At 40.4% G+C, this 60,948-nt stretch overlaps 1 protein-coding gene across 1 annotated transcript; it reads left to right on the top strand.

Moving 5' to 3' along the window:
* The first annotated feature begins 19,766 nt into the window (after positions 1-19,766).
* RTL9 (retrotransposon Gag like 9) lies at positions 19,767-39,031 on the top strand. The gene is made up of 3 exons (XM_037063357.1): positions 19,767-19,879; positions 33,549-37,462; positions 37,981-39,031. The coding sequence occupies exons 2-3, from the start codon at positions 33,617-33,619 to the stop codon at positions 38,095-38,097; spliced, it is 3,963 nt and encodes a 1,320-aa protein (XP_036919252.1). The 5' UTR covers positions 19,767-19,879; positions 33,549-33,616; the 3' UTR covers positions 38,098-39,031.
* The last annotated feature ends 21,917 nt before the right edge of the window (positions 39,032-60,948 follow it).

The raw sequence follows: 60,948 nt of genomic DNA, 5'->3' as shown, positions 1-60,948 counted from the left end.
CCCTATTCAGACAGATCACATAGAGTCTGTCATATGATTGTTGCTCTAATATTATTGTAAATAATAGCTGTTCTATACAACTGTAAATACTTCACAACACATCTCCTGGATCTTAGCCCACTTTACAGGTTCTGAATTCTATTACTGCAGTGATTAAATCTATTTGCTCATACACTACACCTATTTACTATTCTTCACTCTCACCTTACCCCAAAATCTGACCGCCCGCAATCTCACTGCTTTCTAGATCCAACTCATACGTCTTCCCTCCCCAACAAGAGACTTATTTTTTGTCCATCCATTCTCAAAAGTGGCAATTCGGGTTGAAGATTATGGTTAACACTATATATAGCCTAAAGATCTTCTATCTCTTCTCTACTGGCTGTGACTGTAAATATCATAAAATACTCTTCTGCTGTCATAAACCACTTTGCTTCCCCCTCTAACTGATCACACACACACCCCAAAAGGAGTAGGTGAAAGTGGAGAACATCAAGATACCTAAAGGAGACTGCACCACTGAATTTCACAGGTATTCTGCCAAAGAAGTTCACACCATAAACCCAGGGATGCAGAACAGATCAATTTAAGAAGCTGAGGCTAACAAGAAGAGTCTCAGAAAACTTGGGAAGACAAAGGCCAGATATTTCACGCAGCAACATTTTTACTGATATGTCCCCTATAGCAAGGGACATGAAGGAAAGAATAAACAAATGGGATCTCATCAAAATTAAAAGCTTTTGCATGGATAAAGAAAACAGAATTAAAATAAAAAGAGAACCAACTATATGAGAAAACATATTTGCCAGTGATACCTCAGACAAGGGTTTAATCTTCAAAATATACAAAGAACTTACATGATTCCACTCTAAGAATATAAGCAACCCAATTAAAAAGTGGGCAAAGGACTTGAACAGACATTTCTCCAAGGAGGACACACAGAGAATCCAGAGACACATGAAAAAAATTCTCACTATTGCTAGCTATCAGAAAGATGCAAATTAAAACCATAATGAGATATCACTTTACACTGGTCAGAATGGCTATCACAAACAAAGCAACAAACAACAAATGTTGGAGAGGTTGTGGAGAAAAGGGGACCCCAATCCATTGTTGGTGGGATTGCAGCCTGGTACAACCAGTGTGGAAAACAGTATGGAATTTTCTCAGAAAACTAAAAATGGACCTGTCTTTTGAGCCAGCAATTCTCCTGCTAGAACTGTATCCTTAGAACCCTAAACACCAATCCAAAAGAACCTATGCACCCCAATGATCATAGCAGCACAATTTACAATAGCCAAGTGCTGGAAGCAACCTAGGTGCCTGTCAGTAAATGAATGGATCCAAAACCTATGGTACATTTACACAATGGAATTCTATATAGCAGAAAGAAAGAAGGAGCCCTTTGCAACAGCATGGATGGAACTGGAGAGCATTATTATGCTGAGTGAAATAAGTGAGGCAGTGAAAGACAAATACCATATGATCTCACCTTTAACAGGAAGCTAAACAACAAAACAAGCAAGCAAGCAAAATGTAACCAAGGACACTGAAATAGAGACCAGGCAGACAGTGACCAGAGGGAAGAGGGGAGGGAATTCCAGGGGAAAGGAGGAAGGATTTACAGGAACTAGTATAAAGGACACATGGACAACAAATAAGGCAGGTGGAAATGGAAAGGAGGTGGGGAGCACTGGTGGGGGTGGGCTGGGATGGGAGTAAAAGACAGAAAACTGCCCTGGCTGGCATAACTCAGTGGATTGAGCGAGGGCCTGCCAACCACATAATCGCAGTTCGATTCCCAGTCAGGGCACATGCCTGGGTTGCAGGCCAGTTCCCAACAGGGAACTCACAAGAGGCAACCATACATTGATACTTCTCTCCTTCCCTTCCCCTCTAAAGATAAATAAATAAAATCTTTAAAAAAAGACAGAAAACTGTACTTGAACAACAATTAAATTTTAAAAATTAAAAAAAATTCAAACTCTTCTCCCAGACACAACTGGCTCTCCAAATTCCTCCCACTCATAATCTCAGATTCTCCAACATGGATCCTGAGCTTTAGCTCTACAAGTTTTACACAGAACTCTTGTAGGACATAACCTACCTTGCTTTTTCTAGACCATTTCCTTGATTTGCCAATCCTACAGCAATCCCCAATAAGCAGCTGCGATTAAGAGCTTTACTTGTAAATGTTATCCATACCTCTGTAGTATATTTGGTCTGCTCCCTACAATGTTCCTTCTGTTTGCATGTGCCAGGGGGTGCCACTGATTCAAGACGTGCTGGAATTTGGGTCAAGTATTAGCAAAGTTCCCAAGTATCTGAATGCCGAAGCAGCACATTCAGAAGAAGAGCAAACATGCACAGACAATCATTGGAATGTTATTGGCTTTAACATATGAACAGGAGGCTGCCAAAGTCATCTGAGCCAGTTAGTAATCAGCTCTGGCACTGATGTTGCCGGATCTTTAGTTGAGAACATATAGAGCAACTATGATTTTAACATCATGATCTTATTTCTTACTGTTGCTTTTTTTCACCCTAAAATAGAAACTGGTGACTATTCTGTCACATGGAAAATGGAGAACGTTATGAAAGACAATCAGAAGTGGTTAGTGGAGAACCTAAAGCAAAGAAAACTATAGAGAAAGCAGAAGAGTACTGGAAAGTGGGTTGAGAGTCCTGGGTTCTAGTCACAACTCTTTCATGAACTGGCTCTATAACCTTGTACAAAGCAGGTTACATAGAGCCTCCAATTCTTCATTTCAAATATCTCTTTCAGTGCAGAGCTTGTCAATCAGGGAAAATGGAAATTGGACTAAATATTAACCAATATTAGAAAATTATTGTTCATTTTATTAGGCATAATGTGATTGTTTTTCCATTATTATTAAGATATAATTGACATATAATAATGTATTAGTTTAAGGTGTATAATATAATTATTTGATATATGTCTATGTACTGTAATGATTATTACAATAAATGTAATTAACACCTATCACCTCACATAGTTACAGCTTTTTCCTTGTTCTGAGAATTTTGAGATCTACTCTCATAGCAACTTGCAAATTTACAATGCAATACCATTAACTGTAGTCACCAAGCTGTACATTATGGGCACAGAACTTATTTGTATTGTAACTGGAAGTGTGATTATGTTGAAAAAAAAACCCTTAATGTGCTAGTGATTCATACTAATCTATTTATGAGTGAAATAACAATGTCTGAGATTTGCTTTAATCTTGAACATTCCTTTCCTCCCACTTTTTTTTAATTTAGGGAGAGGAGTGGCTAAATGAAACAGAATGGTAAAATGATGATTGTTAAAACTGGGCAATGAGTGCACAGGAGTTTGTAATACTAACTTTTGTATACATTTCAAATGTTCAATAATAAAACATTAAATTAAAAAAAAGAAGAGCATCTTTATTTTAAAGGAAGATGAGGTAGAACATCAAAAATGCATGAGGGGTCAAAGGGAATAAAGTTAGCCTAAGTGTTATATGCCTTCCATCTATGTTTATTTTTAGCCATCAAATTAGTCTTATGACAAATATATAAAGACAATTATGATGTGAGTAAAATATGGTTTTAGTGTGATATTTTATTTGCAGACCATTAGTCAAAAGTACTGACTCTTTTTACATGACATCTGGACATAAATTTTTTTACCAGACAACAGCATTACTTTATATGTTGGCCAGGCCAGCACTTGGAAACACCTGCTTTCCACTTATTGAATGACATAATTAATTTTGGCAGTGTGATCCCATTGGTATGAAGAAGGTTAAACCCCAAAGTTGATTAAAAGTCACAATCACATTGACCAAAAGTTGGGGTTGTTATTGACTCAGGGATAGAAATTGGGCAACGAAATGACAAACTCTGTCCAGGACATTATTGATTACAAAATAAACTCATGACTCAGTCTCCCACTCACATTTATTCAAAATGTTTCAAGTTGGAAAGATCAACCCTCACCAAGTAAACTTGCAAAATTTATGGTGAACAAATGTTACATCTTTCCAGGGATACACCTGGGAATTGCCTTTACTGGAGAAAGGTGCACTGATTTTTGGCTCTGAGCTCACTCTAGCTAAAGGTTACTATCACTACCTCTGGGCTGGGCTTGCTTGAGATTGGGCCTTGCCAAGTTAGGGGTGTAGAGTGATGGCGTGAAGGAAGAAGGTGAAACTGGGCCAGAAAACTGACTCAATCATATGTTTTTTCCCCCTTGCCATCATGTCCTACAGCTATTCAAGTAGGCCTATTAATGTTTGATATTTATAAGGGTGTGGGATATTTTAACCTAATCTGGCATCGCAGTCCTCTTGATCACTATTGCCTCTCTTAACCCATGGCATAATTACTGTCCCAAGTTTTGTCCTGTGAGCTCTTGGCTTCCTCAGGCTTGGCTCCCTGCAGAATTCCCTGTTTTTAGCATAATAGGTAAAAGATATGGCTCTTATAAGTGGAAGAAAATGAGGGGGGAAATAATAATTACAAACTGTTACAAAGTATTGATTCTGCCAAGAATTGATTCATGTAATCTTCATAACAATTCTATGAAGTGGGAACTATTGTTATCCTCATTCTGCAGATGAGCAAACTGAGGCTAGGAGAGGATAAATGACATGGCTAATATTACATGGCTCACAAGGTATAGAGCCAGAATTTGATCCAGGTATATTTCATACCTGCACCAATGCTTTTCAACATGTTGCTATGTACTGCTCTCTGATGTTGGGAACTGTCCTGCCTGGTTTCAGGAGCTGTAAACACCCCCCCATGGCTAAGGCTAAGTGAACAACCTTCAGGCCATAAGCCGCTAAGAAGACAAAGCTTATCTCCCTGGCAGGAGCACTGCTTCTTCTCCTTTTTTTCATAACTGGCCCCCAATGCTTGATCAGTTAGCCAATGACAGGTAAGATTACCCAAGGGGGGAATGACCTAAGACAGGCATGATCACGTGGAGGCCCGGGGGAAGGACTTGGGGGGCTATGGAGAAAGGGGGTGATGAACTCTTGCCCCTCGGCTTTGATGAAGCCTGAGTCCTCATTTCTCCTAATTCCTTGGCTATCTTGCCTCCTCTGCCTGACTTAAGCCTGAAACAATAGCAGAGGATGGTGCAGCCCTGTGCTGGAAAGGGCAGGCTCCCCAAATGATCAGGCCTGGGAAAGGATATGTAAAATCCTGCGAAGTCTGCTTTGTTAACAATGCTCTTAGTTAAATGATAAAGGCCCAAGCAGAAAATGAATTTGTTTCCCAAAGTTTTGTAGCCTTTTAGCTGATAGACCATGACTCAGAAGAAGCCCTAATAGTTCTTTGTATGCTATCTACTGTTTGATCTTTACTTCCTGACAATGATTAATAAGCTGTACCTATATTCCTGTGCAAATTAAACCCAATAAAAGCCTGTCCAGGCAAGGGTCAGTGTGCCCTCCCCCTGAGGAAGTAGCCATGCTGTCCCTTTCCTCCACAGGACTCAGTAGTCCATGTGAATTTGTCTTGTCTCATCCATGATGCCACGGGCACCGTGAGCTGGTGTCCACGTCACTCTGAAAGTATGCCCACTGAACTCCCATTTATGAAACTACGCTGTAGTTGCTTCATGTGAAGACATTTCACTGACCTCAATGTTCAAATCAGGAACTGTGGCTTACACTTTTTGTATGCTCTAACCACCTTTAACCCACTTCCTCATGTAATACATGCATTTGTTCATTAGGAGGTATTAGAAGAACAGACTGTCCTCTAAGACACAGTTGGGTAATACTTCTTTTCAGGATCTAAATATTTCCGGTGTTTGGGAGTAGTTTAAAGGCTAAAGATGTACTTCACTGTGTGGGATCTCAAGTCATGAGTCAGTGAGTTAGAGGCTACTCCTTATTTGGTGGAAATGTTTACAAAACAGAAAGGGCAATGTTGATAAAAACTGAAATAGAACTAGAGGTGGAATTCCTCTCATAAAGACTCATTATTTGCCTGGAAGGGAGATTTTTGGAAGGAGGCATTTTGGAAGGAGGGAGATTTTTGGAAGGAGGCTCCAGTAGACATCTTTACTATACTTAGGGTACTGCTCTAGAAGTTACAACTATGTAATTCCCCAGGGGAAGGGAAACAAAAGAAAGGAGCAGATTCAGGTGAAACTCATCAGAAAAGTCTTCCTGGAAGAGGTGACTTGAAATGGGTATGGAAGAAAAAACAACAAACAAAAAATAAAGAAATAGGAAATCAAAATGACTGGAATTGCATATGCAAAGGTTTAGAATCATCTGTTCGAGATTAATTTGTTATATTTGACTAGATTATGGAATAAAAAGAGATTAAATAACAAACATTTATCGAGCATCCACATTATATCAGGCATTGTACTCAGCCCTGAGACTATAAGGGAGAACCCAGTCTGGCCCCAGACAGCCTTTGGGGACCTTCCCATCTAGCAGGAGGGGACGAGACACACAGAAAATCCTATGGTCCAATGGGGGCTGTAGTTGAAAAGTGTAATAGCATCATGGGGCATTGATGGTGAATGACCTGGTGTTTGGGGAAGTCAGGCAGGTGTCACAGATGATGGACATTGGAGCTGGATCCTGAGGGGTGGGGGGGTTTTCCAGGAGGGGCAGTGGAGGGAATGGGAAGAACAAGCCAGGAACAGGGAGCAGTATTTGCGTGAATGTGCATGTTCTGGAGAGTGGGAGCTATTGGCAGCAAGCGAAGAAGAGTGGAAAAAGTGTGATTGGGATTGGCCTACTCATGGCTTTGGTGGCCACAGTGGTTTGTACTTTGTTCTGTGAACAACAGGGAGCCATCAAAGCTTTTCACTGAGGCCCAGGAATGACAGACCAGGAAGACGATTCTTAGGGAACTGGGTGGGAAGGGTTGGAGGAGGGAGAGGCTACAGCAGGTACACTAATTTGGAGGCTGTCTCAAAGGTCCTGGCAAGAAGTGGCAAGTGCTCTCGATCTGGACTGTGGCAGTGAGAGTGGAGAGAAGGGGCCAGTCTGAATTTGAGTCTACTGGTAGAATGGCTCTGATGTTCTGGCATGGGTCTGTGGTGAGACTTAATAGAGACAGGGTCCACAAGACTATTAGTGGGCAAGGGGGGAGTGGAGACAGGTTACAAGTTCAGCTTGGAGGGGTTGGGCTGGGGGTGCCAATGGGACTTCCCAGTGGACATGGTCAGCAGGAAGTGACGTGAGAGATGGGGCTGATATGGAGCCACTAGGGTCCAAGTGGCATTAGTTGACTGTGGGACTGGATGCAGTATTTCTTCTCTGATGTACTCCCCCAGGGCAAGGCCTGGGGACAGAGCCAGGTAAGCCTTAGCATGAAAGGGGCGAGGTGGTGGGGGACACTGGCCCAGAGTGAGAAGATGCCCTTCTTCCAACCCCACCCAGAAACCTTGTCTGTCCCCCTCAGGTTCAGCACCCCCTTTCCAGGGCTGTGCTCTGGGCAGTAGAGGGTGATGGTCAGTGGGCAGATGCCTTGTAACAAAATCTAAAAACTTAACCACTGAGGACTTGAGATGGAAAGGACAAATACCAAGGCTCTACCACAGGCACTGGAGCAGTCTGAGCAGACACTGGAGCAGTGCATGCACTGGAGCAGGCACTGCACTGATTGCTCCAGTGCCAATAACCGAGTCTTCAGTGCAGCAGAGCTGGGAGCACATCCACACAGCATTTTTTAAAAAGATTTTATTTATTTATCCTTAGAGGGGAAAGGAAGGAGAGAAGGAGAGAAATATCAATGTATGGTTGCCTCTCATGCGTCCCCTGCTGGGAAGGGGCCTGCAACCCAGGCATGTGCCCTGACTGGGTTTGGTTCACAGGCCCGCACTCAATCCACTGAGCTACACCGGCCAGGGCTCCACACAGCATTTTTAAAGATCCAGTCTATGTGAACCACAGCCAGTCTCCTAGGAGGCCTAAAACTGTAATTAGACCTAGCAAGTCCTATAACCAAATCCCATAATCCCATAAATCTATAGCAACAAGTTCAGCACAGAGGTTTTAGTTACACTCTGAATGTAAGAGATCCCAAACTGTCATCTTCTTTGTCAGCCTCTGAATGACCCTTGAACAATTCCTCCCCCAGAACTATTTACCCAAGATGGCCTTGGTCTCACCTGAGATCCCGAAGACAGCCACGGGTTTCTCTGTCAAATTGCTGGCACCACAGCAATAATGGTTCTGAACACTCTCTACACATGAACTCAGTTATTCCTTGTGACTATTACAGACCCTGTTTATAGGTATAATAATATTTATAGTAACAATAATTACAGATGCTGTTTACTGAGTTTTTATTTTTTAAAAGATTTTGTTTTACTTTATTTTTAGAGAGAGGAAAAGGGAGGGGAGAGAGGGAGAGAAAGGTCAATGTATGGTTGCCTCTTGTGTGCTCCCAACCAGGGACCCAGCCCATAATCCAGACATGTGCCTTGACTGGGGATCGAACCAGCTACCCTTTGCTTCACAGTCTAGCACTCAATCCACTGATCCACACCAGCCAGGGCTGTTTACTGAGTTTTGAATGTAAGCCAGGCATTGTTCTAAACAGTTCTGTGAGATAACTCAAAATTCCCCATGAACAACACTATGAGGTATATGTTATTATTATTCCCATTTTACAGATAAAGAAACAATTCACAGAGAAATTGAGTTGCTTGAGGTCACAAAGCCTATAACAGGCCTGGACTGGGAGTCAAAGCCTGCTGGCATGATTTCAGTATGCAGTTAACCACTGAGGCCTTCTCTAGCCCCTACTAGCTCTAAAAGCCTCTGTTCTGGGTAAGAGGTCACCATCCATTTGTACCTCTGATGGGTAGCATCACTGATTTAGCTCTGCAGTTCAGATATTTAAAACTGCTCATGGGCTTTGTGAAGCAGCCTAGGAGCTATTGCCTGCACAAGAGAATTTCAGGACTCAGAAGGCATTTGCATGTGCTCCTGGACAGATTCAGGATAAAGGCTGGGGCCAGTTATAAAAATCAGAGCCATGTGACTTTCCTTCCCAACACATGCCCCCAATTCACAAGATGGCATGCACTCTTAAGGTGTGGCCCAAGGAGAGCTTTTTAAACATAGAGATTTCAGAGATGAGCCCCAAACCCAGTGACTCTATATTTCTCTGATAGTAGCTAGAACATGCATTTACCCAACTCCTGGACTGAAAGAGTTTAAGAGCCACTCTCATTTAGTTTTTGAAGGTATGTAGGCCAATCTTCTGGTTCTAGAGGTACTGTAATCACCCTTAGGGGGTGGTTCCTCCCTCTCCCCCCTGCTGAGCAGAGGCTCTGGGAGGGCTAGATTGCAGAGAGCACGTTGAGGGCATGACAGCACAGAAAGGAGAGCTCTTTTCTGCCACCACACCCCTTGCAAGAGAGTGAATTCTGTATGCTCAGGAAAGGGAGGGGAGGAGGAAGAGAGAGGAAGCTGTGAACAGCCTCTTGAAGAAGAAGCACCCTGGGGCCCAGACAAGGGACTGTCCTGAGGGAGGAAGAGAGAGGGAGTGTTAGAGGAGAATAACAGCAGTCAGGGGGTCAGGGAACAACAGTGGGAGTGGTTGTGGCTAGATATCAATACCACAGCTATAGCGAGCTTTATGGGAACCAGAGACACAACAGTTTAGGTGGGAATTCTTTCCTTTCGTTAGTGCTCCAGGAACTGAACCCCTCTAGACCCCACCTTTCCAAAACACATTTCCATCTCACCAACAGGGAATGGGTAACCAGGCTCAATCTGAGGTTGGAGAATGCCAAGGAAAAGATTTCCTGTATCCTTAGTAGAGAATCCACTTATTTAGTTAATTGAGGAATGGAGTGTTTGTGGAACTAGTGAGAAGGAAGGCTTGGGAATACTCTCATCTAGTGAGCCTGGGAGGAAAATGAGAAAACGGTTACTTTCAGGAAATGGTGAGCCCTTGAAACCCTGGTGGTGTTAGATCAGCGCTTAGCAGAACTGTCTGCTGCTCTAAGCTACACATACAGCAGAGAGCTAGGAATGTTAATCATTGCTGATTTTTGCTAAGCATTTACTTTGTACTAGGCACTGTGCTAGGCTTCATAGGCATCATTCTTTTTTACAAAAAATTAATTGTTTTTGGAATTACAATTGACATTCAATATTATTTTGTGTTAGTTCAGGTGCACAGCATAGTGGTTAGATAATCATATAGTTTACAAAGTGGTACCCCTGATATTTCAAGTACCTACCTAGCACCATACATAGTTACTATTCCCTATGCTGTACTTTACATCCCCATGACTATTTTGTAACTACCAATCTCACAGGCATCATTCTTATTTAAACTTCACAACACTATCTGATAGATCCTACCATTATTGTGCCCATTTTACAGATGAGGCTCAAATAGGTTACTTGACTCTCCTAAGGCCACACAGCTGGTGAGTGTGGCACAGCCAGGATTTAAACCCAGTGGTCTTACTCCAAAAGGCTGTCTACCAGGCCCTAGGAAGGAGCCCACATAAAGCTATGGGGATGCCTCCCCCTTGGCCTGTGGTACTGCAGGAACAACCCCTCTTTCCATGTTACTGCTTTTGGTGAATAAGATGAGTCACTGTATCTCTCAAGAATACCCTCAGGTATGAGTTCAATGTTGATCTCAGAGGAAGGAAAATTTAGGAGTAGAGTCTCAAAATCTAAGTCTCTTGTGCACTCCTCTCCTTTGTCCTGCCATACTAGGCTGGAGAAATGCCAGGGTTGAGGGGTGACAGACTATTCGATCTTTTTGATTCCTTGTACTGAGGCCTCTTAACATTTTTTAGAACAAATCTCAGTCTTCCTTAGTAAGTTGCCCAGTACTCCATTTTAGTAAGACTAAAACCCCTCCCTGCCTTTCTGCTGATGGAGCTTCTTAGTAGTTTTGGCCTTGAGCCAGGTCCTTTTAGACTCCTGCTGTGAGGTTCATCTTCATATGTACAATTATTTCATGTTCCTCCTCTCTCTTTTTCTCTCTGTCAGAATCTGCTGTCATGATGGGCCACATCTAGATGAGGTTTAACAAACTGACCCTCCTAGAGGTTAGCATTTTAACTGATGCCAAAGCACTTAGTAAAGGAATTATGTTCTTAAAATTTTTCAAGCTTTTGGTAGTGGATAGGGAGAGATGTGAAAGGGCAAGGGAACCTTATTAATTCTCCCAGAATGCTATAGATATGCAAGAAAATTAAGGCTACTGCCAAGGCAGAACCTGGATTATTTTGGTTATGGTCAGAATCCATCACATAGGGTGATCTCCCTCCCCTCAGCCAACACTCAAGCCTTTGACAAAAAGTCTTCTAGATAATGAACTTCTATGATCCAAACATCATTTTCTCAGAGCTCTTCAGAAGACCACACAAATAGTGGTCTCCAGCAATAGTCATAGCAAACCCAAAATCTTCCTGTGACTAGTTTCTTCCTAGAGCCTGAGAATAAATCTAGTCTCCACTAGACAAAAGGTGAATTTCTTTTTTTGATTTCTCTAGCAGCGATATTAACACTATTCTGAAATCCTCCTCAGACCTGGAATTCTTTATAAAATACAAATAAGAAGCTGCTTATTTCTATAATCTAAGAAACTGAAGGTAGCTAGCCTTGGTCTAATGAATATCTTATGCTTTCTTTTTGCTAAAGACAATGTTCCTTCTATGGTACTGTATAGGAAATAAAGGGCAAGACCTGCTGATCTGGCCTGTTCTTATTTATGGTTGAGGAAGTCATTACAAAAACCTGGGACAGTTTTCTGTCTGGGTCATTGCAGGTTTTCCAAATAATTTTTGTTATCACTGCCATTTCTCATCCTCGCCTTCAAACAATTTTTGGACCCTAGGAATGATTTTTGTCTTGGTGTTGGGGGAGGAGGGTAGGTTGGGGGCCTGGCTGTCATCCTGGACTATTTTGAGGGAACTTCAGCAGTCCTAAAAAGAAGAGCTGAATGTCTCCGTCAGCGACTGACAAACAGGTTGGAGACAATGCAGCGTGTCTCAGAAAAGTGTAAATGAATACATCAGAAATGCTCTGTTTTTGGAGAACCTACAGCTATTTTGGCCTCTCTTCCCACTAAAATAGGAAGGCATTGAAATGGGCCTTCCCATCACATAGCATGGAGCCATTGTGGCAGCATTTCTAACTACGAATCAACCCAAACCACACTGCTCTTCCCTTTTACCATGAAAGACTTTCTAGATTCTCATTTATACTCTCCTGCTTATGACATCTTTCACTGTTTCATCAAACTGCTGCATAAAAGATAGAGAAGCCAGCAGGAGCTGTGCCCACAATAATAGCTGTGGTTGCTTAATTTAAGAAATTCAAATGTCAAGGGTGCACTTCTACCATTAAGTCTAACATGAGAAATCAGGTGTGCACAGCACTGATGAACAGAAGCCCCCAAAGGACAAGTGGAGTTTTTGGTATGCTGGGGGCTCCTACGAAAACAAAGAGGCATTTTCACTTTCCAAAGTAAGAAGCAGTTCTGGCAGAGGTGTGGGAGTGTCAGGGATACTTCCAATGCCATGAGCCTGCCCACACCTAAGTCACGTGATGATGACCTTCCCCGGGGCCTTGCCCTCCTCTCCCCCTCCCCAAAAGACAGCATGAGCAGCAGTGAGCCGCAGTACTTACAGGTGCAGAGGATTTTAGGGCAGGAAGATGGAGACCGCAGACTTCTGAATGCCTGCTGAGTCAGTTGCATCAGATTAGGAAGTGATGACTGTAAGAATAAGATGTTTGGGAAATCTTGTTGGCTCCCCCCTCCCATTGTCCTTTCAGTTCACATCCAAACTCAGACCACCCCTTAGGACATGTGTCCTTCCAGACTGCCTGGTGTTTCTATGCCCCTTACCGTGAGGATGCTGCAGCCACACTGCCTCTTGGAGCCTGTGGCCTGGGAAGGTAGTCAGGCTCCAGGGATTAGGTTGACAAGAATGACTGTCCTCCAAACGATCAGCCCAGAGAAAGAGAGAATGAGCAAAGCTGAGAACGGGTCCAGGATGGAGAGCTCCAGGTCCTTAGCATGTTCCTGGAATATTCCAAAAGTGGCATCCACAGCAGAGAAAGTGTACCAAAATAGCTCAAACTGCCAATGCCTCACTGAAACCTGAGAAAGAATTGCTAAATTCAAAGATCTGGGTCGCTGTGGGTGTGAGATCAAAGTACAGATTTATTGGTAGTAGGAACTCAAGCCGTTAGCTTAGAAGACACATGAGGTCACCTGGGTCATGGCTTGTTTTCTCTTTTTCAACTTGCTTAAGTTGATGTCAGTGTCAGAAAGCTTCCCTGTGCTGAGACAGGGGGCTGGCAAGAGGCCTTAGGGATGCTGTTTATATTCCCAGGTCTCTAATGCACTAACAATATAAAATACCAGTGGTCTATTTTCTGCATTTCAAACAAAGGAACTGATACTGTGCAAAGGTTTTTTTTTAAGATTTTATTTATATATCTTTAGAGGGGAAGTGAAGGAGAGAAGGAGAGAAATATCAATGTATGGTTGCCCATCATGAGTCTTCTGATGGGAACTGGCCTGCAACCCAGGCATGTGCCCTGACTGGGAATCAAACTGCAATCCTTCAGTTTGCAGGCCCATGCTCAATCCACTGAGCTACACCAGTCAGGGCCTGTGCAAAGGTTTTTTAAAAATATTGTTTCATAACTGATGAAATTCCCTTTCCAGGAGGTTTTTCATTTGTTTTGACCTTTGGCATAAGTAATTGTCAGTTTCTTAAAAAATCAATGGAGAGGGGAGGGAATTTCAGGAGAAAAGGGTGAAGGGTTTGCAGAAACAAGTATAAAGGACACATGGACACTAACAAGGGGGGGTGGAAACAGGAGAGGGAGGTAGTGAGGGCTGGAGTATCGGGCTGGGGTGGGGGGAAAGGCAGAAAACTGTACTTGAACAACAATAAAAAAATAACAAAGAAATGGGAACAGTGATTTTCTTGGGATTTGAGTAATCTCCCCTCCCTGGCTTCTGACTGGATGGTATCTATACATTGGTGTCTATGGTACTGGGAAGGATGACATCCACCCAGATATGCTATCTCATTTTTATATTTTGCTATGATCTTGGGACACTCTCCTTTCCTCAGGTATGTTGAAAATTTCAGGATTGTCTGCAGAGTGTGGAGATCAGTATGTGGAAAGTTCAGCACATGCCTTTCTTGGACTGACTTGAAGAAGAAAGATCACAAAATTTGGTTTCTAATTCCAGCTCTGCCTGTCTTTTGCTGTGTGATTTTGGGCAAGTCACATCTCTTTTCTGGACCCCAGTTTCCTCTGTGAAATGAAGACAGTAATCCTTATTCTAATTCTAACCCAAGGATATTTAGTGAAGATTACTTCAAATAATTGCCAGAATGTTATTAAGGGAAAGGCTTGTAACTCTCAGAAAATGGTGATATTCTTTAGAGGACCCTGACCGGCAGCCACAAGAATGCTGCATCAACATGCTTATAGTGAGGCCAATGCATACCACCATACTAGGCACTGTGGGCTTCATGCCTAAGGGTCAGTACTGCTCTGGCTTGAGACTTCTGGCTAGCTGCTTAGTGCTTTGGAGCTTGGTTTTTCTGTCTATCAAATGGGTATACAAGCTGATAATATAATATGGGTCCACAGTCTTTTATCTGAAATCACTGGAGCTAGGTATATTTTGGAGTTTAAAACTTTTGGATTTTAGAAAAGCAATATGATACAGATATCATATGTTATATAACACTCTTTATGGGCTCTGAAGCAGTATCTTGTAATCAAACACATTAATACTTCTAAATGGGATAAATGCATATAGCCTTACTTCAATTTAGGCCCAATTTTGCCACCAAATGAGGTTGCTACAAAATTTCAATTTTTAGAATCTCTTGGAGGTCAAAAAGGCAGATGAGGGATTGTGGACAGTGAAAGAAATTAATACAGTTCAGGGACTAGGGGAGCTGACCTCCAACACAGTTGAAAATCTGTGTATAACTTTTGGCTTCCCCAAAGCTTAACTACTAATAGCCTAGTGTTGACTGGAAGCCTTACCAATGACATAGAGTTAATTAAAACATATTTTATATGTTATATGCATTATATACTGTACTCCTATAACACAGTAAGCTAGAGAAAAGAAAAAATGCTAAGAAAGGCATAAGGAAGAGAAAATACATTTACAGTATTTATGAAAAAATCCTTGTATAAGTAGACTCACACAGTTCAAACCTGTGTTAGTTCAATGGTCAGGTGTACTTACTTAGTGCTTGCTATGTACCAAGTATGGTTCCAAGCAGTTTGTGTGTGTTAATGTGTTTAGTTGGACCAATAATCCCCTGAGGCAAGCATTACTATTGTCATTCTCACTTTGCAGATGAGGAAGCTGAAGCTCAGAGAGGTTAACTCACTTGGTCAGGGTCCCCAAACCAGTGAGGGGTAGAGCTGAGGTTCTGTGATCTTAACCACATTCTTTACCTACTCCATGGGGTTAAAGTAAAGCTTCAGATGCTTATGAGGGCCAAGCAAGCCACTGTGAAAACAGTAACTGCTCAGCCAGTGCCCCGTCTACAGGGAGCAGCTTCAGTTCTAGCTGATTGTTGCCATGTCAGAATGAGGATCCAACCCTTTCTGTTTTTCCCAGAGGAGCCTGAAAGCCAGCTTTTTATGTGAAACCTGACTTTTTAATGTTGGTAACTAATTTAAAATGTTACAAACATCATGTGGGTAAAATAAAATTCATTTGCAATCTGAACCTAGCCCCTGGTTGCCAGTTTGCAAGCCTTGCAGTGAGGAAATTGATGAGAAAGTGCTTTGGAAACTTCAAAATGTGTTCTAGAAACAGTCTCATTTTAAGGTTAAGAATTCTTTCTTGACTATAGTCCAGTTTGTTTGAAAGCTGGTATTACTGCTGTTAAAAAGTCAGAATTTAAATAGAGACATCAGCGAACTTGAATGCTTCGTTAGTTTGGCAGGCTAAGTAAGTGAGAAGCCTAGGTGTACTGAACAGACTAAGCCTCAGAATTTCTGCCACACCCAATAGCCTCATCTAAGGAGTTTCTATCCACAGACCCTAGCTGAGGGAAGTAGCAGTTTCTTATGAATAGGTGGCTATGTTTGGTACCATGTGATTCCATTTCCTTCTGGCAATAGCAGATTGAGCCAGGAGAGGGCATCTGATCTAAGAGCCATAACTCTATAGGCTGGGAAAACAGCCTGTGAGGGAACCTGGAATGAGACCTTTGCCCAAGGAGCACACTTGTGACTATATTGGAACCAATGAGAATCCATTGGTTGGAGAGTTTGAACACCAGACCTATAGAGAGCGAGCAGTTGGCAACAGGGGCAGTAGCTGAACACAGAGAACACAAGCAGCAGGGCCCATTAATAAGCAGGACCAGGAGAGATTACTGAGCTTTACTTTACTGATTGCTGATTACTGATGCCAGACACTTTACACATGTTTTTTTTTTCCTGTAAAATATTCACAGAGCCTGTGACAGAGGTACTGCTTTTATTCCTGTTTTCTAGACAAGGAAACTGAAGTTGAAGTAACTTAAGAGCTGGGTTTAGAGCTCAGGCTTATTTTTAAAAAGATTTTCTTTTTAGAGAGAGGGAGAGAAACATCATGTGTGATAGATAAATCGATCAGTTGCCTCTCACACACCCTCAGCTGGGGACCTAGCCTGCAACCCAGGCATGTGCTTCAACTGGGAATTGAACTAATAACCTTTCGGCTCACAGGCCAGCACTCAATCTACTGACTCACACTAGTCAGGAGCCCAAGCCTATCTAATATTAAAATCAGAAAATACAGAATCCTAAGCCAGTTGTTCTTAAATTCTAGAGTGTTTCAGAATGTCTTGTGTAAAAATGAGGATTCCTTGGCCTCACTCCAGACCTACTGAGTCTGATTCTTTAAAAGTGAATATCCTTCCCCTAGTCTTCCTGTAAATTTTAACAGTTTGGAATTTTCTCAGAAAACTAAAATTAGACCTGCCTTTTGACCCAGCAATTCCACTGCTAGGATTGTATCCTAAGAACCCTAAAACACCAATCCCAAAGAACATATGCACCCCAATGTTCAGAGCAGCACAATTTACAATAGCCAAGACTTGGAAGCAACCTAGCTGCCCATCAGTACATGAATGGATCAAAAAACTATGGTACATATACACAATGGAATTCTATGCAGCAGAAAGAAAGAAGGAGCTCCTACCTTTTGCAACATCATGGATGGAACTGGAAAGCATTATGCTGAGTGAAATAAGCCAGGTGTTGAAGGACAAGTACCATATGATCTCACCATTAACAGGAAGCTAAACAACAAAACAAACAAGCAAGCAAAATATAACCAAAGACACTGAAATAGAGAACAGGCTGACAGTGACCAGAGGGGAGAGGGGAGGGAATTTCAGGGGAAATAGGGGAGGGATTTAGAGGAACATATATAAAGGATGCGTGGACAACAACCGAGAGGGATGGAAATGGGAGGGAGGGGGGAGCACGAGGGGTGGGATGGGATGGGAGTAATAGAAAAGTACTTGAAAAAATAATTAAATATATTTTTAAAATTAAAAAAAGAAAAAAATTAACAGTCCTCTTAGGAAATATCTGAAGTAGAGATTCTCCAACCACACTTAAAGAAATGCAGTTTGAGATACTATGGTAGGTAGGTACTGCATTGCTTTGACCTTCAAAAACAAACTGAGTATTAACAGATAAAGTCAAACTCCAATTTAAACTCTTTTGGAAATGGAGCTACTTCTGCAAATAAGAGGACATCATTTTGTCCACTTTTCTATTTTTTAGAGGATGTTTATTAAAGCTGGAGGTAGTGAAATAAGGAAGGGCCTAGGACAGAAAAAAGCAACAGTGGAGAGAGGGGAATGTAGATGGGGAAACAGTGTAGATGGGGAAATGAGCCTAGGTTGGGATGCTTTGGCTCACTCTTTAAGTCAGAGAAAAGGGGATATTTTTCTGGCCAGGGAGTTAGCCAGGGACAAGCTGCTTATGTCTGTTTCTTCCTAGTTACAAGTCTCCTGGGGTCCCTTAAAGTTTAAGAAATGCATGCCTGTGGGGGAAGAAGAGGGGAAGGGAGAGGTGTGGGTGTGCTTCTGGGAGGGAGAGTGGGCTGTCCACTTTTCTGATCCAGGAAGTGTACACTGACACCAGTTATCTGAGGGAAGATGATAGGATGAAGATGGATGCTCAGCAATTTGTATAGAAGATCTGTATCTTATCTGTTCTTCAGGATACAGAGTTCATATCTCATATATATTCACTAAGCATTTTTCATGAGGAGCACAGGTTGTAGGAATTTACTGCATTGGCAACAAAGAACAGGGGGAAAATTGCCAAATACAGAGAGATAGATTGTAAAACATGGGGTTTTCAAATGCAAATGCACAATCATAGAGGTTCTTCTTGGCCCTAGAATAACTGTATAAGAATTTTATCTGTCACCTTATTTATACCACTGCTAAAAATGTTGAACAAGACAGGATGAAGGCTGGCAGCTTCTTCCAGGTTGTTGTAGAACCACACTCTTGTGATGGTATTGAGCCAGTTTCAAATTAATCTGCCTTTAGGAATTCTCCCAGAGAAGATAAGTAATAGTTGAAGATTGCTTGGAGAGCCCCAGGTCAGAAACTGGTTTGTGGTCCAAATGCTTAGTAATGCAAGGCATGTATTCCTACAAGAGGGCTGTGTGGTCCAAAGGGTGGTATTGGTCAAATGCTTTGGTCAAGTTCGGCCTCAACAGGACTTGAATTCACACTTGGCAAGTTTTATTTCTCTCATGCTCCTTCCCATGCATACTTTATCTTTGTTAACATCCTCACTTAGCGTAAGGTCAAACTCTCTTTTTCCCTCTTCTGACCAGAGAGACTTCTTGTCTTACAGGTATATGATCTTATCTGTGTTGGTAGTTCAACTGGGAATGATTCTCTAAAGCAGGTCCTTGGACAAGTGCCCTGGAATTTGTCCAAGGGCCTTTGGATGAATCCTTCTGGAAAATTGCAGCAATCTATGATGCTATGAGAAAGCCTGAGGACTACAGAATCATTGTTTTGTAAAGTGAAATCCATTTCATCTAAAGGGCTGTCTTATTTTGTGAAATATACAAAGATATAGTTATACTGAGATTATTAAGATATATAAATATACTGAGATTATTTTGTATTCTTTAGGTGTTTAAAGAAAGCCTTTTCTTTTTATAAAATGATAATTTGGGATTGTTTTGTCTTGTTTCTTAATGGCTTTACTTGGAAAAATTAAAATCTAGCAACCCATTATGAATCCCCTCATTTTTTTATTTGCAATAACTGCCACTCTGGGCACCTGGTCTAATTTGAACAATTCTTCTAGTACTTCTAGGTAACTCCTATCACCACCTATGTCCTAAGTGCTAATAAATTACCTGCTTCATAACCTATGGCAGAATCTCTTAGAGGATTGACATCAAGCATACAGCTCTGGAATTTACCGTATATTGGTCTTGTAGTTTCCTTAGTTAATGAAATCAGTAAGCTGCCCATTTGCAGTCTTTCAGCATTCTTCCTGTTCTCTCTAATTCTACAGATCCTTCATGACAGCACCTAAGACAAGGCAGTTATGTTTGCTCTTCCTACAGTGTTCTTTTCCCTATAGAGTTGGACATGCATATACATGTGGTTTGGGGAATTTGCAGCACATCCTATGAAAGCTTAATTCCCAACTAACAGTCAAATCCTTCTCTTTGGAGCTGTTCAGAACACACCTACCCTCTCTTCTTTATGACAGCCCTTCAGAGACTTGAAGACAACGTGTGACTCTCCCCTGAGTTAAGAGCACCAGCTGAGTCAGACAGACCTGAGTGACAAGCCCAGCTTCACTCCCTCTCAGCTGTGAAAGCCAGGGTAAGTTACTTGATTTTATTTTTTTTCCAACTTCAGTTCTTTAGCTGATTTATAGGATGGGATAAAAACCCACTTCATTGCCTTATTGTTTAATAAATAGTGGAATGTATGTAAAGCGATTAATACAGTGCCCTGGTAGAGCGAGCATTCAGTTAAGTTCTAGCTATTTTTCCCTCTATTATAAGAGCCCGGTGGGCATTTTAAGAGTCAAGGTTGTTGGGGAGCAAGGAAATGGGGACAGTTTCTCCATTCCTGATTGATCAGGACTCTAAACTCAGCCAGGTTTTTCTTTATACTGAGGTTGTCTATTTATAGTTGTTTGGGTGTCTATTTGCTAGGACTATGGGAAAGGATATTGTTGAGAATTTAGGGAAAGGTTATATTCAGGAGGTGGAAAGCTATTTGTTGACATATTGAACCATCTCTTGTTTATTCTTATTTTCCCTGGCAGCTACCCATGCAATTCCCGAAACTCAATTACATTTTGTGAGGAGGCAGGGAGCATGGCACCTCTTAGCCATATCGATAAAGAACAAACTGACAGGATCATTGGGGAGGGGGGAGAGAAATAACAGGGGAAAGAAGTGAAAGAGTCAAGTCAAAGGACATGTATAAAGAGCCCATGGACAGAGACAACAGAGGGAGGATTGAGTGTGAAAAGGGGGGTGGGCAGGGCAGCGGAGAGTGTTGGGGGGAAAATGAGAACAACTGTGATTGAACAACAATAAAAAATAAAGAAAAAATAAAATGGAAGCTTGTGACCCAAATTGGCTGAGCATGCACAGACTCTTTCAGTAGTTTCTCTAGAAGCAGGCTGATGATGAATGGTAACAATGGACCAGAAGTTGGAATCCTGTAGTGACCAGTGTCAGAGTGGTTTTTTAACTGTAACTCTTTGCACATAATGACTTTTGTAACCAATTGCATGATATGAACTCTGAGTGCCATTAAAGCTAGGAAAAGTTTGGAAGGATACACACCCAACTGTGAACAAAGGAATGGGACTTGAGAAGGTGGGGGTTGGGGCAGGCTCAGGACTAGCTCTTTCTGTATATAAGATTTCAAGTTTTCATTCTGAGAATATATTCCTAGATTACTTGTGTAAATATTAAATGTAAATAGAAGTTAGAAAAACAAGAAATCATCTTTTAAAATGAAAATAACAACAAAATAAAAAGCTAGCCATTTGGAGACATTTTTCCAGAGGTCACAGCTGACCAAGTATCTATCTAAGTAGCACAGTAACTTTGTTGGGGAAGAAAGGTTGTATGGATGGGGAGATAGTGAAATCCTTAGAGAGAGGATGCAGAGAGAAGAAAGGATAGGACTAGTCACAGAATACAAGGGAAACACTTTCCCTTTTCAAAAAGGAAAAAATGACTTTATCCTTTCTAATACACTAAGATGGGTCTATTATAGACAAGTGTGAAAATATAGATAAGAAAAACAAAAACAAAATTTGTCCTTAATCCCACCACTTGTGTATAGTTGTTGCTAACAGTTTGGTATACAAAGGTCTATCCAGAAAGTATCCCTCCATGTAATGTGAAAAATAGAGACATTCATTGAAGAAGATACATGATATAAGAAACATTGTACAAAGGACAATGACACCTCAGTCCCCTTTAAAGTAGGCACCTTGGGACCTCACAGTTCTCCCAATTGCCATTGGTTGCCTGTAGAATTTTCCTGAATCTCATTGATGGTCTGAAATATCTTCCCTTTCAAACATGATTTTAGTTTTGGAAAACTCGGAAGTCACAGGGCACCAAATCTGGGCTGTAGTGGGGCTGAGTCACCTGGGTGATTTGATGTTTCACCAAAAAAAACTGCATGAGATGGGATGCATGAGCAGGCGCGTTGTCATAAAGAAGCTGCCAATCACCAGGTGCCCAGAGCTGTGGCCTTTTGAATCATCCAAATAGTTTTACAGAGGAAGGCTTAAGTTTAATGCAAAATTTGATGCACATTTTTGTTGCTCTAGTTGCTCAGTCATTTTGAATGTGACAGCCAGAGAGTACACATGCTCAGTCAATGGTATCTACTACCCCACTGACTAGTACAGTGAAGTCATCACTGTTCACACATGTGTATTCCTGTCCACTCTCTTTGGCTGCCAGGTTACATCAATGTCATGCACACCATTCTCGTTATATTAACAATGGCTAGACTTTTTCTGGACAGAACTTATATATCTTTTCAGACTATATTTTTTGTATGCAAAAATATATGTATTTACTTTATAGAAATCAGGTAATCATTTTCAATGGCTGCTGTAGATGCACCATGATTCATTTATCATTAAATGAATTGTGATCTAACATCTATGTTTAAGTTGTTTCCAACTTTTTTATATTATCATAAACAACAGTGGTTTCTAGTTGTGTGGACTTGTGAAAGCTAGTTAACCTCTCTGTGCCTTTCCTCATCTACCTACCACATAGGGTTGTTGTGAGTAACAAAAAAGATTGTACACATAGCCCTGGCTGGTGTAGTTCAGTGGATTGAGTGTGGGCCTGTGAACCAAAGAGTTGCTGGTTTGATTCCTGGTCAGGGCACATGCCTAGGTTGCAGGCCAGGTCCTCAGTAGGGGGCACATGAGAGGCAACCACACACTGATGTTTCTCTCCCTCTCTTTCTCCTTCCCTTACCCTCTCTCTAAAAATAAATAAATAAAATGTTTTTTAAAAGATTATATATGTAAACTACTTAACACAGTGACTGACACATTTAATGTTAGCTTCTATTATTATGATAATAATTGTTGTTGGGTTTCCTTTGACTAGTTTTTGGTTTATGGTAGAAAAGAAAGTGATTTGAATTTTTCTTTTTGTCATATGCCATAATGAGCTCTGGAGTCAAAGAGAGCTATGGGTTTTTGGTCTTGTAAATTCACCTCTCTGATGCTCAGGTTTTTTAAAGAAATCTGTAAACTGAGAATTAAAAGGACCTGGATCACAGAGTAGCTGTTAGGATCAAGTGAGAGAATGCTTGTAATGCCCTCAGCACAGTTCTTGGCATACGGGAAGAGTTCAATCAGTCAGTTATTACTAGTATTACTAATACTACTACAATGATTCAGCCATTGATTGGGTTGAGAGGAGGAAGGTGGAAGTGAGTGAAGCACTGAGAGTGTTTCTAACCTGTTGCCTGATTACAAAGATTGGAAATGATTTCGGAATCAGATGGATCCACACTCAAATCTGGGCATTGCCATCTCCTAGCTCTTTGACATTGGTCACAACTTCTCCAAGCTTATTTCCCCATTTGCTTACCTTGCAGGTGTTGCCATGAGCCCCAAAGCATATAATGTAAGCATAGTGATTTGCTGAGTGCCCAGGTTGCTAATTATGAATGTGGGAAAATTGATAATGACCAAATGCCTTCCCACCAACCCCTAGACTCTGAGTCCCTGTATTTCAGGTACTTGAACTTCACCTTAAAGACCTTGACCAATCTGCTCTAGTCTTGGGGCTTAAGGGGTACTGATTCAGAAGGTTAGAGGGCTTCAGTAAGCCTTTCTGCTAGTTCTACTCTGACCTCGTGCCCCAATTCTAGAAAGTGGGCTATGTAGCTTTGAGTCTGTGAGCAAGCTCTCACCTGGTATGCTCAAAACTGTCATACTTCTCAGTTGTATCAATGCCCTGGAGCCTAACTGTCAAATCCGAGATTTGTGTCAGGGACACTGGTTGCCAGAGTTCCTTCCAAGTCTCTAATTGTAGGGCAAATTGTCTTTGTTATTGCCATTGCAGGGCTCCATCAAACCCCTATGGCACATCGTCACAAACCCTGGTTTTTCTGCCCTTGAACTTTTTAAAAAATTTTAATTTTTTTATTAAGCCCTTGAACTTTTTGAACTCTGACATCGTTCCACTCAGCCTCAATCCCCAGTTTGGTTACTTCTAACCCCTATCTGTGCCTGGCCCCCAGTACTCCCACAGACTCCCTCACAGACAAGATATGTTTCACTTCTTTTTAAAAATTGTTAAGCATTTTAAATTTAATTATTGTTCAAGTACAGTTTTCTGTCTTTTACTCCCATCCCAGCACACCCCCCAATGCTCCTAACCTCCCTCCCATTTCCACCCCCCTTAGTTTTTGTCCATGTGTCCTTTATACTTATTCCTGTGAATTCTTCCCCTTTTCCCCTGAAATTCCCTCCCCTCTCCCTGCTGGTCACTGTACCCCTGTTCTCTATTTCAGTGTCTTTGGTTATGTTTTGCTTGCTTGTGTGTTTTGTTGTTTAGCTTCCTGTTAAAGGTGAGATCATATGATATTTGTCTTTCACTGCCTGGCTCATTTCACTCAGCACAATGCTTTCCAGTCTGTCCATGCTGTCAAAAAGGGTAGGAGCTCCTTCTTTCTGCTGCATAGAATTCTACTGTGTAAATGTACCATAGTTTTTGGGTCCATTCATTTACTGATGGGCACCTAGGTTGATTCCAACACTTGGCTATTGTAAATTGTGCTGCTCTGAACATTGGGGTGCATATGTTCTTTGGGATTGGTGTTTTAGGGTTCTTAGGATACAATCCTAGCAGTGGAATTGCTGGGTCAAAAGGCAGGTCTAATTTTAGTTTTCTGAGAAAATTCCATACTGTTTTCCATAATGGTTGTACCAGTCTGCAATCCCACCAACAGTGGACCAGAGTCCCCTTTTCCCCACACCCTCTCCAACATTTGTTGTTTATTGCTTTGTTTATGATAGCCATTCTGACTGGTGTAAAGTGGTATCTCATTGTGGTGTTAATTTGCATCTCTCTGATAGTAGGCAATATTGAGCATCTCTTCATGTGTCTCTGGATCCTCTGTATGTCCTCCTTGCAGAAGTGTCTGTTCAAGTACTTTCCCCATTTTTTAATTGGGTTAGTTGTCTTCTTAGAGTGAAGTCGTGTGAGTTCTTTGTATATTTTGGAGATTAAACTTTTGTCTGAGGTATCATTGGCAAATATGTTTTCCCATACAGTTGGTTCTCTTTTTATCTTAATACTGTTTTCCTTAGCCATGCAGAAGCTTTTAATTTTGATGAGATTCCATTTGTTTATTCTTTCCTTTATGTCCCTTGCTCTAGGGGGGCATATCAGTAAAAAAGTTGGGGCATGAAATATCTGAGATTTTCCTGCCCATGTTCTCCTCTAGGATTTTAATGGTTCCATGGCTTATATTTAAGTCTTTTATCCACCTTGAATTTATTTTGGTGTATGATGTAAGTTGGTGCTCAAGTTTCATTTTTTTGCACATAGCTGTCCAGTTCTCCCAACATCATTTGTTGAAGAGTCTATTTTTAGTCCATTGTATGTTACTGCCCCCTTTGTTGAATATTAATTAACAGAAAAGACTTGGGTTTATTGTGGGTTCACTCTTCCTTTGGTCTATGTGCTTGTTTTTATGCCAGTACCAGGCTCTTTTGATTACAGTGGCCTTGTAATACAGTTTGATATCAGGTATTGTGATCCCTCCTACTTTGTTCTTCTTTCTCAAAATTGCAGCTACTATTGGGGTGGTTTATGCTTCCATATAAAGTTTTGAAGTGTTTGTTCAATGTCTGTGAAGTATGTCATTCGTACTTTAATAGGTTTTGCATTGAATCTGTAAATTGCTTTGGGTAGTGTGATTATTTTGATGATGTTAATTCTTCCAATCCATGACCATGGTATATGTTTCCATTTGTTTGTGTTTTCCTTCATTTCTTTCTTCAGTGTTGTACAGGTTTCCCCATACAGATCTTTTACCTCCTTGGTTAAATTTATTCCCAGATATTTTATTTTTGTTTTTGCTATATCGAATGGGAATTTTTTCCTTGATTTCTGCTTCTACTGATTCATTGTTAGTATACAAAAACGCCCTTGATTTCTGGATATTGACTTTGTATCCTGCTGTTTTGCCAAATTCATTGATTAGGTCGAGCAGTATTTTGGTAGAGTCTATAGGATTTTCCGTGTACACTGTCATGTCATCTGCAAACAGTGACAGTTTTGTTTTCTCCTTTCCAATTTGTATGCCTTTTATTTCCTTTTCTTGCCTGATTGCTGTGTCTAAAACTTCTAATACTATATTAAACTGAAGTTAAAAAAAATAAACTGAAGTGGTGAAATTGGGCAACCTTGCCTTGTTCCTGATCTTAGTGGAAAAGATTTTATTTTTTGCCCATTGAGTATTATGTTGGCTTTAGGTCTCTCATGTATGGCCTTTATTGTATTGAGGAATGCTCCTTCTATTCCCACTTTGCTGAGTGTTTTTATCGTAGATGGGTGTTGTACCTTATCAAAAGGTTTTTCCACACATATTGATATGATCATGTGATTTTTGTCTTTGTTTTTTTTCATGTGATGTATTACATTTACTGATTTGCAAATATTGAACCATCCTTTCATCCCTGGGATGAATCCCACTTGGTCATGTTGAATGATCTTTTTAATGCATTGCTGGATGTGGTTTGCCAATATTTTGTTGAAGATTTTGGCATTATATTCATCAGTGATATTGGCCTGAAGTTTTCTTTCTTTGTTCTCTTTATCTGGTTTCGGGATTAGGATGGTGCTGGCTTCATTAAAAGAGTTTGGGAGTCTTGCCATCATTTTAGGTTTTTTGGAATAGTCTGTGAAGAATAGGGGTTAGCTCTTCCTTAAGTGCTTTGTACAATTCTCCTGTGAAACCATCTGGTCCTTTTTGTGCTTTAGGAGATTTTTGATTACTGCTTCAATTTCATTTGCTGTTATTGGTCTGTTCAGGATTTTTGCTTCTTTGTCCTTGAGTTTTGGAAAATTATGTTATTCTAGAAATTTGTCCATTTCACCTAGGTTTTCAAATTCCTTGGCATACAGTTCTTCATAGTGTTTTCTTACAATCCTATGCATTTCTATGTTGTCAGTGGTAATCTCTCCTCTTTCATTTCTGATTGTGTTTATTTGGGTTCCCTCTCTTTTTTTTTCTTGATGAGCCTGCTTAAAGGCTTGTCTATCTTGTTTCTTGTTTTGAAAAACCAGCTCCTGGATTCATTGATCCTAAGAATTGTGCTTTTAGTCTTTATGTCATTTAATTCTGCTCTAATCTTGGTTATTTCCTTCCTTCTACTTGCTTTGGGCTGTCTTTGTTGTTGTTCCTCAAGTTCTTGCAGATGTAGGGTTAGGTTGTTTGTTTGAAATGTTTCTATCTTTTTTAGATAGGCCTATATTGCTATGAACTTCCCTCTCAGGACTGCCTTCGCTGTTTCCCATAAGTTTTGGGTTGTTGTGAGTTCGTTTGCATTTGTTTCTGTAAACTTTTTGATTTGTGCCTTATTTCATTCTTGACCCATTCATTGTTTCATAACATGCTATTCAATCTCCATGATTTTGAGTGTTTTGGGTTTTTTCATTTGGGGTTGGTTTCTGGTTTCAGTCCCTTGTGTTTGGAGAAAATGCTTGATATGATTTCAATTTTCTTGAATTTGTGGAGATGTGTTTTGTGCCCTATCATGTGGTCTAACTTTGAAAATATTTCGTGTGCATTTGAAAGAAATTTGTCTTTAGCTTCTTTGTGATGAAGGGCTCTATATATGTCAGTTAACTCCATTTCATCCAGGGCATTGTTAATGCAACAATATGTTTGTTGATTGTTTTGGAAGATCTGTCCATTTTTTACAGTGGGGTGTTAAAATTTCCAAGTATAATTGTGTTGCTGTCAATATCTTCCTGAAGTCCTCTAAGATTTTCTTTATATATTTGGATGCTCCTATGTTGGGTGCATATATATTTACAATGTTAATGTCTTCTTTGTGGATTCTTCCCTTGAGTATTATGAAATTACCTTCTGGGTTTCTCTTTATGGTCCTTTTTTTCTGAAATCTGTTTCGTCTGATATGAGTATTGCTGCCCCAGGTTTTTCTTTGTTTCCTTGGAAATTTTTTTTCCAGTCTTTCACTTTTAGTCTGTGTAGGCCTTCTGTCCTGAGGTGGGTCTCTTGTAGGCAGCATACATGTGCCTCATGCTTTCTTATCTATTCAGCCATTCTATGTCTTTTGTTTGCAGCATTTAGTACATTTACATTTAAGGTTATTATTGATAGGTATTTATTCATTGCCATTTTTGTACCTGTGTTCCTCTCTCTCTCTCTCTCCTTTCATTCCTTTCCTCGAAGCAGTCCTTTTAGCTTCTCTAGCTGAGCTGGTTTGGTGGAGGTGTGTTCTTTTAGACTTCTTTTGTCTTGGAAGCTCTTTATTTGGCCTTCTGTCTTGATTGGGAGCCTTGCTGGGCAAAGTAGCCTTGGTTGCAGGTTGCTGGTTTTCATTACTTGGAATATTTCTTGCCATTCTCTTCTTGCTTGGAGTGTTTCCATTGAATAGTCAGTAGCCAATCTTATTGGGACTCCCTTGTATGTTACTTCCTTTTTCTCCCTTGCTGCCTTTAGCATTCTCTCTTTGTCTTGAAATTTTGCCATTTTAATGATGATGTGTCTTGAAGTGGGCTTTTTTGAGTTCCTCTTGATTGGGACTCTCTGTAATTCCTGGATTTGTGTGATTTTTTCTCTCATCAAATTAGGGAAATTTTCCCTCATTACTTTTTCAAATAGGTTTTCTATTTCTTCTTCTTCTTCTTCTTCTTCTTCTTCTTCTTCTTCTTCTTCTTCTTCTTCTTCTTCTTCTTCTGGTATCCCTATTATTTGGATGTTATTATGTTTCACGTGGTCTTGCATTTCTCTTAATCCCTCTTCATTCTTTCTGGGCCTCTTTTTCTTTTCTTGCTCTTTCTGGAATTTTTTTTCTACTCTGTCCTCCAACTCAGTGATCCAATCTTCTGCTTCATCACTTCTGGTTTTGATTCCTTCTACTGTGTTCTTCAGTTCAGAAATTGTATTCTTCATTTCCTCTTGGCCTTTGCTGATAGTTTCTATTTCCTTTTTTCATGTTGATATAGTTTGCAGTGAGTTCATTTTAGCTCCCCTGTAGTTTCTGGTAGCTCATTGTGAGCTCTTTGAACTTCCTGATAACTAGTGCTTTGAATTCAATATCTGATAGTTGAATTGCCTCTATTTCATCTAAGATTCTTTCTGAGGCTTCCTTCTTTCCTTTCATTTGGGGATTGTTTCTTTGTCTTCCCATTGTTTGTGAGACTCTTCTTGTTAGCCTCAGCTTCTTAAATTGATCTATTCTGACTCCCTGGGTTTATGGTGTAAAGTTCTGTGGTAGGATACCTGTGAAATTCAGTGGTGTAGTCTCCTCCGCATATCCTGGTGTTCTCTGCTTCCACCTACTCCTTTTTTTTTTTTGTCATCTGTTGAAGGGGGAGGCAAAATGGTTTATGACAGCCAAAGAGTATTTTATGATATTTATAGTCACAGCTGGTAGAAAAGAGATAGAAGATCTTTAGCCTATATATAGTGTTAAGTGTAATCTTCAACCCAACTTGCCACTTTCAAGAGAGGATGGACAAAAGATAAGTCCCTTGTTGGGAAGGGAAGGCTTGTGAGTTTTATCTAGAAAGCAGTGAGGTTGCAGGCAGTCTTATTTTGAGGTAAAATGGTAGTAAAGAATAGTAAATAGGTGTCACGTGTGAGCAAATAGAGTTAATCACTACACCAATAGAATTCAGGAAACTGAAGTGGACTAAGGTCTGGGAGATGTGTTTTGAAGTATTTACAATTGTATAGAACAGCTATTATTTACAATAATATGAGAGCAACAATCATATGACAGACTCTATGTGATCTGGATAACATGAATAGGGGGTATAGAGCTTTGGTTAGTGTGCTAAACAAAAACAAGTGGCATGAAGTATAGAAAATTAGCAATACACTGTGGAGGAGAGAACAGGGGAAACCCTGTCAAATGATACAATATAACCAGCCAAGACAAAGAAGCCAATATAGAAAGAGGAACAATACAAAGATACTATTAAAATATAAAAGAAGTGAGAATAATGATAAAAATAATAATATAAATATGCAGCAACTTGTGGTTTCTCTGGTATAGCAAAGTGAAATTTGTCTCTCTGTCTCTACTGTTGGGATGCCCCCTCTTTGGATCCAACTCTGGTGTTTTCGCAATTCCAAGTTGTTTGTGTCACTTGTAGGTAAAAGAAAAACAAACAAACAAAAAAGGTAGAAGAAGGGAGGAAAAAGCAATAAGTTTGGAAAGAAAGGAATAAAACAGGAAAGAAGAAAGGAGAGGAAAAAAGTATTGGAAAATAAAAGAATAATAAAATTAAAATGCTACAAGATTACTTAAAAACAACAACAAGAACAACAAACCATCTCTTGTTGGTTTCAAACTGGCCAAACAGTATTTTCTGGCTGCAGCAGGCTGAGGGGTGATTCCTGTAGTCTTTCTGGAGTGCTCTCCCAAGAGCTAGCCTGGGGCCTCTCCCCAGTGCCCCAGGAAGGGGATCTAGGTTCTTTTCAGAGCACTTTCCCTGAGTGTCCTCGCTGTGGGCTGGGGTGCAGGCGTGTGCATGCGCCAGCCAGGCTGTGTAGGTCCCACAGGATCTGGCCTGGTCCTTCCCAGTTCTGTTGGGGAACTCAAGGGCTTCTGCCCATCCTCTGGATCGCTTCCAAGCCAGGTGGGTAGCAGGCCAAGCGGCTGTCGCAAGAGAATCCTTCAGTTTACTTTCCAAAAAATTTCTCAAGAAAGCCTGCCTCTCAGCACAGCCTAATAGCCCAGCCAGACCGGTGACTATCGGAGTCAGAGCTTGACAATGCACCTCTCAGAGGCGATGTGGACTGGCAACCACAGAGTCCGCAGTTGAACATGGCCCTTTGTCCTTATTACCCTCTCTGTAAACTCAAGCAGAAAGGTCTCTCCAGGCATTGCCCAACCTTGCTTAGATGGGGAGGGAGGGAGATGATTACCTGGCTCTCTCCCAAGGACCCTACGGCAGGCCCGAGTCTCCGAAAGAGTCTGCCGTAGACCTGCTGGGCACCGGGGCTCCTGATGAGTCTGTGGCAGATGCACCAGGCTAGATGCTAGCCAAGGCGGCTGCTGCTCTTGTCTTTGCTCTGGTCCTTGAGACCCTACTGACCTGCAGCTGTCTCCCCACTGTCTGGTCCCTCAGTGTCCATCACAATCTCTGGTCTCCTATTTTCATGTATGCTGGGGAACTGTTGGCCATTTGCTCTGTTCCTCCATAGATCGTCCAGGATCCTCTCCCATGTGTGCTGGGGAAATGGAATCCACTCCGTTCTACTCTATCGCCATCTTCCCTGAATACTATCATTTTAAAATGCATGTTTCACTTCTTGAGCCAGGACTGTTTCAGTCTCATCTTTTTTATTTTGTTTGGGGCAGGCAGAGGTGGGCATAGTGGGCTGCTGCAACAATTGGAGGTGAGGGGAAATAGGGTGGAGTTGCATAGGCCAAGTGCTAAAGTGGAGCCTCTAGAGGGCTGTCAAGTGAAAGGCAGCCAGAGGTAAATGTCAGAGCCTATATAGAGGCAGGAATCTGAGACTAGAGAGACAGAGCAAGCACTAGCAAGTCAGGAGCAATGGGGTGGGTGGGTGGGCTGGCTGGCAGGCAGGAGGGGGGCCTGGCAGGGGATAGCTATGGGAGATTGCAGAGATCAGCTGCTGGTATTGGGTCTTACTTTAATGAACTGGCTAGGCATGGGGCATAAGAAAATTGGCCAGACCCTAAGAGCTAGGGCCACAGAGGACATGCTCTCCCTTATCTGGCAAGGTAAGCTATTTCCAGGTTTTATTCTTCTTATCTGGCAAGATTAGGTATTTCCAGGTTTTGTCTGGTGGGAAGCTATGACATGTTCAGAGACTTTTCTGAGAATTGGAGGTAGATGTCTATGGCTGCTCTTTACACTCATCTTTCTCATTGCACCAATTAGTAAAGTAACTAAGGTGCCAGCAGGAGTTCGATATTTCTTCTACTATACTTCATCTCAGGGTTGCCCAAGGCTGGAGATAGAGGGAGGGGTCTTGGTATTGTGACTAAATAAGAGGGTGAGAGAGCAGATTACGTGGAGCTTTATAGCACAATGGGGAAGAGTAGGGGGCTCTGGAGTTGGATCAACTTGGGAATTTATGTGACTGCAGGTAAATTAAGTTTCTTTGAGCCCTAGTTTTCTCATTTGTAAGGTGAAGATAGAGTACTACCCAATCTCTTAGTGTTGCTGTGGGTACCAAATAAGATGATATATGTAAAGTGCCTTAGTAGAGTGCTTGCCAGTCAATGCATGCTCAAGAAATACTTGCTGTTAGAGAATCTGTTGCTAGCATTGTTATGGATGCACAATGCCATGCAATAGATGACTTTGGTGACATTGTGTTCCATTTTTGGCATGAGCAGGCTGTGAGAGGATGTGTCACATTTTATAATGTGTGTGTTGGTTTCCAAATTATGTGCCAGGGAGCCGCTTCTGGGGCTGCTTATGGGCCTGGGTCATAGGATTGAAGCTCTGTGATTGCTGACCTGCATATCATCAGAGAAACTTAAAATTTGTTCATGCTCTGGACTGGGCTTCAAGTGAGCTATACTCTAGGATGTCAGAAAAATAACTAAATGCAGCCTTACAGATTCTAAAAGCTAGGGAGCATTAAGGAAGGACAATAGTCAAATACATAGTTTTTACTGTTGCAGTGACCCTATTTAGCTCAAACCCTAGAAAATCTGAGAAATATGCTAAAACTGGAATACATTACTATCTATTATGCAAGGTATTGTAAGATATAAATGGAATATTGCAAGTACCTGTACATTATAGAGAGTTTAAACTTGCATACAATTGCCTACAGTTGTCAACAGTTTAGTACCCAGAACACACTAAGTAAGCAGTAAAGTGGTAGTAGTAGTGGTTGTTGTCCTTGTTATTAATAATAATGATGATAATAAGCAGGCTTTTCAGTTCACGCAATGCTGCTCCCAGTTATTGAATCATAGAAATGTTTTCCTTTTTCTGAGGAAGATATTCAGAGCCATTAGAGTAGTAAAATGGGGACTAAACTACTGGCAGAACTCAATGAGCTCCAGGAACTAATGATTTTCCTGGAGCAAAGGGTTATCTCATCCAGGTCTGCCAGTAACCTGGTTGGCTTGTGAATGAATGATCTGGTAGGATAGAACATAGCCCAGGAATCTGCACTTCTCAAAATTGTCCAGAAGGTGGTGCTGCTGCATCATTTGATCCAGGACTGCTTTCCCTGGCCAGTGAGGTTGCTGGCATTTTTAGTATTTATAAACTGAGAGAGTGTGCTGTGTGGTTGAGTGGTTTGGTTTGAAAAGAATAGTGGTGGAGGGGATATTTACTACAGCTTTGAATTTGTTCATTGTTGCACAGCTTTTTTAACCTGATAGGCCTATTTCTTTTATTTTTTTTAGCACAATTACGAACTGTTTGGCGGTTTCCTTTTTTTAAAAAAATATTTTGTTCATTTATCTTTAGAGGGGAAGGGAAGGAGAGAGGAAGAGAAACATCAATGTATGGTTGCTTCTTGTGCATCCCCTGCTGGGAACTGGCCCCTGCCGGGAACTGGCCTGCAGCCCAGGAATGTGCCCTGACTGGGAATCGAACCGTGTTTGTCTGGTTCACAGGCCCGCGCTCAATCCACTGAGCTACACCAGCCAGGTCTCTGATAGGCCCATTTCTTATGCTACATAGCTGGCAACATGTACAAAAGACCTTTATCATTAGTTATTTGTTTCTTAATCTTCTTGACATTGTTTTTTGACTGCTAAACTTTTTTTTTACAGATTTTCTTGCTACTTGGGCTTGAGCAAGACCCCTGATATCATCATTTTGGGGACTTTCTCCTTTGGCCATGGCAGATACATCAATACCCTTACATTCACCACGATTTGACAATATGCTGAGGGTAGAAAATGATCTCCCAAACAGAGAGACGACCTTCTCTGGACCAATGATAGAGACCATAGAAGAGGTCCAAATTATGCAATCTCATGTACAGCCTACAGTCTCAACTTCAGCGTCAGACCCTGGAGAGATGTCTACACAGCTAATGACATCACCAGACTTTGACACTGTGTACACATCTCTGATGGGAGTGCCAAACTCTGGAGAACTGTCTTCAGTACTAATGCCAACCTCAGACCCTGGGGCACTGTCCCCATTGCTAATGCCAGCTTCAGATTCAGAGGCACTGTCTCCATTGCTAATGCCAACCTCAGACTCTGGGCCACTGTCCCCATTGCTAATGCCAGCTTCTGATTCTGGAACATTGTCTCCATTGCTGTGCACTTCAGACTATGGTCTAATGTCCCCAGGGCTGATGACAATTCCTGACTTTGGAGCAATGTCCACGACACTAATGGAAGCACCAGATTCTGCAGAAATATCACCACTGGCAATGCCAACTCCATCCTCTGGAGTGATGTCTACATCTATAATGAGCACACCATCCTCTGAAGAGATGTCCACACAATTGCTGTTAGCCCCAGATCCTGGGGAGATGTCCTCACTCCTAATGCCAGATATAGTCCCTGGAGTGATGCCCACACAACCAATGTCAACTTCAGGCTCTGGAGGAATGTCACCACTGCAAATTACAGATGAAGATACTGAAGCAATGTCCAACGTACTAATGACTGCCCTGGCCTCTGGAGAGATATCTTCACTGATAATGTCAGGCACAGACTCTGAAGATATATCTTCATTGATAATGTCAGCCCTAGCTTCTGGAGCAACATCAACCCATCAAACAAGCACCCAAGATTCTGAGGAAATGTCCACTCAGCTAATGTCAGGCCCAGACTCCAGAGTAGTGTCTTCACTGTTAATGTCAACTCCAAGCCCTGGAGAAATGTCTGCACTGCTTCTGTCAGGTTCAGATGCTGGAGAAATGTCCACATTGCCAAAACCAGTCCCAGATGCTGAAGCAATGTCTCCACTGTTAATGACAACAGTGATGTCTGGAGTGATGCCCACCCAGCTAATGCCACCTGAAAGCTCTGGAGTAATGTCCTCACAGTTAACACAAGATCTAGACTCACAAAGCATGTCTGCACCACAAATGAGAGCCCCAGCTTCTGGCAATATGTCTACATTGCTAAAGGCAGTCTCAGACTCTGGAGCACTGTCCACCCCATTGGTGACAGTCACAACCTCTGGAACAATGTCTACAGAGCAAATGTCAACCACAGCCTCTAGAGTGATGTCCACACAGGTAACAATGGCTGGAACTTCTGGAGCAACATCCACAGGCTTTATGAAAGCCACAAACAATGGGACAATATCCACACTGCCAATGAGAATTCCAACTTCTGGAATGATGTCCACACCACTAAGAAGAGCTTCAGATTCTGCAGCAATGTCCACACCGCCAGTTATTGACCCAGCCTCTGAAACAGTGCCCACACTACCACTGACAGTCCCAGCCTCTGGGTCAATGTCCACACTACAAATGACAGCACCTGTCTCTGGTGCAATGCCCATGTCACAAAGGAGAGCCACAGTCTCAGGAGTAACAGCTGTACCACAAATGAGAACCCAGGCCTCTGGAGCAATGTCCACACTGTTAACTGTAGACCCAGCATCAGAAGTGCTGTCCATGCCACAAACAAGAACTACAGCTTTGGGAGCATTGTCCAAGCCATTAATGACATCCAAAGCCTCAGAAGCAATATTCATGCAGCAAATGACAACCACAGGTTCTGGAGACATATCCACAATATTAGTGAGTGACAGAACTTCTGGAGCTGTGTCCATGCCACAGATGACAGACACTGCCTCTGCAGAAATCTCCACACCACTAATGAGAGCCCATGCCACACCACAAATGACAACTTCAGCCTCTGGAACTGTGTCCACACCTCTAATGAGAGCCCTAGGCCCTGGAACAATGCCCACAGAACTAATGAGAACCACAACCTCTACAAAGTTGCCCAGGCAGCCAATGAGCACCCAAGATTCAGGAGGGATGTCCAGGTCACTTCTGAGATCTATGACCTCTGGAGGGATGTCCTCACTGCAGATGCAAGACCCAGCCTTGGAAATGATATCCACACCAAAATTGAGAGGCCCAGCCTCTGGGGAGATGTCCACACCACCGATGAGAACCTCAGACCCTGGAGAGATGTCTCCACTGCTAATACAAGATTCATCATCTGGACCCCCAGCTTATGGAGTGATTTCTACTCCAGCCTCTGGACAGGTGTCCATACCACAAATGATGGCTTCAGTCTCTGGTGATATGTCCACATGGCTCATGACATCCACAGACTCTGGAGTAATGTCCATACCTCAAATGACATCCATGACCTCTGGAGAGGTGTCCAGGCCACTGCTGAGAGCTTCAACCTCTGGTGCAATGTCTACACCACACATGATGACCACAGCTCCTGGGGGAATGTGCACACTGTCAAAGCAAGACTCAGCCTCTGAAATGACATCCCCACCACTATTAAGGGCCCCAGTCTCTGGAATTATGTCCACACCACTAAGGTCTCCTTCAGCTTCTGAAGATGTGTCCGCAGAGTTAATGAGAGCTTCAGTCTCTGGAAAGATGTCCACTGCACAAACAGCTATGGGCTCTGGAAGGAAGCCCAAGCCATTTGTGAGAGCCACAGACTCTGGAACAATGCCCATGCCATTGATATCAGCCATGGCTTCTGGAGAGATGTCTATGCCACAAATGGAAAGCAAGACCTCTGGAGCAATGTCCACACCACAAGCAACAGTCACAAGTTCTGGATCTATGTCCTTGCCAGAAACAACATACTTAGCTTCCAGAGGGATACTTCCACCACCAATGAGAATCTCAGCTTCTGGAATGATGTCCACACCATTTCTGAGAGCCACATCCTCTGGAGGAATATCCACACCGCTAATGAGGGCACCAGTCCTGGGAGCCATGTTCATACCACAAATGACAGCCACAGCCTCTGTGGAAAGCAAAGCCACAGACTCTGGAGAAACATCTGCCTCTCACAATAACATCACAGCCTCTGGATTGAAGCCCACACTAAACATGACTGCCACAATCTCTGAAACAATGAACCCGCAACCAAAGGAAGTTCAATCCTTTGGCATGTTGACCCCAGCACTCTGCTACCTCTTAGAAGAGCAGGAAGCAGCCCGGGGTTCATGCTCTGAGGAGGAGGAGATGGAGATTGATGAGGAGAAGCAAATGAAGCGATTTTTGGATGATTCAGAGAAAATGGCATTTCTGGTGTCTCTTCATCTAGGGGCAGCGGAAAGGTGGTCTATCTTGGAGATGGAGGTAGGAAACCCCCTTTCAGATGGAAATAAATCTTTCCTTAAAAAGTCACAGGGCGTATATAATTCCCTCTCTGAAATAGACGCCCTCAGTGCTGTTCTTTGCCACCCCAAACAGGGCCAGAAATCAGTCAGGCAGTATGCCACTGACTTCCTGCTGCTTGCCCAACATTTGTCTTGGTCTGATGCCATTCTACGGACCAGGTTTCTGGAAGGACTCTCGGAAGCTGTTACCACCAAAATGGGACAGATCTTCCTAAAGGTGGCTGGCAGCCTAAAGGAGCTGATAGACAGGTCTCTCTACACTGAGTGCCAGCTGGCTGAAGAGAAGGATTCCCCAGGCGGCTCAAGCCAGATTCTGCCGTCAGCCTGTAAGCGGAATAATGAGGAGGCAATGAAGAATGAACTGAACACTGATCAGCAGACTGAGGAGGTAATAGTGGGGAAATACACTCAAGGTTCTGAGCAGAAAATTGAGGAGGAGACGATGAAGAATACCTTCTTCTCCTTTGAGTAGAGTAAGAAAGAGGCAAGGGGGAGGCATTGAGCTCCTAAACCATAACCCTCAACCTGGAGTTTCATCAGTGGGCCTGGCTATTGCAGTTGCAAAGCCCTGCCCGAGTTATTGAAGGCCTAGGATGGTTAAAGGACTAAGTCTTTCAATTAGTGGGAGCTGGCTGGGCTCAGTTCCAACTCTCTACTTATTCCAAGTCTAATTCTAAGGGAGGGACCCCTTCTGGGGACTGGGTCTTGCCTGTAGCCACATGTGTTATAGGCCCAGGTCACTAGAGAATTTGGCTACCTTAGTTTTCTGTCACACTGTTTAGAAATAAGGTGCATTAGCCAAGTTTCTTGATCTGCTAGGTTATTGAAATTATCCAAGCAGAATACCCCTTTGTCACAGTAAGCATGGCTCTTACCTTGGCTGTTTTTTATTTTTCTCACTCTCAGCACCAGCATGTTCCCAAACGCTATTACTACCTGAAGGAGCACAGAGACCCTCAAGAAGGTCTATACAACCACCTTCAACAGAGCACAGGTCATCAGAAGGCCCCCACCAACAAGTAATGTTCCCTGGACTCTTCTGTGATATCTGACTCAACTGCTGTCTTGACTGTTTCCTGAGCCCATTCCATCCAATGATATCATAAGCCTTGTGGCGTTTCCCCTTTAGCATCCCCCTCTATGCACATCCTGCCCTATCTTCCACTTGGGTGACATGACCTTCTCTTTTACCCCATATGCCTGTGATTTGCCCCAACAATCAGAGTGTGGACTTCAGGAGTTCCCATCACCATCAAGGTCAGTTTTGATTCTTGGTCCAGGGAGACATCTAGGCAGGAGAAATGATGTCCTACCTCAAAAACACATTAGAGTGTCTTGCCACATGTCATCAGGTAAAATTGAGGACTCCCTGGTACTCATTTATTCTGGCAGGGGAGCCTGTAAGGAGGGTGAAGGCCACTCCTACATAACACTTTTCACCCAGTAGACTTGCCATTACATGCCCCAACTCATAACATGTAACATAGGTCTCCAGGGCACTTGCCCTGTTTATAGTCTCCATCCCAAACCATTTGCTTTAGCCCATAATAGTGATTGTAGTAATGGCTACTGTTTATTGACTATGTACTCTGTGATAAATACTGGGCTAAACTGTTGACAAACACTATCTCACTACATACATTCTTACAATAACTGAAGCTGTTATTATATTGTCAGCTTCTGATCTCTTGATCCATTTTATATAGCTCTTGTCCTTTTGTGTCAAATCTCTAGCACTGACTTCTGGGTGACCCCCTCAGCTGTTATTTAGCCTCACTCCCATCAGCTTTATGTCCAACACTCTTGATAAGGGTTTTTATCTTTAAACAGGCATAGATAGAACATAATGTGAACAGTGTTTGCCTTCAGGTGGTGGGATTATGGTGTCCTTATTTTCTTCTTCCTACTTCTCTGTACTTTCCAGATTATCTACAGTAAGCATGTATTACATTTGTAATCATAATGGTAAATAAACTTTATTTATGAAAAATAGAATTAACTATTGCTAACAGAATTTGATTTATTGAGTCTTTCATTCAATCAACATTTACTGTCTAACATGTACCAGCCACTGTTTGGGGGACAGACAAATAAAAACATTCATTGAATGAAAACTTCATTCCAGTGGAGGGAGGACATAGACAATAAGCAAGGAAACATACAAGTTAGATAGGCTGAAATTGTGTTAAAGACTACAAAGACAAAAACAAGGATAATGGGGAATGTGATACTAACAGGGCCAATGCATTTATTCCATCCATAGTTCATGTAGTTGGGTTACTCAAAGATCTTTTAAAAACAGTAAGTGACATGATTAGAAACATGTTCTACAATGCTAACTTGGCAACAGTTAGGAGGATGGGGGAAGGGGTCAGAGAGCAGTGATGAGCTCTCTACTGTAATAGTATAGGTGACTGACTCACCAGATAATTCAGTCTATGGCTATAGCAGCAGGGATGGAAAGAGGACAGGGGCCAAACCTCCTTTGAGGACTTAAGTCTGCTTCTCCATTGCCCTAAATGTTGGGTGTGATTTCAGGAAGAGGAAAATGATTCTCAGGAAAAAAAAACAAAGATTCTCAAGCTGGCAGTCCTGTGGTAATATAGATAAGAAACTGGCTCTGCAGGCTTCCAGCAGATGCATCAATCACCAGTGCTGTTGCATTGGAAAGAAAGGATGGAATAGGTTGGGAAACCCAAATTTCAAGTAGGAAGGCTGTGAGCCTCCAGGAACCCTTTTGGCTCACATCTGACCCAGTCCAGCATCTAGTGAACTTTGGATCTCTCTGTTCATCCAGGATTGCTCTTAGCCAGGGGAAGCACTGTTGACCCTACTCTCCACTGAAAAAGATATTTGATAATATAGAATCAAAATTTGTGTCTGGAAAATGTGTCTGGGGAGGAAACTGTCTTTAAAAATAAAACTGGCCCTGGCTGGTGTGGCTGAGTGGTTGAGTGCTGGCCTGCATATCAAAGGGTTACCCATTCTATTCTCAGTCTAGGGCACAAGCCTGGGTTGCAGACCAGGTCCCCTGTGGGGGGTGCATGAGAGGAAACCATACATTGATGTTTCCCTCCTCCTCTTTCTCCCTCCTTTCCCCTCTCTAAAAAATAAATAACATCTTAAAATATAAAACTGATTATTTATATCCATCATAATGGAGAAAAATAACATTCTTTTCTTTGTTATTTTTTTCTCCCTAGTGTTCTTTCCTTTGTTTTTGCCTCTCCACTCTCTAAAGCTAAGTCACTAGAGATGGAACAAATGAAGCTCACTTATTCCTTGCTGGAGTTCACTCCCTGCTCCTCTACCCACCCCCAATTTTTTTTTTCTGCTTACATGCAGATTTTTTATTTTTATTTTTTTAAATAATTTTTAATTTAATTCTTGTTCAAGTACAGCTTTCTGTCTTATATTCCCAACCCTGCCCGCCCCCCGCCCCATGCTCCCGCCTCCCTCCCATTTCCGTCCCCCACCCTTAGTTATTGTCCATGTGGCCTTTATACTTGTTCATGTGAGTCCATCCCCTTTTCCTCTATGATTCTCTCCCCTCTCCCCTCTGGACCCTGTCAGCCAAAATTTTATAGTTAGAAATGTTTCTAGAGCCACTCAACATCTACATGCAGCTGAGCAACCATGTGCCTAAGTACTTGAGACTATTTTGCTTGTGGTAAAATTGTGTTTCAAATTAAGCCTCACTGGCCCATGGGTAAAAATAAGGTTCCATAAGCAGCGAAAATTCAGATGTCACTGACCCCAGTCCTCATGTGTGTATTACAAACTTTCAACACCTTGAAGGTTTCCTCTGGTTATTTGTGGAAGGCCCTAACAGTTTCCCTTACTCTGAGATAGTTCTTATGTTTTCCTCCTATCCTGCCGTCTAGCAAAAATAAGGGCAGCCATTCACCCTACCCCAGCTGCCAGTGAGTGCCTCTGACTGTGGTAACCCAAAGGTGGCTGATGGGGTGGGCTTTGTGAATTCTGCAAATCCACAAGAGGCCTGAATGGTGCTGCCCTCACCATTAGCTTTGGCTAAGGCCACTGATGGTGTCATTAGGGCATTGGAGTGGTGGGTGAGGAGTTTAGGGGATGGAATTGGAGAGTGGGTATAGTAATTCTTCTCATTCTGTGCCAGTTTTCATCTAGACATTGAAACAATACTGCTTCTATCCTATATCTCACTGAGGCCTGTGTGAAAAGAGAATCTTCAGCTTCTTCTTGTAGCAAACTCTCCCCTGCTGCCCCTGCTCCCTTTGCCCCAATTCAGACTTTCAAACTTGGTTCCTGTGCCTAGAGAATAAAAACCATCAAGTCCTCTGTTCAGACCCAACCTTCAGCTCTGATTTCCAAAATTTCCAATTGGTCTCTCTCCCTGCCCCTAAAGCACTGTAAGCCCACAGATGTCTTCAAAACGACTGTCATCCTTGTTGAATAGATGCTAGAAGCTCTCTCCACACACACAGTCCTTGGAGCCCAGGTAGAAAGCAAATATCACCCTTTTCTGTTCATCCATACTTCTACCATCATTTCACCCACCACCTGTTCTCTGCCTCTGCCCTTCAGAGACCAATAATATCTAAAAACTTATATGAATAGATATATCATTTGATTTGAAAAATAAAATTTGTCTTAAAGACTATTATTCAAATGCAAGTACACTTGGGCTGCCACTGAATCATCAATGGCTCAGAGAGTTTCCAGGTATTTCTTTTAAATAATTTATTTATTTAATTGTTGTTTAAGTACAGTTTTCTGTTTTTTACTCCCATCCCAGCCCACCCCCACAGTTCTCCCACCTCCTTCCCATAGCCACCCCCCTTAGCTGTTGTCCATGTGTCCTTACACTAGTTCCTGTAAATCCTTCCCCTTTCACCCTGAAATTCCCTCCCCTCTCCCCTCTGGTCACGGGCAACCTGTTCTCTATTTCAGTGTTTTTGTTTTTATTTTGCTTCCTTCTTTGTTTTGTTGTTTAGCTTCCTCTTAAAGGTGAGATCATATGGTATTTGTCTTTCACCGCCTGGCTTATTTCACTCAACATAATGCTTTCCAGTTCCATCTATGCTGTCGCAAAAGGTAGGAGCTCCTTCTTTCTTTGTGCTGCATAGAATTCCATTGTGTATATGTACCATAGTTTTTTGATCCATTCATTTACTGATGGGCACCTACATTGTTTCCATCCCTTGGCTATTGTAAATTGTGCTTCTATGAACATTGGGGTGCATAGATTCTTTTGGATTGTTGTTTCAGGGTTCTCAGGATATAATCCTACCAGTAGAATTTCTGGATCAAAAGGCAGATTCATTTTTAGTTTTCTTAGAAAATTTCATAGCGTTTTCCATAGTGGTTGTACTATTTGCAATCCCACCAACAGTGAACTAGGGTCCCATTTACCCCACAACCTCTCCTGCACTTGTTGTTTATTTCTTTGTTTATGATAGCCATTCTGACTGGTGTAAAGTGGTATCTCATTGTGGTTTTAATTTGCATCTCTCTGATCGCTAGCGACATTGAGCATCATGTGTCTCTGGATCCTCTGTATGTCCTCCTTGGTGAAGTGTCTGTTCAAGTCCTTTGCCCACTTTTTAATTGGTTGCTTGTCTTCTTAGAGTGGAGTCGCGTGAGTTCTTTGTATATTTTGGAGATTAAACCTTTGTCTGAGGCATTATTGGCAAATATGTTTTCCCATACAGTTGGTTTTTTTTCTATCTTAATACTGTTGTCTTTAGCCATGAAGAAGCTTTAAATTTTGAAGAGATCCCATTTGTTTATTCTTTCCTTTATGTCCCTTGCTCTAGGGGACATATCAGTAAAAATGTTGCTGCATGAAATATCTGAGATTTTCCTGCCAATATTCTTGTCTAGAATTTTAATGGTGTCACGGATTATATTTAAGTATTTTATTCACCTTGAATTTATTTTGGTGTATGATGTAAGTGGGTGCTCCAGTTTCATTTTTTTGCACATAGCTGTTCAATTCTCCCAACACCATTTGTTGAAGAGGCTATTTTTAGTCCATTGTATGTTACTGCCCCCTTTGCCAAATATTAATTGAACATAGAGACTTGGGTGTATTTCCGAGCTCACTGTTTTGTTCCATTGGTCTATGTGCCTGTTTTTATGCCAGTACCAGGCTGTTTTGATTACAGCGGCCTTGTAATACAATTTCATATCAGGTCTTGTGATCCCTCCTACTTTGTTCTTCTATCGTAACATTGCAGCTGCTATTCGGGGTCTTTTATGGTTCCATATAAATTTTTGAAGTGTTTGTTCTATGTCTGTGAAGTATGTCATTGGTACTTTAATAGGAATTGCATTGAATCTGTAAATTGCTTTGGGTAGTATGGACATTTTGATGATGTTAATTCTTCCAATCCATGACCATGGTATATGTTTCCATTTGTTTGTGTTTTTCTTCATTTCTTTCTTCAGTGTCGTGTAGGTTTCTGCATACAGGTATTTTACATCCTAGATTAGGTTTATTCCTAGGTATTTTATTTATGTTTTTGCTATATCAAATGGGATTTTTTTCTTGATTTCTGCTTCTGCTATTTCATTGTTGGTATACAAAAATGCCTTTGAATCTATAAATTGTTTTGGGTAGTATGGACATTTTGATGATGTTAATCCTTCCAGTCCATGAACACAGTATATGTTTCCATTTGTTTGTCTCTTCCTTGATTTCTGTCTTCAGTGTTGTGTAGCTTTCTGCATACAGGTCTTTTACTTCCTTGGTTAGGTTTATTCCCAGATATTTTATTTTTGTTTTTGCTATATCGAGTGGGATTTTTTCTTGATTTCTGCTTCTGCTGTTTCATTGTTGGTATAGAAAAATGCCGTTGGTTTTTGGATATTGACTTTGTATCCTGCTGTTTTGCCAAATTCATTTATTAGTTTGAGCAGTTTTTTGGTAGAGGCTATAGGATTTTCCATGTACACTATCATGTCATCTGCAAACAATGACAGTTTTGTTTCCTCATTTCTGATTTGGATGCCTTTTATTTTATTTTCTTGTCTGATTGCTGTGGCTATAACTTCCAATACTATATTGAATAGAAGTGGTGAAAGTGGACAACCTTGTCTTGTTCCTGATCTTAGTGGAAAAGATTTTAGTTTTTGCCCATTGAGTATGATGTTGGTTGTAGGTCTTTCATATATGGCCTTTATTATATTGAGGAATGCTCCCTCTATTCCCATTTTTCTGAGTACCTTTATGATAGATGGGTGTTGTACCTTATCAAAAGCTTTTTTCCGCATCTATTGATATGACCATGTGATTTTTGTCCTTGCTTTCGTTTATGTGATGTATTACATTTACTGATTTGCAAATATCGATCCATCCTTGCATCCCTGGGATGAATCCCACTTTGTCATGGTGAATGATCTTTTTAATATATTTTTTGGATGCAGTCTACCAATATTTTCTTGAGGATATTAGCATCTATGTTCATCAGCAATATTGTCCTGAAGTTCCCTTTGTTGTGTTTTCATCTGGTTTTGGGATTAGAATGATGCTAGTTTCATTAAAAGAGTTGGGGAGTCTTCCATCATTTTGGATTGTTTGGTATAGTCTGTGAAGAATAGGGGTTACCTCTTCTTTAAATGCTTTGTAGAATTCTCCTATGAAACCATCTGGTCCAGGGCTTTTTGTGCATTGGGAGATTTTTGATTACTGCTTCAATTCATCTGCTGTTATTGGTCCATTCAGGCTTTCAGCTTCTTCATTGAGTTTTGGAAGATTATATTTTTCTAAAAATTTGTTCATTTCACCTAAGTTTTCAAATTTCTTGGCATACAATTTCTCAGGAATTTCTTACGATCCTTTGTATTTCTGTGGTGTCAATTGTAATCTCTCCTCTTTCATTTGTGATTTTGTTTATCTCAGTCCTCTCTGTTCTCTTCTTGATGAGCCTACTTAAAGGCTTGTCTATTTTGTTTATCATTTCAAAAAACCAGCTCCTGGATTCATTGATCCTTACAATTGTGCTTTTAGACTCTTTGTCATTTAATTCTGCTCTGATCTTGGTTATTTCCTTCTTTCTACTTGCTCTGGGCTGTCTTTGTTGTTGTTCCTTGTATTCTTGTAGGCATAGGGTTATATTTTTTTGAAATGTTTCTATCTTTTTAGATAGGCTTGTATTGCTATGAACTTCCCTCTCAGGACTGCCTTCGCTGTTTCCCATAAGTTTTGGGTTGTTGTGAGTTCGTTTGCATTTGTTTCCACAAACGTTTTGATTTGTCCCTAATTTCACTCTTGACCCATTCATTATTCCATAACATGCTATTCAATCTCCATGATTTTGAGTGTTTTGGGTTTTTGCATTTGTTTTTGGATTCTGGTTTCCATCCCTTGTGATCAGAGAAAATGCTTGGTATGATTTCAATTTTCTTGATTTTTTTGAGACTTGTTTTGTGTCCTATGATGTGGTTTACCTTTGAAAATGTTCCATGTGCATTTGAAAAGAATGTGTATTTAGTTTCTTTGGGATGGAGGGCTCTATATATGTCAGTTAAGTCCATTTCATCTAGGGCATTGTTCAGTGCCACAATATCATTTTTGATATTTTGTTTGGAAGATCTGTCCATTTTTGACAGTGGGGTGTTAAAATCCCCTACTATAATTTTGTTGCTGTCAATATCTTTCTTAAAGATCTCTGAGATTTTCTTTACATATTTGGGTGCTCCTATGTTGGGTTCATATATATTTACACTGTTAATGTCTTCTTGGTGGATTCTTCCCTTGAGTATTATGAAGTGACCTTCTGCGTCTCTTTTTATGGCCCTTTTTTGAAGTCTATTTTGTCTGATATGAGTATTGCTACCCCTGCTTTTTATTTTCCTGTCTTCTTGCTTTGAAAATTTGTTTGCAGCCCTTCACTTTTAGTCTGTGTAAGACTTTTGTCCTGAGATGGGTCACTTGTAGGCAGCACATATCTGTGTCATGCTTTCTAATCCATTCAAATATTCTATGTCTTTTGATTGCAGCATTTAATCCATTTATGTTTAAGGTTATTATTGATAGGTACTTATTCATTGCCATTTTTATACCTGTGTTTCTCTTTGTCTCTCTCTTTTTCTTCTGTTCCTTAAAGCGGTCCTTTTAGCATCTCTTGCAGAGCTCGTTTGGTGGAGGTATATTCTTTTAGACTTCTTTTGTCTTGGAAGCTCTTTATTTGGCCTTCTGTCTTGATTGAGAGCCTTGCTCGGTAAAGTAGCCTTGGTTGCAGGTTGCTGGTTTTCATTACTTGGAATATTTCTTGCCATTCTCAATCTTGCTTCTTCGCATTCTCCATTGCGAAGTCAGCAGCTAACCTTATTTGGGCTCTCTTGTATGCTACTACTTTTTCTCCCCTGCTGTCTTTAAGATTCTTTCTTCGTCTTGGAATTTTGCCATTTTAAGGATGATGTGTCTTGAAGTGGGCCTCTTTGGTTTCCTCTCTATTGCGACTCTCTGTGTTTCCCGGATTTGTGTGAGTTTTTATCCCATCAAATCAGGGAAGTTTTCCCTCATCAGTTTTTCAAATAGGTTTTCTATTCCTTGCTCTTCTTTTTCTCCTTCTGATATCCCTGCTGTTTGGACATTATTACATTTCATATTATTTTGCATTTCTCTTAACCCCTCTTCATTCTTTCTGAGCCTCTTTTTCTTTTCTTCCTCTTTCTGGGAGTGTTTTTCTAATTTGTCCTCCAACTCAGTGATCCGATCTTCTGCTTCATCGATCCTGCTTTTGATTCCTTCTACTGTGTTCTCCAATTCAGAAATTGTATTCTTCATTTCCTCTTGTCCCTTACTAATAGTTTCTATTTCCTTTTTTTGATGTTGACATAGTTTGCGATGAGTTCATTGTAGTTCCCCTGTAGTTTCTGGTAGCTCACTGTGAGCTCTTTGAACTTCCTGATAAGCAGTGCTTTGAATTCAATATCTGGTAGTTGACTTGCCTCTATTTCATCTAGCATTCTTTCTGAGGCTTTCTTCTTTTCTTTCATTTGGGGATTGTTTCTTTGTCTTCCCATTGTTTGTGAGACTCCTTTTGTTAGCTTCAGCTTGTTAAATTGATTTTTTCTGGCTTCCTTGGTTTATGGTGTGAATTTCTGTCATAGAGTACCTGTGAGATTCAGTAATGCAGTCTCCTTGATCTCCCCTGCTCTCTGGTCTTGAGCTGTCCTTTACATTGCCTCTGAGTTTGTCTTTGGGTTTCAGTTGTTTGAGGGTCTTTCTTTCATGGGCCCTTCCTACTAACTAATAAACTGGTGATACCACTGTCCACCACCCTTTTAAATTTTTTCTACTGGTGAGGGCAGGTTGTGTTGAAGGCAGTTTTTCTGTGTGTATAGGGATTCGAGGATTTTCTTTTGCTCTTGTTCAGTTTTTGCCCTGGGTAGTTTCTCCACTGTTTAATTGTATTTCCAGATAGGTCGTGCATTGACGTTTGTGTGGTTTCCACTCTCTCCTTCACTTTCTTCTGTTGTTATCTGTTGGTGGTTCCTTTGTTGTTGGGTTTCCTCTTCCAGTGGGTATCCTGGAGTTCACCGCTTCCACCTACTTCTTTTTTTTTGTGATCAGTTGGAGGGGGGAGCGGAATGGTTTACGACATCAGGGGAGTATTTTATGATATTTACAGTAGCAGCTGGTACAGAAGAGATAGGAGATCTTTAGGCTATGTATAGTGTTAACTGTAATCTTCAACCCAGTAGCCACTTTCAAGAAAGGATGAAAAGAAACTAAGACTCTTGCCCTGGCTGGTGTAGCTCAGTGGATTGAGCACAGGCCTATGAACTACACAATCATGGTTCGATTCCCAGTCAGGGCACATGCCTGGGTTGCAGGCCAGTTTCCAGCAGGGGACTCATGAGAGGCAACCCTACATTGATATTTCTCTCCTTCCCTTCCTCTCCAAAGATAAATAAATAAAAAATCTTTAAAATTTAAAAAAAGGTTTTATTTTTAAAAAAGAAAGAAACTACGACTCTTGTTGGGGATGAAAGGCTTGTGAGTTGGATCTAGAAAGCTGTGAGGTTGTGAGAGGTTAGATTCTGAGGTAAGGTGAGAGTAAGATATTGTAAATATACATAGTGTGTGAGCAAATAGAGTTAACCTCTCCAGTAAGAGATTTCAGGAAACTGTCAATTGGGCTAAGATCTGCGAGGTGTGTTGTGAAGTGTTTCTAGTTGTATAGAACCAGTATTTATTCACCACACATGTGTGAGGGACCAGCCCATTCCATGTCTATTTTTCTGTTACCAGTAGGGCTGGATGAGGTTTCTTAAATCTGTAGTTGTCAGACTTCCATTCAACTCAATTTCTGATGCTTCTAAGTGATGGTTGTTCTATAATTTAGTTGTTGTTTTGATGTGGTTGTATGAAGAGGTGAGTCATGTCTGTCTATGCCACCATCTTGAATGGAAGACAGGTGTTTTCAACTTCTGCCTTCTATAATAAAGATGGTCTCAGAACAGAGGTGAGCATGGGCTTGTGTTTTGGGGATTGCTAAAGGCCCTGAAGCCCTATCTCAGAAATGAAATCCTGGAGAAATGCGGCTTATTCCCTGTGGATTCTTTCTCCTTCAACCAAATCTAATGTAACTCAGACAAATAAACTTAATCCCTGTGTTTTCATTGTTCAAGTCATTCATTGAGGTAAGACCCTCTTGTTCTTATTAAACTTAGTATTTCTCCGTAGCCCAATCATCGAAACATAACATTCTCTACCCTGAGAAGGAGAAGGAAGGAGGGAGAAGAAAGAGGCAGACAGGGAGGAGAGAGAGAAACAAGATGAAATCTCTGTATCCCTATATCAGCTAGCCAGTGACAACTTGTGGAAACTTGGGCAAGTCAATTGTTACTTTATCATTTTGGGTCTCAGTTACCTTATCTTTATCATTGTTTCATTCTCATTAGGGAATTAGATGAACTGATAATTTCCTTCTTGTTTGGACATGCTCTATAAATAAAAAGATGTCTAAGTCACCTGAGGAGAGGACTACTAGAATGGAAGCCCAATGTGAGCCATTGCTAGTGGGTGGCACTGCATCAGCAATTATTCTAATGACACTAGCTGAGGAATAGTTGTCTCAGAATGCTTTAATTTAAAAAAGTACGATTTCCTCTATCATAAATGATATTCTAACCAAAAAAAGGTAATTCTTGAAAATCACAGAGAAGCTAGGAAGAGAAGAGTACCGCTGGACCTCTGCAAGTTTCATAGTCTATTAACAAATTGAAGATGGCAAAAGAAAGATTGTGCATTTCAATTTCTAATTAAACCTGTTAGCTTTTGGCCTCATTTGGATACAGTTGCACAAATGTATTTTTCTGTGTGGAAATTCCAACAGCACTACTATGGAGCTGCTTAGAATGATTTGAAATCTCTTCTAGAGTTTTGCTTTACATAATTCCTTAAGACATTTACTATTTTCATTCTCTTCATTTATTGGTTTCTACTTATTACAATCAGAAAATGAAATACTTCAGACATGGATCTGTTATAAAATCATCAAGAAATAACCCACTAAATCTTTTCTTTTAACGTGTGCAAATGGCTTGTTAAATTTCAAAGATATCACTGTACTCTAAAACTCCAATTACAAATGTAAAAGCCTAGCATTCATACTTTCTTAGTAGCTCCTTAACAATGTATGTATTATTCTTTTTTTATGGTTGGTCAAGTACAGTGGTCTCCATTTTCCCCACACTACTCCCACCCATCCCACCAACCAGCAGCTCCCACCCTCAATCTTACCCCGCTTTGTCCATGGGTCCCTTATACATGTCCCTTGAAAATCTTTCCCATTGTTGCCCATGTTATGCCCCTCGCCACTCCCCTCTGGTTACTGTACTCATTTGTTCTTTATTTCAGTGTCTCTGGTTATATTTTGCTTGCTTATTTTGTTGATTAGGTTCCACTTACAGGTGAGATTGTAAGGTATTTGTCTTTCACCGCCTGGCTTATTTCACTTAGCATAATACTCTACAGTTCCATTTATGCTGGCACAAAGGGTAGGAGTTTATTCTTCCTTTCTGCTGTGTAATATTCCATTGTGTAAATGTACAACAGTTTTTTTTATTCATTCATTTACTGATGGACATTTAGATTGCTTCCAGCTCATGGCTATTGTAAATTATGCTGCTATGAACTTTGGGGTGCATAGGTTCTTTTGAATTGGTGTTTTGGGACTCTTAGGGTATAATCACAGCAGAAGAATTGCTGGGTCAAAAGGCAGTTCCATTTTTATGTTTTTGAGGAAATTTCATATTGTTTTCCACAGTGGCTGCACCAGTCTGCATTCCCACCAACAGTATACTAGGGTTTCCTATTCTTCAGAACCTCACCAGCACTTATTGTTTGATAATTTGTTTATGATGCCCATTCTGACTGGTGTGACATGGTATCTCATTGTGGTTTTAATTTGCATCTCTCTGATGGCTAGTTATGCTGCACATCCTTTCATATGTCTCTGGGCCCTCTGCATGTCCTCCTTGGAGAAGTGTCTCTTTAGGTCCTTGGCCCATTTTTTAGTTGGATTGTTTGTCTTCCTGGAGTGGAGCCATATGAATTCTTTATATATTTTGGAGATCAGACCCTTCTCCAAGGTATCATTGGCAAATATGTTTTCCCATATGGTTGGTTCCCTTTTCATTTTGCTGATGTTTTCCTTAGCTATGCAGAATTTTTTATTTTGATGGGGTCCCATTTGTTTATTCTTTCCCTTATGTCCCTTACTCTAGGAGACATATTGGTGAAAATATTGCTGGGTGGAATAACTGAGATTTTCCTGCCTATGTTATCCTTTAGGACTGCCATGGTGTTGTGACTTATATTTAAGTCTTTCATAGAGCTTGAGTTTATTTTTGTTTATGGTACAAGTTGGTGGTTGTGTTTCATTTTTTCACATGTAGCCCTTCAGGTCCCTCACACCAGCTGTTGAAGAGGCTATTTATACTCCATTTTATGTTTCTGCCCCCTTTGTTGAGTATTAATTGACTGTACAGGCATAGGTTTATTTCTGGGCTCTCTATTCTGTTCAACTGATCTATGTATCTGTTCTTATGCCAGTACCAGGCTGTTTTGATTACAGTGGCCTTGTAATATAGTTTGATGTCATGTATTGTGATCCCACCTACTGTTCTGTCTCAAAATTGCTCAGGCTATTTGAGGTCATTTATGGCTCCATATAAATGTTTAAAATGTTTGTTCTATATCTGTGAAATATGCCATTGGTATTGTAATAGGCATTGCATTCAATCGATAAATTGCTTTTGTAATGTTGACTCTTCCAATCCATGAACATGGTATATACTTCCATTTGTTTGTGTCTTCCTTAATTTCTTCCTTCAGTGTTATGTAGTTTCCTGAGTACAAGTCTTTTACCTTCTTGGTTAGGTGTATTCCTAGATACTTTATTTTTCTTGTTGCTATAGCACAAGGCAGTTTCTGATCTTTTGTGTTGATGTACAAAAATACCTTCAGTTTTGGACTATTTACTTTATATCTTTCTGTTTTGCCAAATTCACTTATTAGGCTGAGTAGCTTCTTTTTGGTGGAGTTTATAGGGTTTTCTATGCACACTATCATGTCATCTGCAACAATAATAGTTTTACTTCCTCCTTTCCAATTGGATGCCTTTTATTTCTTTATCTTGTCTGATCACTATGGCTAGCACTTCCAATACTATGTCAAACAAAAATGGTAAAAGTGGACAACCTTGTCTTGTCACTGACCTTAGTGGGAAACTTTTAGGTTTTGACCTTTGAATATGATATTGGCGTAGGTTTCTCATATATGGCTTTTATTATGTTGAGGTATGTTCTATTTGTCACTTTGCTGAGTGATTTGATCGTAAATGGGTGCTCCACATTATCAAATGCTTTTTTTGTGTCTACTAATATTATCCTATGATTTTTGACTTTTCTTTTTTATGTAAGGTATTACATTTATTGATTTGCAAATATGCACCATACTTATATCCCTGGAATGTATCTCACTTGATAATGTGTATGATGTTTTAATGTATTGCTAGATGCAGTTTGCCAATATTTTCTTGAGGATTTAGGTGTCTCTGTTTATCAGCGATATTGGCCTGTAGTTTTCTTTTCTCTTTTGTCTTTCTCTGGTTTTGGAATTAGAATGATGCTGGCTTCATAAAATGATTTTGGGAGTCTTCCCTGTTCTCGGATTTTTTGGAATTGTCTGAGAAGAATAGGGGTTAGCTTTTTGTTGAATATTTTATAAATTCTCTTGTGGAACCATCAAGTCCAGGATTTTTGTGTGCCAGATGGTTTTTGATTATTGCTTCAATTTCATCAGTTGGTATTGGTCTATTCAGGCTTTCTGCTGCTTCTTTATTCAGTTGTAGGTCATTACATTTTTCTAGAAATTTTTTCATTTCACCGAGGTTTTCAAATTTGGGAGCATATAGTTATTCAAAGTAATTTCCTTAAAAATATTTTATTAATTATGCTATTACAGTTGTCCCATGTTTTCTTTTATTTTCCTCTTTCCTGTATCCCCCCTCCTACCATAATTTCCCCTTCAGTTCATGTCAATGGGTCATACATAAAAGTTCTTTGGGTTTTCCAATTCCCATTCTCTTCTTAACCCCATTTCCTTGTCCATTGTTATTTTTTAATTCTTAAAACATATTTTATTTATTTATTTTTAGAGAGGGGGAAAGAAGGAGAAAGAGAGGGAGAGAAACATCAACATGTAGTTGCCTCTCATGTGTCCCCATCTTGGGACCTGGCCCGCAACTCACGCGTGTGCTCTGACTGGGAATCAAACTGTCAACACTTTGCTTTGCAATGCCACACTCAATCCACTGAACTACACCAGCCAGGGCCCCCTGTCTATTTTTTACCTACCATGTATGCTTCTTATTCTCTGTATCTTTTTCCCCATTCTCCCCCCTCCCCTTCCCTGCATATATCCCTTCACATGTTCCGAATTTCTGTGAATCTGTTCCTATTCTAGTTGTTTGCTTAGTCTGTTTTTGTTCTGTTTTTTTTTTTTTTTAGATTCAGTTGATGATAGTTGTGAGATTGTTTTCATTTTACTGTTTGTATTTTTGTACTTCTTTTTCTTAGATAAGTCCCTTTAACATTTCCTATAGTATGGGCTTGGTGATGATGAAGTCCTTTAACTTGACCTTAACTGGGAAGCACTTTTTCTGCTCTTCCATTCTCTGTGATAATTTTGCTGGATAGAGAAATGTTCGGTGTAGGTCTTTTCATTTCCTGACTTTGGATACTTCTTTCCAGTCCCTTGTTGCCTTCCAGGTTGCTTTTGAGAAATCAGCTGATAGTCTTATAGGAACTCCTTTGTAGATAACTCTCTCCTTTTCTCTTGCTGCTTTTAAGATTCTCTCCTTGTCTTTAATCTTGGGCAATGTAATTATGATGTGCTTTAGTGTGTGACTCCTTGTGTCCAACTTCTTTGGGATTCTCTGGTTTGCCTGGACTTCCTGGAAATCTATTTCCTTTGCCAGATTTGGGGGAGAAATTCCCCAGAGTAATTTCCTACAATCCTTTGTATCTGTGGTATCGGCTGTAATCTCTTCTCTTTCATTTCTGATTTTATTTATTTGGTTCCTTTTCCTTTTTTTAAAGTTTATTTTTATTTAATTGTTGTTCAACTACAATTTTCTGTATTTTACTCCCATCCCAGCCCAAGCCCCCATGTTCCCCACCTCCCTTCCATTTCCACCCTTTTTCCTTTTTTTCTTGATGAGTCTGCTTAAAGGCTTGTCTATTTTGTCTATCTTTTCAAAAAAACCATCTCCTGCATTTATTGACCCTTAGAATTGTTACTTTAGTCTCTATGTTGTATAATTCTGCTTTGATCTTGGTTATTGCCTTCATTCTACTTGTTCTGGGCTGCCTTTGTTGTTGTTCCTTCATTTCATGTAGATGTAGGGTTAGTTTGTTTATTTGAAATGCTTCTATCTTTTTTAGGTAAGCCTGTATCACTATCACCTTCCCTCTCAGTACTACCTTCACTCTGTTCTATAACTTTTGGACAGTTGTGAGTTCATTTTTATTTGTTTCCAGAAACTTTTTGATTTCTTCCTTGAACTCACTGTTAACTCTCTTCTCTTTATAGCTTGCTTCAATCTCCATGAATTTGAATGTTTTTGATTTTTTTTTTCTTGAGGTTGGTTTCTAGATTCAGGCTCTTGTGGTCTGAAAAAATGCTTGATATGATTTCAGTTGAATTTGTTGAGGCTTGTTTTGTGGTCTTATCATGTGGTCTTTCTTTGAAAATGTTCCATGTGCATTTGAAAAGAATGTGTATTTTGCTTCTTTGGGATGAAAGATTCCACATATATTAGTTAAGTACATTTGATCTAGGGCATTGGTCAATGCAACAATATCCCTGTTGATGCTTTGTTTGGAAGATCTGTCCATTGTTGACAGTGAGGGATTAAAATACGCTAGTGTAAGTGTGTTGCTATCTATATCTTTCTTGAAGTCCCCCAAGATTTTCCTTATATATTTGTGTGCTCTTATTTTGGCTGTATATATTTTTATAATGTTTGTTTTCTTGATGGATTCTTCCCTTGAATGTTTTGGAATGTCCTTCTGTGTCTCTTTTTATGGCCTTTCTTTTGAAGTCTATTTTGTCAGATATAAGTATTGCTACCTTGGCTTCTTTTATCCTGTCCATTTGCTTGGAATATTTTTTTCCAGCCCTTAACTTTCAGTCTGTGTAGGTCTTTTGTTCTGAGGTTGGTCTCTTGTAGGCACCATATGTGTGGGTCTTTTTTTTTTTTATCCATTCAGCTATGCTATATCTTTTGATTTGAGCATTTAATCCATTAACATTTAAGGTTATTATTGATAGCTACTTGTTCATTTTACCCCATTTGTACCTGTGTTCCTCTTTCTCTCACTCTTTTTTCCCCTCTTCTTAAAGCAGCCCATTTAACATATCTTGCACTACCGTTTTGGTGGAGGTGTATTGTTTTAGCCTCTCATGTCTGGAAAATTCCTTATTTCATGTTCTATTTTAATTGAGAGCCTTGCTGGGTAGAGTTGTCTTGGTTGCAGGTCTTTGCTTTTCATTACTTGGAATATTTCCTGCCATTCCCTTGTGGCTTATAGTGTTTATGTTGAAAAATCAACTGCTAGCCTTATCGGAGCTCCATTATATATTACTTTTTGTTTCTCTTTTGCTGCTTTTAAGATTTTCTCCTTGTCTTTGAATTTTGCCATTTTAATTATAATGTGTCTTGGAGTGGGCCTCTTAAGGTTCATCTTGTTTGGGACCCCCTATGCTTCCTGAACTTGTGTAGCTTTTCCCCTCTCCTAGTTTGTGAAGTTTTCTGCCATTATTTTTTCAAACAGGTTTTCTATCCCTTGTTCCTTTTCTTCTCCTTCTGGTATTCTTAGGATTCAAATGTTGTTGCATTTCATGTTGTCCTTCAGTTACATTAAGCTATCTACACATTTTTTAGTCTTTTTTGGGGAGTTGTTCTACAAAAGTATTTCTTTTGATTTTGTCTTCCTGCTCACTAATTTAGTCCTCTGCTTCATCCAGCCTGTTTGTAATTCCTTCTGGTGTATTCTCTATTTCATATATTGAATTCTTCATTTATTTCTTATTCTTGTTTATAGTTTCTGTTTCCTTTTTCATGTTGTTGTAGTTCCCACTAGGTTCCTTGTAGTTATCATTGAGTTCCTTGAGCATTCTTATCACTATTATTTTGAATTCTGTATCTGATAGTTTGCTTGCCTCCACTTTATTTTGCTCTTTTACTGGGGAGTCTCCTAATATTTGCAATGTGAGTAAAACATAAAAGGGCAATGGGAAAGTGGGGTATGAAGGGGGAAGAGTAAACTATGAGGTTTGAAGTAAAATTTAAAAGGTACTGGACCAACGGGTGCAAAATTGCAGCAAAACTACAGCAGGGTCAATAGAAGCAACTGCTGAATGAAATTTAAAAAAGGTGAAATGGGTATAAGAATATTGTAGAAAATGGAAAAGTGAATACAAGATTTCTACAGTATAGAAAAATGATTATTAGGAGATGGGGAAGAAAACTATTAAGAGTAAGGAGTGATGCCCAGGTTGAGAAGGGGGGGATAAAGAAAGAAAAAAAAGGGGAGAGAGAAAACAATGAAATAAAATTTCTTACTTGACTGATCAGGGGCAGGGTGAAGGCCAAATGGAGTAAGACCGTGGGAGAATATTATATGACATTTGAAGTACAAACAAGTAGTGAACAAATAAGATATCCTTTGGAGAAGTATAGCAATAACCATGATATTTCACCCAACTAGCCACTGTTTATAAAATGTGAAAAACAATTACGACTCTTATTAGAGGGGAAAAGAAAATGTGAAAAAGAAATACAACTGTTATTAGAGGGAAAAAGAATGTGAGCTGACTTAAGAAAGAGGAGTCCTTATGGGAGATTAGACAGAGGAGAAATAGTGAGAGTAAGGGATAGGAACTTGGCATGGTGTGTGAGAGAAAATAAAGCTAAACACAACAGTAATAAAGCTCAGGAAGATGTCAAAATGGATTAAGACCAGGAAAGGGTGCTGTGTGAGATTTGTTTTTTTTTATTTTAAATTACAAGGGTAATTGATTCATATTTTAATATCCTTTTTTCCCAACGATTTCTTATTGAAAACAAACATGTCCAAAATATGCTTAAAATGTATTAGGACATAATTTTATTTATTTATTTTTATTTTGGGAATCTATTTTTTCCAATTTTTTATTTAATTCTTTTTCAAGTACAGTTTTCTGTCTATTACTCCCATCCCATCCTACCCCCCGTGGTTCCCCCTCCCTCCCATTTCCACTCTTCTCAGTTGTTGTCCATGTATCCTTTATATATGTTCCTCTAAATCCCTCCCCTATTCCCCTGAAATTCCCTCCCCTCTCTCCTCTGGTCACTGTCAGCCTGTTCTCTATTTCAGTGTCTTTGGTTATATTTTGCTTGCTTGTTTGTTTTGTTGTTTAGCTTCCTGTTAAAGGTGAGATCATATGGTATTTGTGATAACAATAGTATAATAAGAAGTATATAATCTGAATAGAAAGAATAAAAAGTAAAAGACCAAGAGTGGTATGTTATTTGGAATATAAGTGAAGTGAAAGAAGAAAAAATTAAAATGCAATATGAAAGGGAGACTAAAAAACAAGTCAAAAAATAAAAAAATACCCAAAATACAAAAAGAACCCCCTAAATAAATGGAAAGAGAAATAAAAAAATAACATGCAAGTTCAGAAAGATAGCAAAGTGAAATTTGTCTCAGCTGTTGGTGTTGGCTTTCTGACTTCTTTCTGGATCTGTCTCTGGTTTTCTCATAGCTCCAGGTCTTATTGTCTTACTCTTGGGGGGAGGGGGGAAGCCTCCTGCTGATTTTTATACCTGTCAACCCAGTTTTAGAAGTCTTCCAAGATTCTCCAGGCAGAGGGGGCTGGGCTCCATTATTTTTTTTCCTGTAGTTCTGACAAGGATGGGACTCAGTGTGGACTACAATAATCACAGGTGCCCAATTTCCAGCACACACCCTCAGAGCACTGTGGAGACTGCACTGTTTACTCTGTGCATTTTTCCCAGACTGGCACAAATAATCCACCTAATTTTTTGACATTTTTTATCAGCATATGAGGTGCGCTGAGTGGGAGCAAACTGCGACCCCATTGTCCCTCTTTTATGGCCTGGCAGGTGTGGGAGTGAGACGTTCCTTCTTCCAATAGCAGATCTGAGTTGGAAGATCTGCTATTGGAAGAAGTCTCTCTGGGATCTACTGCCTCTCTGAGTCCCTGCTGCCCACTTTTGATCAATCTATGAGGCTCCCTGAGTGGGAACGAATTGGGTCCCCACTGCTCCCTCTTTGCTGGCTGGCTACTGCGCTCGCTAGGTCCCTATCCCTGTGTGTATGAGGTCCCTGCATGGGCTGCTCAGTTCTTTTTCTTTCTTTCTTTTTTTTTTTTTTGAGAAAAATCCCCTTGGATGTGGCTTGTCATTCCTAACAAGTGCCTGGCTTTCCACACAGACCAACTCTCTGGCCAGTCCAGAATCTGTCTGGGTCAGTGTCAGTAGCTGCCCATCTCTTCTCCCAGATTCAGGTATCACCAGGCTCCCCAGTTTCTCTGGTACTGTCCCAGCTGGTGACCGCCACCCCAGCTGGGCATGCTGCCGACTATATATCACTGCGTTTTTATATCCCCAGAAACTTTGCGCATCCAGGTCCCTGCTGGCACAAGTCTAAGACTCCCCCACTCTGGGAGGGGAGGGAGCCACTCGGTGGCTATCACTGACCTGGCTCTCTTCCAGTGCTACTGCACCAGCTGTGGTCTCTAGCACATGGCCCAAGGACCTTTCTGTTAGCCTACAAGATCTCCTTACTGCTCATTTTTAAGTGTTTTCTGCACACTGTAGCTTTCAAACTTTATATTAGCTAGGATTCTGTTGGCTGTTCACTCTTTTCTTCAGAAGATCAGCTAAGTGTCCCAGTTGGGTGCATGAGTAAGTGGGTTCAGCTCCCACCTATGTCATTGCCATCTTCCTCTCCATCCCCACTAAATCTTTTGACTACTTGTCAGATTACATGGTGGCTGACTAAGTTCTTGTATGTCAGGTTGGTATCCAAAACTGCCCATCTGGGGCAAAAATACATGTTCTTTGGCTGTAATAACTGTCCAAACCATGTATTTCTAGTTGTGTCTCCTTCAGCTATTGCAGGTTATTCAGTCTTCCATGAAGTCATGCTCCTCCCTCAACCTCAATATGCACACACACTATATCTAAGAGCATCAAGGGGCTGTATCATGTGTAATGTGCTCATAAACACAGTTCTTTTATTATTGAAGGAAAGTAATAAAATAGACACGTTGCAATTATATATCAGAGGTGGCAGGTACATTTCCAGTTACATTTTTACTCCAATTACTCAAAAGTGGCTGCACACAGCATTGTATAGAAGGATTTTTAGGTCACATTTTGAATCCATAAAAAAGATGGCAAATGAGCAATTTATTAGTAATGTCTGCTAAGAACAGAGTTGTGGGTACACAGATGAAAAAATAGCCATGGTTAAGGTAAAGTCATGCAAATTATTATAATATAGTAATAATAATAAACATATTTTTCTCAGCTGTTTTTAATTGTATTTTTTCCTAATAGTTTATCCCACTTATATCCCCCTCCCTGCCAATCATCACACTGTTGTTCATATTCATGAGTCCTTTTTCCTATTTGCATAATTTGTTCACCTCCTAAAATTCCCCATAGCTGTCATCCTGCTCTCTATGAACCCATTTCTGTTTTGCTTGTTAGTCCAGTTTGTTCATTAGATTCTAAATATGAGTGAAATCATATGATACTCACCTTTCTCTGACTGGCTTATTTCACTTCGCATAATATTCTCCAGGTCCATCCACACTGTCCCAAAGGGTAATTTTTTTCTTTTTTAGGGCCAAGTAGTATTCTACTGTGTAAATGTCCCATAGTTGTTTTATCCACTCATTTACTTATGGATTATTGGGTTGCTTCCATATCTTGGCAATTGTAAGTAACACTCCAATAAACACAGGGGTGCTTATGTTCTTTCAAATTAGTGTTTTGGGTTTCTTTGGCTATATTCCTAGAAGTAGGATCACTGGGTAAAAAGGAAATTCCATTTTTAGGTTTTTGATGTATCTCCATACTGCTTTCCACAGTGGCTATACCAATTTGCATTTCCACCAACAGTGCAAAAGTGTTCCCATTTCTTCAAATCCTCACAAACACTTGTTTGTTTATTTTTTGATGATAGCCAACTGACAGGTATTAGGTGATAACTCATTGTAGTTTTAATTTGCATTCCTATGGTAATTACTGATGTTGAGCATCTTTTTATACGTCCAGTGGCCATCTGTATATCCACTTTGGAGAAATGTCTATTCAGGCATTTTGTCCATTTTTAAATTGGATTGTTTATTTTTTCATGTAATAAGTTTTTTATAAATTTTGGATATTAATTCCTTATCAGATGAATTTGCAAATATGTTTTCCCATTCCATGGGTTGTCTTTTTGCTGTTGTTGATGGTTTCCTGTGTTGTGCAAACCCTTTTTAGTTTGATGTAGTCTCAATTGTTTCCCACCCTTTTTTTTACCTGAGGAGATATATCAGATAAAATATTGCTACCAGCAATGTCTGATATTTTAACTTCTATGTTGTCTTCTAGGACTTTTATGGTTTTGGCCCTAACATTTAAATCTTTAATCCATTTTCAATTAATGTGTGTGGTGTAAGAAGGTGGTCTAGTTTCATTTTTCTGCATGTATCTATACAATTTTCCCAACATCATTTATTGAATAACCTATCTTCAGCCCATTGTATGTGCTTGTTTACTCTGTTGAGTATTAATTGACTATAAAGGTGTGAGTTTATTTCTGGGCTCTCTGTTATGTTCCATTGATCTATGTGTCTGTTTTAATGCTAGTACTATGCTGTTTTGATTAATATGACCTTATAGTATAGTTTGATATTAGGTAGCATGATTCCTGCTATGTGGGGTCTGTTGTGGTTAAATGGAAATTTTTCAAATATTTGCTCTTGTTCTGTGAAATATGTCATTGGTATTTTCATAGGAGTTGTGTCTAATCTATAGATTTCCTTGGGTAGTATGGACATTTTAATTATTTCTATCCATGAACATGTATGTACTTCCACTTATTTGTATCTTCTTCGATTTCTTTCTTTAGTGTCTTACAATTTTATGAGTACAGTTATTTTACATCCTTGCTTAGTTTTATTCTTAAGTATTTTATTTTTTAAGCATTGTGAGTGAGATTGTTTCTTAATTTCCTTTTCTGATAATTTGTTATTGCCATATGAAAATGTAACTGATTTCTATATGTTAATTTCGTGTCATGCTACTT

The sequence above is a fragment of the Sturnira hondurensis genome, unplaced genomic scaffold, assembly GCF_014824575.4.
Source record: "Sturnira hondurensis isolate 20B ecotype Veracruz unplaced genomic scaffold, ASM1482457v3 Scaffold0001203, whole genome shotgun sequence".
Lineage (NCBI taxonomy): Eukaryota > Metazoa > Chordata > Mammalia > Chiroptera > Phyllostomidae > Sturnira > Sturnira hondurensis.
The sequence above is the reverse complement of the archived record's forward strand: the minus strand, read 5'-3'. Positions and strand labels throughout refer to the sequence as shown.

Bases quoted from the DNA above. Each gene is read 5' to 3' on its own strand.
- RTL9 (XM_037063357.1), top strand. From the start codon at position 33,617: ATGGCAGATACATCAATACCCTTACATTCACCACGATTTGACAATATG. The intron at 37,463-37,980 runs GTAATAGTGGGG...TCTCACTCTCAG, and splicing joins CTGATCAGCAGACTGAGGAG to CACCAGCATGTTCCCAAACG.